Source organism: Arachis ipaensis, chromosome B03, assembly GCF_000816755.2.
Source record: "Arachis ipaensis cultivar K30076 chromosome B03, Araip1.1, whole genome shotgun sequence".
Lineage (NCBI taxonomy): Eukaryota > Viridiplantae > Streptophyta > Magnoliopsida > Fabales > Fabaceae > Arachis > Arachis ipaensis.
In genome coordinates, this window is record NC_029787.2 from 34496915 (window position 1) to 34569003 (window position 72089).

General features: G+C 35.3%; 2 protein-coding genes across 2 annotated transcripts; one reads left to right on the forward strand and one right to left on the reverse strand.

Moving 5' to 3' along the window:
- LOC107630267 (transmembrane protein 234 homolog) lies at positions 28206 to 29890 on the forward strand. The gene has a single exon (XM_016333364.2). The coding sequence runs from the start codon at positions 28329 to 28331 to the stop codon at positions 28737 to 28739; it is 411 nt and encodes a 136-aa protein (XP_016188850.1). The 5' UTR covers positions 28206 to 28328; the 3' UTR covers positions 28740 to 29890.
- On the reverse strand, positions 29080 to 30284 carry LOC107632928 (probable xyloglucan endotransglucosylase/hydrolase protein 26). Its single transcript, XM_016336571.1, has 4 exons — positions 30113 to 30284; positions 29866 to 29966; positions 29574 to 29767; positions 29080 to 29488 (listed from the first exon to the last, which is right to left on the reverse strand). Exons 1-4 carry the CDS (start codon positions 30282 to 30284, stop codon positions 29080 to 29082), a joined length of 876 nt encoding a protein of 291 aa, XP_016192057.1.

The following is a 72089-nucleotide window of genomic DNA, read 5'->3' on the forward strand; positions in this document are numbered from 1 at the left end:
TTGATATTTTTGTTTTGACATTAATAATTAATGGAATAAGTGACAATTTTAATAATCAATTATCAACGTTTTAAAGTAAAAAGTAACAATCAATCATGAATGTTTTAAAAGTTTTTGAAACTAAAATGTTTTTGAAACTATAATAAAATGTTAAAGATCAAATTAAGACAAAATGTTTAAAATATTTTTGAATAAATTAACATTTGTTTCGAATGTTAAAAGATCAAAATAATATTTACCCTAATGGCCTAATTAATAAATGAAAATTGAAAACCGCTTGTCTGGTCCCCTCCTAAAAATGCTCATGACGGTTTTAATTTCCCCTATAAAGTAGAAAGCATTGTCAAAGTAATAAATTAATGGCTTTTATGGACCTTTTATATTAGGTAATTGCTTTTATCTTCTTTTTTATATATATTTTTTTCTGGTAAATAATGTTCCTTACCTGTTCGGCGGTTCGTGACCGATAGAATATGCATGTGTTTATGACACAAGGAAGAGAGAGGGACCTCATATAGGTGAAGTGAAGACAAGGAGAGTTTTATGGAATATGAATTGAAATAGAATCTGTAAAATAATATAATATAGTATTTTTAATGAAAAAAAAAAATAGGTAAAGTACTATTTTACCTATTTTATTCCTTAAAGTTTAAGCTGTTTTATTTGAATCTAAAAAAGTTTCATTTAACTTCAATTTAATTCTACCGAATATCAAAGATAAATAATTAACGAAATGTTCTATATGATAACCGTATAAGAAGGTCGATAATCTGGAGAATACCTACAAGCTCCAGAGGCACAAAATCAACCGTGGATGCATCAATACATTTATTTATCATTTTTTTTATAATTAAAATGAAATATTTTCTATAAAACTAAGAAAAATGTTAAATACATATATTGATGCATCCATGGTTGATTTTGTACTTCTGGAGTTTGTACTTATTCTCTAAATTATCGACATTGTTCTTATACTACTGTCTGCTGTTATGTAGGGCATTTCGTTAATTATTTATTTTTGACCTCACGGTGGGACTAAATTAAAATTGAATGAAACTTTTTTTGAATTCAAATAAAACACTTTAAACCTTAAAGACTAAAACAGGATTACGCCCAAATGTAAGGGACTAATTTAATTTACTACTTTACCAAAAAAAATTATATTTACCAATAGTAAAGAGGCACACAAAAATAACGGAAATCAAATATAAGAAAATAAAGTGTGGAAAGGTGGGGCCATGGTAAACCCTAAACAAGGGAATACTGGAATAGGGATTGGCCTCACTCAAAATTTCCAAAATGAGCTAAGAGGGTCCAATGGGAATTATCGTCAATTCGTCATAATTAACCAACTTATTACTTTTTACTTTCTATGTTTTCTTCATTTGACCTCACTTTCGTAACGCTATGTCATTATGGCGCTTCAATATGAGTGCAGTGCATTGTTCTACACTTCTACTTCTTCATACCCTCTCTCTTCTCCTTCTCATTTCATCCCCTCACCAATGGAACCCTCACATTACTCTTCAAAGATGTTCTTGCAGCAGAACCTGAATTATGCCATTGATGACCAACAAAAACACACTCATATTGCTACTACTACTTCCCCTTATCTTTCTTACCCTTCCATCAAACTTTTCAACCCAAACCCCAACAACGACCATTTTAACAATCCCTACCTCAATCCTACGATCAAGAACAATGATTATTCCTATGCACCAAGTGATGAAGCCTCATTTGGGGAGCAGAATTATTACCAGTCAGAGTCAGACTCATGCAGTAGTGGTGATGATGAAGATGAGGAAGTGACTTTGGAGGAGTACTTTCTGATTCCTGATGCAAAAGCAAAGAAGCAAATTGAACAGCTTGCTGTAATGGTTGGACTTGACACTACCGAACCAGCAGCGGTTGTGCTTACGCAAGTGGTGAGGGTTCTCAAGCATTTGAAGGGAATAAACTCCTACTAATAATAATAATTATCATAATGATTAAGGGCTTAAACGTGGAGGCAAAGAACTTTCGTTCTTTAATCATCAACCTCACTAGCTATATGTGTGTGTGTATAGGGCTTAATGCTTTTGTTTTCCATCATGTTTTCTTCCATAAAATATCAGTTCGTGGATTTCTTTTTATTCGCTTCTTTTTTATTTGTTTCTTTTTCTTCTAATTAGTTAACGGTTGACCTAGAATTCTTCTTCTCTATATATTCCCGCATGATTTTTTCATTACTAACTCGCGAAAGAAAATGATCCTATAGAGTACGTCTGGGAGAATATATTTTTTTTGTTTTTCCACGGTATCTCCAATCCGATAGGCTAAGGATTAATTTGTTGCAGATCGGAGCTCCATTTAAGAGTTTGTGGTTGGCCAATGAATTGCTGTAGAAGCCGTTTCCAGTCTAAGATCGTCAAAAAGCTTCTGGAGAAATGGGCTTGAGGTGGGAAACTATAGAATTTCTTTTTTGTCCGCAGAAGGCCTTATTTTTGAAGCAGTTCCTGGATAACAAGCCTAAGAGTTTTTTTTTTGATGATAGTGACGATATTGATGATAGTGACGATATCGACCGTGACCTTGATACGGAGCTGGAGCTTCTAACTATGATGAATGCGCTAACTATGGATATGATGCCGGAAATAGTGGAATCTGGCCTATTCAAGAAGCCAAAGTCTGATTCTGAAGGTCAGGGTCAGGAACATGGGGAAGCCGAATCCGCTTCGAGAAAAAGAAGCTCTGATCCCCGAGAGGACGTCGGGCCTTCTTCGGTAAGGCGCCGAGTGGATGCTCCCGCACAAGGCGGGATTTAAACCTCCAACACTTGTTTAAGCAGACTAATGAACTAACCATTATACCAATACAACTTGGTAGAAATAATCAAATAACAACAAAAATTGTTTTATCTTCTAGGCTTAACAAATGAACTAATGAACTAACCATTATACCAATACAACTTGGTAGAAATAATCAAATAACAACAAAAATTATTTTATCTTCTAGGCCTAACAAATAATAAAAGAAAAAAAAAGAAAGAAAAGAAAGCTAAAATACATAAAATGCTCTTCAATTATATATACTTTTGGTGCAATTTACTTTCTGGACTTTAAAATGGTTGAGAATACTACCACCATTGGACTTTGTACATAGTGTCGTCTAATTAACCATTAATGGTTTATTCATCCAGATGTGGCTGATTTTGACAAATTTTGTGCCACTAATAAAACAACCATGGTAGTAAGTGGTAATAATATAATCAGTACTGTAACTTCCATCATCAACTTGGTTATGTTCTAACTTTTCTCCTATTGCTTCATAGTATTAAACGGTCCATTCAACGGCTCAACCTTACCAAATGGCCATTAATTAGTTTTGACCCCCAAAGAACATTTAGTTATCTACCTACCATTTCATGTTGGACACACTGATTTGGAGAAATTTAATAGTGTGCTGGAAGGTTGCTTAATTAGGTCGTTGCACCACTTCACATAGTAATATGTACATGCTTATGGAAGCTAGCTACAAAATTTTTTTTCCCTACCCGTTAAGGACTAATCCGTCACGGATTTGAGTTCCATTTAAGGGTCTGCCGCTGGCCAATGAGTTATTGCATGCACAAGGCGGAATTCAAACCCCCACACTTACTTAAGCGAAAGGCGAAATTCGAAGCCCACACTTACCTAAATTGGTTAGCTAGCTACAATTTTTACTACAGCAACTTTTGACTCTAACTCATAAAAAAATTGTGATAAAACTAAGCTAATGGCATCTATTTATACTATTCAAAGGTAGTGATAACATTCGCGAAATTAGCAACTTGCCATCTTATCAACTTGATATATTATAATAACAAATTTTTATGAGTTATAAACAAGTTTAAATATTTGACTATGCATGATTAAATTCTTATTATATAATTAACTTCTCAAATTTTTATCCTTTAATCCAAATTAATTTTTAATTCACCACAATGAAATTGTGATTTTTTCTTGAAGTTATATATTTTTTTAATACAAACTAAATTATTTTATTATTAGAATTGATTATGCTTCTCCGTACGTCTAACCACAAACAGTAGAGTATTAGTCTTTCTTTTCTTTTATTTTAACATATGAATAAAACAAATTATAAATACTTATCTAAAATAATTATCCAAATCAACCCTAAAATTTTTAAAATCGAATACTTTAATTCTTCAAATCTTAAAATACACAAAATAGTCCATAATACTTATTTTATTAAATAATGCAATCCTCCTTCGTTAGACACTATCAATAATTCTCGTGAAATATTAATTTACACATGTAACATGTGGCCGTTAAATGTTCACCTGTGTGAGTTGGACAAATCAGTCTTTAAAATAAAAAGATAAAACAATCCTAAAAAAAATTTAAAAATCTTAAAACAGTCCTTAAAAGTTCTTAAAAATTTTAAAATAGTTTCTTTGGATATTTTTAATTAGGACTGATAATGAGTAGAGTAGAATAGGGTTTAAACTCCACCATAATCCTACCCTAAATTTAAATTCTCTCTACAATTTAACATGCCTTATTCGCAAGTTAAGAATCTTTTAAATTCTAAGTCTACCCATACTCTAAAGTTCAACACTCGATTCTACCTGATCTTTACCCACAACGAATCAATTTTTTCAATCAAACATAATATTTAATCATTTCATAGTTCATAAATATACTAATAAAATAGAAAATACAAAATTAAGTCTATATTAAAATTAAAAACAAAAAAATCATCATAAAATTTATTTTTAAATTACAAAAAAAAAGAGAATGTGAGTTCGATTTCTATCAACTTCATTGCATATGTATAATAATTTTTAGTTACATACTATAATATATCACGGTGCGGGTTGGTCGGATTGGGTTAGGCATAAACACGCACCCAACTATACCTACAGTTTAACTCGCTCCGCTCTTAACCTGACTTGCTACAGATCGAGTTGTCAACCATACCCGAACGGGTTGAATTGATTGGATATACCCGTATATAAGGTTAGCATTGCTAGCCCTATTTTTAATATTTTTTCAAAACTCAATATCTTATAATATTTTTATTAATTAAAATAATAAAATATTATTAAAAAATATAATAATAAAAAAATACAAAAATAACAAAATAGATACTAAATAATAATTTTATTTATTAACACTGGTACGGCAAAAAAAATCTGACAGTACTCAGCATTTTTCTTGTAGTAAAAGGTAAAAAAAAAATTAACATTATTTCATCTTTAATATATAATACCTATGTCGAGGTGATGTAGAAATCATAATGATAGCAAGTAAATCTAAGAGGTCATTGCATTATGAAGTCCATCATTTATATATCTAAATTCATAAGATATTGACACTAAATAAACTTAAAAAAAATATTTCTATGTTGTAAAAAAATTTCATAGCATAAGTGCTAACTGTGGTAGCAAAAATAACTTTAATTGCAAGCCTATTTTGTGTAATATTATAACAAATAACAAATAAATTTTTTTAAAAAATATGAATTTGCCAAGACATTTCTTCTTCAAGTGTTATAAAATATTAGAAGTTTCACATTTTTGTAAATTATCCACATTAATTTTGTGGTTGTTGGTATGAATTTCGACTTGTGAGGTAATTCGACTACAATTCGTTGAAATTTGAGAAGGATCAACGGATCAAGTTTTTGGCTATCGAAGAGTAACACATTCGACTACAAGCAAAATAATAGTCAAGGTCCAGGGTTTAATGATATGAAATGGGTCGAAATTAGATACACCACGTGGTTAAATTTGAATACGATGCGAGAACTATGTGGGTTTGAAAGCTAAGGCAAGACAGAACGTGGGGAGACCATTCTTCAGAGTCAAGGCAAGGTCGTGGCTTGAGAAAAAGGAGGAACTAGATCGTGGTCAAAATTTTTCAGAAGTAAGTCTATCCTTGGGATCTATAAATAGAAGGTTTAGAAGAAAAAGAAGACTTCAATAAAAAATAATAGATCATCACACAAACTCTTTAAAATTTTCAAGTCTCAATGACACAATAGAAGATCATGAAGTATAAGTGCATGTGAGTGTTAGGAGCCCATTTTATTATTTTGCTTTTTTTTTTTATTATTTTCTTTCATTCAATTTTTCTATTCTAAATATTTCATCGTTATTTGTTTTATGCTAATTTCCATATTTACTCACATTTTTACTTAATGAAAGTTCTTTTCAGTTATTTATATTTTCAGTCTTATTTATTATAATTTGTCGTTAATAATTCGAGACAGTCTAATTTGATACAAACGCAAAGTAATTTTCAGGTCGTGCTCACCCTTTTGAGAGGAGTTGTATCTGCTCCCAAAATTGAGATCTTAATACAAGCTCGATTTTGACACTCTGTCGAGATTACAACAAATCGAGTGAAACAGTGATTAACTAAAACTTACAAATTTGACTTTATGGATGACTTGATTCGCATTACATGAAAGTTCTGAAGTGTTATCTTTATAAACATTTGCACAAATATTCCCAATTGCTTATGTGAAAAGTTTTATATTAAATGAGAGTTTTCATATTTTGTTAAACAACACTAGTCCATTCTCTTCTTTATCATTAAAGAATGATCATAAAATATTCTACCTACAAATTAAATTAAATTAATATCTTGTACGGTAAAAAATAAATATGAGTTTTTTATTCTAATTCTTTTTTGAAAAATAATTCTTTTTCAAAATTAATTTATAATTTATTTTAAAAATAGATAAAAAATTTTTATATACATAAATAATTAAATTTGACATCAGTACGCGTCAGGCACGCGCACGCATCACTGTAAATTTCTCCATTCCGCGCGCTCGCGTGAGCCATGCGTGCGCGTCGGTGCTCGCTGGTCATCTCCTTAGTTTCTTGTGTTCTTTCCATTTTTGCAAGCTTCTTCTCTATTTTCTAAGCCATTCCTGCCCTATAAAGCCTGAAACACTTAACACACGGATCACGACATCGAATGGTATAAAGGAGAATTAAAATATACTAATTAAAGATCTCTAGGAAGAAAGTTTTCAATCATAAAATAATATTAGGAAGGGATTATAAAATCATGCAAATCATATGAATAAGTGGGTAAAGGCTTGATGAAAACCACTCAATTAAACACAAGATAAACCATAAAATTGTGGTTTATCAGAATGGTTATTTGAGAATGGTATTTTGGTCTGAAGAATGATTTTAAAACCAAATTGAGCATTAGGGATGAATTTGAATGGAAAAAAAAATTAGGGACGATTTTGATTTTCAGGCTAAACCATAAGAACCAAAATCATACTTAACCTTAAATAAAGAATACAAAAAATAACAAAATATATACTAAAAGTGAATTTTATTTATTAACATTAAAATGCTATAAAAATAATATTATTTAATCATTAACATATGATACCTATATGGAGGTGATATAGAAAATAATAACAAATTTAAGAGATTACTGAATTACGAAGGCCATTATTTATATATCTAAACTCTTAAGATATTGACATCAAATAAACTTAGAAAAATATTTTTATGTAAAAAAAAGTTATTTTTCATAGCATAAGTGCTAACTGTGGTAGCAAAAATAACTTTAATTGCAAGCCTATTTTGTGTAATATTATAACAAATAAATCTAAACTTTTTTTAAAAAATATGAATTTGCCAAGACATTTCTTCTTCAAGTGTTATAAAATATTAGAAGTTTCACATTTTTGTAAATTATCCACATTAATTTTGTGGTTGTTGGTATGAATTTCGACTTGTGAGGTAATTCGACTACAATTCGTTGAAATTTGAGAAGGATCAACGGATCAAGTTTTTGGCTATCGAAGAGTAACACATTCGACTACAAGCAAAATAATAGTCAAGGTCCAGGGTTTAATGATATGAAATGGGTCGAAATTAGATACACCACGTGGTTAAATTTGAATACGATGCGAGAACTATGTGGGTTTGAAAGCTAAGGCAAGACAGAACGTGGGGAGACCATTCTTCAGAGTCAAGGCAAGGTCGTGGCTTGAGAAAAAGGAGGAACTAGATCGTGGTCAAAATTTTTCAGAAGTAAGTCTATCCTTGGGATCTATAAATAGAAGGTTTAGAAGAAAAAGAAGACTTCAATAAAAAATAATAGATCATCACACAAACTCTTTAAAATTTTCAAGTCTCAATGACACAATAGAAGATCATGAAGTATAAGTGCATGTGAGTGTTAGGAGCCCATTTTATTATTTTGCTTTTTTTTTTTATTATTTTCTTTCATTCAATTTTTCTATTCTAAATATTTCATCGTTATTTGTTTTATGCTAATTTCCATATTTACTCACATTTTTACTTAATGAAAGTTCTTTTCAGTTATTTATATTTTCAGTCTTATTTATTATAATTTGTCGTTAATAATTCGAGACAGTCTAATTTGATACAAACGCAAAGTAATTTTCAGGTCGTGCTCACCCTTTTGAGAGGAGTTGTATCTGCTCCCAAAATTGAGATCTTAATACAAGCTCGATTTTGACACTCTGTCGAGATTACAACAAATCGAGTGAAACAGTGATTAACTAAAACTTACAAATTTGACTTTATGGATGACTTGATTCGCATTACATGAAAGTTCTGAAGTGTTATCTTTATAAACATTTGCACAAATATTCCCAATTGCTTATGTGAAAAGTTTTATATTAAATGAGAGTTTTCATATTTTGTTAAACAACACTAGTCCATTCTCTTCTTTATCATTAAAGAATGATCATAAAATATTCTACCTACAAATTAAATTAAATTAATATCTTGTACGGTAAAAAATAAATATGAGTTTTTTATTCTAATTCTTTTTTGAAAAATAATTCTTTTTCAAAATTAATTTATAATTTATTTTAAAAATAGATAAAAAATTAATTATTAATTTAGAAATAATTATATATAAATAATTTAAAAAATTATTTTAGAATTTTTAAAATTTTTCAGTGTTTTGATATTTTTTTAAATTCTTCTGGAACTATTTTACACTTCATCCTTAAAATGAATTTGTTCAAACTGTACACATGAACAATTAACCATCATGTGTATGAGTTAATGTTCACGTCAGTACTCACTGTTAATAACTAATGAAAGAAGGTTACATTGGCTTGGAAATAAATATTGAGACTGTTTTTGTTATAAAATAAATTAAGAAGATATAATAAATATAAAATAAAAGTAAAAGTAGAGAACACAAATATTAATATTAGCTAATAATACTCTCACTATAATAGGAATAATTTATATATCTAAATTAAAGGAGAGAGAGAAGTGCTAGCAATGTATAAGAAGAGTATTATAATAAAAGAGGAGAGAGAAATGCTTTATTGCTGTATGTAATTTGCTTCATATCATATTCCTATTTATAGGCACATAAAGTTGTGCTTTCAAATGTAATTAAATATGGTCTTCCTTTGGTAAAACCAAATTTTGTATCGAAAAAGTTGGCCGTCCAAGATTGTGAAGGAAGTCACAATTCATTAAATGAGCATCCACCCATGCTTATCACAACACTCCCCCTTGGATGACCATTTAGGATTATTGCCTCGTTAAAACCTTACTAAAGAAAAACCCAGTGGAAAAAAAACCTTAGTGAAGGAAAAAGAGTACAATATCCTTTGTGATGGGTACTGCCTCATTAAAAAACCTTGTCAAGAAAAACCCAATGGGAAAAAACCTGACCAAAGAAAAAAGAGTACAGTCTCCCCCTCTTGCCGGCATCATTTAATGTCTCGAAATCGGTGCATCCCAATCTCATGTACCAATCTTTCAAAAGAGGATTTTGGGAGTGACTTTGTGAATAAATCTGCCAGATTGTCACTTGAGCGGATCTGTTGAACATCAATTGTCCCTTGATTTTGAAGATCATGAGTGAAGAAGAATTTGAGAGAAATATGCTTTGTTCTATCACCTTCGATGTATCCACCTTTAAGTTGAGCAATGCATGCTGTATTATCTTCAAACAGGACAGTTGGAGCTATCTTATGATCAATCAGTCCACATGATGACAGAATATATTGAATCAGACTCCTCAGCCAAAAACACTCGCGACTAGCTTCATGAATCGCCAGTATTTCAGAATGATTAGAGGAGGTTGCTGCTATCGTCTGTTTCGTGGACCTCCATGATATAGCTGTACCACCATATGTGAACAGGTATCCTGTTTGAGATCTCCCTTTATGTGGATCAGACAAGTATTCGGCATCTGCATAGCCAACTAGTTGTGACTTGGATCCATAGGGATAAAACAATCCCATATCAACCGTTCCATGAAGATATCGAAAAATTTGTTTGATTCCACTCAAATGTCTTCTGGTTGGAGAGGAACTATATCTTGCTAGTAAATTCACCGCAAAGAATATGTCAGATCACGTATTATTAGCAAGATACATTAGCACTCCAATGGCACTAAGATATGGTACTTCAGGACCAAGGATATCTTCATTCTCTTCTTTAGGACGGAATTGATCCTTTTCCACATCCAAAGATCTTACGATCATTGAGGTACTTAATGGATGTGACTTATCCATATAAAATCTCTTCAAGATCTTTTCTGTGTATGTTGTTCGATAAATAAAGATCCCACTTTTTATATGCTCGATCTGCAGGGCGAGACAAAACTTAGTCTTTCCAAGATCTTTCATCTCAAACTCTTCTTTTATAATTTTTATAATTGTTGGAATCTCTTCAGGAGTCCCAATGATATTTAAATCATCAACGTACACAGCAATTATAATGAATCCAGATGCAGTTTTCTTTATGAAAATGCATGGACAGATATCATCATTCTTGAATCCATTTTTGGCCAGATACTCAGTAAGACGATTATACCACATTCGTCCAGATTGCTTCAGACCATATAAAGATCTTTGCAATTTGACTAAGTATAACTCTTGTGAATATTCATTGGATGGTTTAGATATCTTTAATCCTTCAGGGACTTTCATATAGATATCACGATCTAATGAGCCGTACAAAAAGGCTGTTACCACATCCATTAAATGCATATGCAGTTTATGATATGCAGATAAACTGACCAAATAACTTAATGTTATTGCATCCACTACAGGGGAATACGTTTCTTCATAATCTATACCAGACTTTTGTGAAAAACCTTGTGCCACAAGTCGGGCTTTGTAGCGCACAACTTCATTTTTCTCATTTCGTTTTCTCACAAATACCCATCGGTATTCAACGGGTTTTACATCTTTAGGTGTACGGACTACAGGTCCAAAGACTTCACGTTTTGCAAGTGAGTCTAATTCAGCCTTCATGGCTTCTTTCCATTTTGGCCAATCATTTCTTTGTCGACATTCTTCGACTGATCTTGGCTCAAGATCCTTACTTTGATGCATGATATTTAATGCCACATTATATGCAAATATTTCATTGACAATTGTCTTATTTCGGTCCCATTTCTCTCCTGTAAAGACATAATTTATCGAGATCTCGTCATTTTCGTAATTTTCAGGTACCTGAATGTCTTCTGGCATTATATCAGAATTTTGGACAACTGCAGGTGTCTTTACTATGTCTTTTTCAACAGGAATCGTATTTACCTCTTTTCTCTTTCGAGGATTTTTGTCTTTGGAACCGACAGGCCTGCCACGCTTCTGGCGTGTATTTGCTTCGGTGGCAATTTGTCCAACTGGGACATCAATTCGAATTGGGGCATTTTCCGCTGGTATATAAAATTTGGTTATCCTCTTTGTATCGAAAAATGCATTAGGCAATTCATTTGCTATTCTTTGCAAATGTATAATCTTTTGAACTTCTAGTTCACATTGCCCTGATCGAGGATCTAAATGCATCAACGATGATGCTTTCCAATTAAGTTCCTTTTCAGGAAGCTTATTCTCTCCCCCTAATGTTGGAAATTTTGATTCATCAAAATGACAATCCGCAAACCGGGCTTTAAATACATCTCCCGTTTGTATCTCAAGATACCTTACTATAGAGGGAGAATTATATCCAACATATATCCCCAATTTTCTTTGGGATCCCATTTTGGTGCGATTAAGGTGGTGCAATGGGAACATATATCGCACACCCAAATATTCTTAAATGGGAAATATCTGGCTGCTGGCCAAAAGCTAATTGCATGGGAGATAATTGATGGTAACTTGTTGGTCTCAAACGAATAAGTGCTTCGGCATGTAAAATAGCATGCCCCAAACCGAGGTTGGGAGATTTGTTCTCATAAGCAAGGGTCTAGCAATTAATTGGAGGCGTTTAATAAGCGATTCTGCTAACCCATTTTGTGTGTGAATATAAGCTACTGGATGTTCAACACTTATTCCATTAGCTATACAATAAGCATCAAATGCTTGGAAAGTAAATTCACCAGCATTATTAAGTCGAATTGCTTTAATTGGATTTTCTGGAAATTGTGCTTTTAATCGAATAATTTGAGCCAGTAATCTCGCAAACGCCAGGTTGCGAGAAGATAATAAGCACACATGTGACCATCTCGAAGATGCTTCTATCAGAACCATAAAATATCTAAAAGATCCATATGGTGGATGAATAGGTCCACATATATCACCTTGAATCCTTTCTAGGAATTCAGGGGACTCAAATCCAATCTTTACTGGTGATGGTCTTAAAATTAACTTTCCTTGAGAACATGCAGCACAACAAAATTCACTAGATTTAAGAATCTTCTGGTTCTTTAGTGAATGTCCATGAGAGTTTTCAATAATTCTCCTCATCATGGTTGTTCCCGGATGACCCAATCGGTCGTGCCAAGTTATGAACTCATTTGAGCTAGTAAACTTCTGGTTTACAGTGGCATGTGATTCAATTGCACTAATCTTGGTATAATACAATCCAGATGAAGGTGAGGGCAACTTTTCTAATATAACCTTTTTATTTAAATCATGAGTTGTGATACATAAATACTCTTGATTTACCTCATTCATTGTTTCAATATGATATCCATTTTGGCGAATATCTTTGAAACTCAACAAGTTTCTCAGAGACTTGGTAGATAATAGTGCATTATTTATTATAAATTTTGTTCCTCCAGAAAATAAAATTATAGCTCTTTTAGAGCCTTCTACCACATTGTCCAATCCAATAATAGTATTAACATATTCATCTTTTGGCATAAGATGGGTAAAATATATATTACTTTTAAGAATAGTGTGTGAACTCGCACTATCCGCAAGGCAAATATCTTCAGAATATGTCCTTGCCATAAAATATCTAAAAGATCCATATGGTGGATGAATAGGTCCACATATATCACCTTGAATCCTTTCTAGGAATTCAGGGGACTCAAATCCAATCTTTACTGGTGATGGCCTTAAAATTAACTTCCCTTGAGAACATGCAGCACAACAAAATTCACTAGATTTAAGAATCTTCTGGTTCTTTAGTGAATGTCCATGAGAGTTTTCAATAATTCTCCTCATCATGGTTGTTCCCGGATGACCCAATCTATCATGCCAAGTTATGAATTCATTTGGGCTAGTAAACTTCTAGTTTACAATGGCATGTGATTCAATTGCACTAATCTTGGTATAATACAATCCAGATGAAGGTGAGGGCAACTTTTCTAATATAACCTTTTTATTTAAATCATGAGTTGTGATACATAAATACTCTTGATTTACCTCATTCATTGTTTCAATATGATATCCATTTTGGCGAATATCTTTGAAACTCAACAAGTTCCTCGGAGACTTGGTAGATAATAGTGTATTATTTATTACAAATTTTGTTTCTCCAGGAAACAAAATTATAGCTCTTCCGGAGCCTTCTATCACATTGTCCGAGCCAATAATAGTATTAACATACTCTTCTTTTGGCACAAGATGGGTAAAATATATAGTACTTTTAAGAATAGTGTGCGAACTTGCACTATTCGCAAGGCAAATATCTTCAGAATATGTCCTTGCCATTTTTCTTCAAAAATAAATAAATAATAATAATAATAAAATAAGTAAAAGTACATGCACAGTAAAAATTATTCACATGAATACTTAACAAACACACATATTAAACTATTCCATCATTGATTAAATAACCGATATTTCCTTCAAGATCCTCAAAGAAATTAGATACATCATGATGAGTGGTGGAATTTTCATCATTTGAAACAAAATTTGTTTCCTTTCCTTTGTCATCCTTTTTCAAGGATGCTTGATAAAGATCAACTAGGTGCCTTGGGGTACGACAGGTACGTGACCAATGGCTTTTTCCACCACAATGGAAGCATTTATCCTCAATTGATTTACTTTGCCCATTGTTTCTTTCTTTATCCCACTTCTGGTGAGATTCTTTCTTGTGAACATAATTTTTTTTCTTTCCATAATTTTTCTTGTTACTAAAACTTTGCCATTTACCTCTTCTGGGGTAATGATTTGCCGCATTTACTTCAGGAAATGGGGGCGGCGCCAGCTGGGCGCGCTTCATGATTCTTTTAAGAGTAACTTATTGTTGCGCTCAGCAACAAGAAGGCAAGAAATTAGCTCAAAAAATTTTTTAAATCCTTTTTCTCGATTGCTACTGCAGGAGCACATTCGAGGCATGGAAGGTCGAAAAAGTTTTCCCTAACATATCGAGCTTGAGGAAGTATCATCGTCTTTTGATGATTGTACCTTTCTTCAAGGTCTTTCCACAGATCTACAAGATCCTTTAATGTGGGATATTCATTTTTCAATCATACGTCAAGATGACGATGAAGGAAAATCATAGCTTTGGCTTTATTCTTCTGGGATGTATTATTTTCAGCCTTAGTGGTATATCCAAGATCCATTAAATCAAGATGGATTTTAGCATCTAGTATCCATGATAAATAATTGTTTCCAAATATATCAAAAGCATTATATTCAAGATGAGAGAGTTTCGATATAATGAAAATTTGTTACCTGAAGTCTTCCTAAAATATCGTTAGAGCTTCGTGCTGATAATGTGTTATAAAATAAATTAAGAAGATATAATAAATATAAAATAAAAGTAGAAATAGAGAACACAAGTATTAATATTAGCTAATAATACTCTCATTATAATAGGAATAATTTATATATCTAAATTAAAGGAGAGAGAGAAGTGCTAGCAATGTATAAGAAGAGTATTATAATAAAAGAGGAGAGAGAAATGCTTTATTGTTGTGTGTAATTTACTTCATATCATATTCCTATTTATAGGCACATAAAAGTTGTGCTTTCAAATGTAATTAAATATGGTCTTCCTTTGATAAAACCAATGTTCTGAAAATCGGACCGGACCGGACCGGCCAGTCGAACCGCTTCAACCGAGAACCGGCAAAGAAAACGGTCCGATCCAATGTGTAAACCCGCAAAACTAAAAACCGCTTAAGAACCGTTGAACCGGCCAGTTACTGGTGGGTCGGACCGGACCGGAACCCGGCCGGTTTACAGAAAATGACGTCGTTTCCTTCCTTGAAAGGCAGAAAGCACGCGTTATCCCCCATTCCCCTTTCTCCAACTCCTTCCTTCAGCAAAGAGCAAATTGCTCTAGCCTCCACCAAAGAAAGCAAACCCTAGCCTCCACCAATAGTTGTCGCCGTCTGTCGGAGTGAGAGACTGCTGCCGCCGTCCATCGCATTCAAGAACTTCTGTCTTCGTGCTCTTGGGCCTCTCGCCAGATCCTCCACGTTGGGTGCTCGCATCTCGCCGTTCTCCTCTGTGCTCGGCTTCTTGCGCCTCCCTCCGCCAGTGAGTGCTCGAGCTGTGCGTGTTGGTTGCTGCTCGTCGTCTGTGGTTGTCTCTGCTCGATTCTGCCTCCCAGTCTCACTCGAGTCTTGTCTCAGTCACTGGCATCTCGTGGTTCGTCTGTCTCGTTGCCGGCGGTAGAAGTAACTCGTGGGGTTGTCTCTTGCTTCGTCGCCTTCCGTGGGGTGGTCGCCGACTCGCCGTCGACCGTTGGTGAGTCCCTACACCATCCTTCCCTGTTCTCTCTTTTTCAGATTTCCCTTCTCCCTGTATATTTGCATGTTGCTGAATTGCTAATCAAATTTGCCTTGTTGCTAATCTAAATGTTACTATAAATTGGGACTTTACTTGTATTTGTTAAATTTGTTGCTGTAACTTGAATTTGTGGCTGAATTTGTTGCTTCCTAGTCACAGAATCAGAACAGAATACTTAGTTAGTGCTTTGTTGATTGGCTTTGCTCACTAATTATTGCTGAATTGCTAATCAAATTTGCCTTGTTGCTAATCTAAATGTTACTGTAAATTGGGACTTTACTTGGATTTGTTAAATTTGTTGCTATAACTTGAATTTGTGGCTGAATTTGTTGCTTCTTAGTCACAGAGTCAGAACAGAATACTTAGTTAGTGCTTGGTTGATTGGCTTTGCTCACTGATTGTATTTGATGATAAATTTTAAATTGATAAATTTTAAATTTTAAATTTGCACTGCCTGTTACTGATTCACTGTTCCGTCAGTACTTTTTGTTGTTGTTAATCATTGTGATGAGCTTTATTAAAATTGGGTTGAAAATTGTTGAATCTTTTTTCATTTTTCATTGTTCTTAACTTCTGTTCTTATTAAAAAACTTGCTATTGGTGATCTTTTGATTTATTATATGCTTCATGTTTTTAATTTCACTCTGCTTCTAGGCTTTGAAATCAGTTTATGATAACTGTGATGCAATTATTTAGTTGGATATCGGATGTAATTATTGAGTTCAAGAGATTGAGTTTTTGATTTGCAAGGTGATTTTTGGTTGATTTTTTATTTAATTTGGTAATGGTGTTTATGATTGGGGTTATTTCAATGCATATTTGTATCTGTGTTATTAGTCAAAGTCATGTCAAGGCCATGCAAATTTATTCAATGTAGTTAAGCATTACTTGCCTAGTCCAGTATGTATGCTCTCTGGTTCCTAGAGTAAACATTTTGTGAATTCATGAATATTATAATGTTTCTTGGAGACAAATTCACAGGGGGAGCATTGTATAATCTCATGTTAACAACAGAGCCAAAAATTCACCTCACTACACTACATAATCATGCATCTAAGCTCATATCTATTTCCAGTTAGTTTGTAGTTTTGTACTATATGTGATTTGTAGTTTTGTACATATCATCGTAAAAGAAAAAATAACATTGGTTACAATTGTTTGCTGAAAATGTGAACTTAAGTCGTGAAAGTTGTTTGTATAATGTGAGATCTCAATGAATAAGTAGCTTTGCATTGTATTCAATGATTATGTTGTCTGAATGATAGTGTTGTCATGAGACAAAAAATAGGATGAGTTATATTTTAGGATGTTTATTTATAATTTATTTATTATTTTATTTTAAAATAGTTTTTTCGGTTGAACCACGGTTAGACCGGTTGGACCAATAAACCAATGAACCAGTAACTAGACGGTTCGATGATCGGTCCGGTTCTTAGAACCTTGAATAAAACCAAATTCTGTATCGAAAAGGTTGGCAGCCCAAGATTGTGAAGGAAGTCACAATTCATTAAATAGGCATCCACCCATTCTTATCACAACAGTTTTGTATATTTTAAAATTTGAAGGTCTAAAGTGTCCAATTTAAAAAATATAAGAGGTTGATTTGGATAATTATTCTATTTGTCTATATATGGATTCCTATTGTGATAAGTGTGAAGTGGATGACTATTGACCACCTATGACTTGGATGGCTTAACTTTCCTATAGTGAAGTGCCATATTACAAAGAAAAGTACATTTAATGAAAGAGGAAAAAGAGGACTCTTGTACAGGTATAAATAGGAGGTTAAGCCTCCGTTGATTACACACTACAATCAATAAGAATTCTCTCTCTCTCTATTTATATTGTCTATCTACAAAATTCTTCCTCTCTTTCTTTCTTTCATACGTTAATACATATATATAAATATATAAGTATCATATCTTTTATATTGAGATAGTAATTGTGGTTAATATTGTTATCTAATTATATTTCTTTACTTTATATTTGTTACCTCTTCCTTATTTATTTATTTATTTAGTTATTTTATAACGCGTTATCAACACGAAACTCTACCGAAATTTTAGGAAGACTCCAGGTAACAAATTTTCATTATGTCGAAGCTCTTTCATCTTGAATTTAATGCTCTTAATATATTTGAAAATAATTATTTATCATGGATACGAGATGCTAAAATCCATCTTAATTCAATGGATCCTGGAGATACCATTAAGGCTGAGAATAATACATCCCAGAAGGATAAAGCTAAATCCATGATTTTCCTTCGTTATCATCTTGAAGTATGATTAAAAAATGAATATCCCACATTAAAAGATCCTGCAGATATGTGAAAAGGCCTTGAAGAAAGGTACAATCATCAAAAGACGGTGATACTTCCTCAAGCCCGATATGTTAGGAAAAATTTTCTCGACCTTCCATACCTCGAATGTGCTCCTGCAGCAGCAGTATCAAGAAAAAGAATTTAAAAATATCATGAGTTAATTTTTTGCCTTTTTGTTGCTGAACGCAACAATGAGTTACTTTTGAGAAATCATGAAGTGCGCCCAGCTGGCGTCGCCCCATTCTTGAAGCAAATGCGGCAAATTATAACCCCAAAAGAGGTAAATGGCAAGGTTTTGATAACAAAAAAATTATGGAAGGAAAAGAAATTATGTTCATAAGAAAGGATCTCACCAGAAGTGGGATAAAGAAAGAAACACTGGGCAAAGTAAATCAATTGAGGATAAATGCTTCCGTTGTGGTGGAAAGGGCCATTGGTCACGTACCTGTCGTATCCCAAGGCACCTTGTTGATCTTTATTAAGCATCCTTGAAAAAGGATGACAAAGAAAAGGAAACAAATTTTGTTTCAAATTATCAAAATTCCACCACTCATTATGATGTATCTAATTTCTTTAAGGATTCTGAAGAAAATATTGGCTATTTGACTAATGATGGAATAGTTTGATATGTGTATGTGTTTTTTAAGTATTCATGTGAATAATTTTACTGTGCATGTACTTCTACTCATTTTATTATTTTTATTATCATTTGTCTTTGAAGAAAAATGGCAAGGACATATATGAAGATATTTGCCTTGCAGATAGTGCAAGTTCGCATACTATTCTTAAAAGTGATATATATTTTACCCATCTTGTGCCAAAAGAAGAGTATGTTAATACTATTATTGGCTCGGACAATGTGATAGAAGGCTCCGGAAGAGCTATAATTTTATTTTCTGGAGAAACAAAATTTGTAATAAATAATGCACTATTATCTACCAAGTCTCTAAGGAACTTGTTGAGTTTTAAAGATATTCGCCGAAATGGATATCATATTGAAACAATGAATGAGGAAAATCATGAGTATTTATATATCACAACTCATGATTTAAATAAAAAGGTTATATTAGAAAAGTTACCCTTACTTTCATCTGGGTTATATTATACCAAGATTAGTGCAATTGAATCACATGCCACTGTAAACCAGAAGTTTACTAGTCCAAATGAATTCATAACTTGGCACGACCGATTGGGTCATCCGGGAACAACCTTGATGAGGAGAATTATTGAAAACTCTCATGGACATTCACTAAAGAACCAGAAGATTCTTAAATCTAGTGAATTTTGTTGTGCTGCATGTTCTCAAGGGAAGTTAATTTTAAGGCCATCACCAGTAAAGATTGGATTTGAGTCCCCTGAATTCCTACAAAGGATTAAAGGTGATATATGTGGACCTATTCATCCACCATGTGGATCTTTTAGATATTTTATAGTCCTAATAGACGCATCTTCGAGATGGTCACATGTGTGCTTATTATCTTCTCACAACCTGGCGTTTGCGAGATTACTGGCTCAAATTATTCGATTAAAAGTACAATTTCCAAAAAATTCAATCAAAGCAATTCGTCTTGATAATGCTGGTGAATTTACTTCCCAAACTTTTGATGCTTATTGTATGACCAATGGAATAAGTGTTGAACATCCAGTAGCTTATGTTCACACACAAAATGGGTTAGCAGAATCACTTATTAAATGCCTCCAATTAATTGCTAGACCCTTACTTATGAGAACAACTCTCCCAACCTCGGTTTGAGGGCATGCTATTTTACATGCCGCAGCACTTATTCGTTTGAGGCCAACGAGTTACCATCAATTCTCTCCTATGCAATTAGCTTTTGGCCAGCAGCCAAATGTTTCCCATTTAAGAATATTTGGATGTGCGATATATGTTCCCATTGCACCACCTAATCGCACCAAAATGGGACCCCAAAGAAAATTGGGGATATATGTTGGATATGACTCTCCCTCTATAGTGAGGTATCTTGAGATACAAACTGGAGATGTATTTAAAGCCCAGTTTGCGGATTGTCATTTTGATGAATCAAAATTTCCAACATTAGGGGGAGAGAATAAGCTTCCTGAAAAGGAACTTAATTGAAATGCATCATCGTTGATGCATTTAGATCCTCGATCAAAGCAATGTGAACTAGAAGTTCAAAAGATTATACATTTGCAAAGAATAGCAAATGAATTGCCTGATGCATTTTCCAATACAAAGAGGATAACCAAGTCGTATATACCAGCGAAAAATGCCCTAATTCAAATTGATGTTCCAGTTGGACAAATTTCCACCGAAGCAAATACACACCAGAAGCGTGGCAGGCCTGTCGGTTCCAAAGACAAAAATCCTCGAAAGAGAAAAGAGGAAATACGATTCCTGTTGAAAAAGACATAGTAAAGACACCTGCAGTTGTCCAATATTCTGATATAACATCAGAAGACATTCAGGTACCTGAAAATTGCGAAAATGACGAGATCTCGATAAATTATGTCTTTACAGGAGAGAAATGTGACCGAAATAAGACAATTATCAATGAAATATTTGCATATAATGTGGCATTGAATATCATGCATGAAAGTAAGGATCTTGAGCCAAGATCAATCAAAGAATGTCGACAAAGAAATGATTGGCCAAAATGGAAAGAAGCCATGAAGGCTGAGTTAGACTCACTTGCAAAACGTGAAGTCTTTGGACCTGTAGTCCGTACACCTGAAGATGTAAAACCCGTTGGATACCGATGGGTATTTGTGAGAAAACGAAATGAAAAAGTGAAGTTGTGCGCTACAAAGCCCGACTTGTGGCACAAGGTTTTTCACAAAGGCCCGGTATAAATTATGAAGAAACGTATTCCCCTGTAGTGAATGTGATATCATTGCGTTATTTGGTCAGTTTATTTGCATATCATAAACTGCATATGCATTTAATGGATGTGGCAACAGCCTATTTGTATGACTCATTAGATCGTGATATCTATATGAAAGTCCCTGAAGGATTAAAGATATCTAAACCATCCAATGAATATTCACAAGGGTTATACTCAGTCAAATTGCAAAGATCTTTATATGGTCTGAAACAATCTGGACGAATGTGGTATAATCGTCTTACTAAGTATCTGGCCAAAAATGGATTCAAGAATGATGATATCTGCCCGTGTGTTTTCATAAAGAAAATTGCATCTGGATTCATAATAATTGCTGTGTACGTTGATGATTTAAATATCGTTGGAACTCCTGAAGAGATTCCAACAATTATAAAAACTCTAAAAGAAGATTTTTAGATGAAAGATCTTGGAAAGACTAAATTTTGTCTCGGCCTGCAGATCGAGCATACAAAAAATGGGATCTTTATTCATCAAACGATATACATAGAAAACATCTTGAAAAGATTTTATATGGATAAGTCACATCCCTTGAGTACTCCAATGATCGTAAGATCTTTGGATGTGGAGAAGGATCAATTCCGTCCTAAAGAAGAGAATGAAGATATCCTTGGTCCTGAAGTACCATATCTTAGTGCTATTGGAGCACTAATGTATCTTGCCAATAATACACAACCCGATATATCATTTACTGTAAATTTACTAGCAAGATATAGTTCCTCTCCAACCAGAAGACATTGGAGTGGAATCAAACAAATCTTTCGATATCTTCATGGAACGGTTGATATGGGATTGTTTTATCCCTATGGATCCAAGTCACAATTAGTTGGCTATACAGATGCTGGATATTTGTCTGATCCATATAAAGGGAGATCTCAAACAGGATACCTATTCACATATGGTGGTACAGCTATATCATGGAGGTCCACGAAACAGACGATAGCATCAACCTCCTCTAATCATGCTGAAATACTAGCAATACATGAAGCAAGTCGCGAGTGTTTTTGGATGAGGAGTTTGATCCAATATATTCTGTCATCATGTGGACTGATTGATCATAAGATAGCTCCAACTATCCTGTTTGAAGATAATACAGCATGCATTGCTCAACTTAAAGGCGGATACATCAAAGGTGATAGAACAAAGCATATTTCTCCCAAATTCTTCTTCACTCATGATCTTCAAAATCAAGGGATAATTGATGTCCAACAGATCCGCTCAAGTGATAATCTGACAGATTTATTTACAAAGTCACTCCCAAAATCCTCCTTTGAAAGATTGGTACATGAGATTGGAATGCGCCGATTTCGAGACATTAAATGATGTTGGCAAGAGGGGGAGACTGTACTCTTTTTTCCTTGGTCAGGTTTTTTTTCCTATTGGTTTTTTCTTGACAAGGTTTTTAATGAGGCAGTCCCTATCACAAAGGATATTGTACTCTTTTTCCTTCACTAAGGTTTTTTCACATTGGGTTTTTCTTTAGTAAGGTTTTAACGAGGCATAATCCTAAATGGTCATCCTAGGAGGAGTATTGTGATAAGTGTGAAGTGGATGACCATTGACCACCTATGACTTGGATGACTTAACTTTCCTATAGTGAAGTGCCATATTACCAAGAAAAGTACATTTAATGAAAGAGGAAAAATAGGACTCTTGTACATGTATAAATAGGAGGTTAAGCCTCCGTTGATTACACACTACAATCAATAAGAATTCTCTCTCTATTTATATTGTCTATATACAAAATTCTTTCTCTCTTTCTTTCTTTCATACGTTAATACATATATATAAATATATAAGTATCATATCTTTTATATTGAGATAGTAATTGTGGTTAATATTGTTATCTAATTATATTTTTTTACTTTATGTTTATTACCTCTTTCTTATTTATTTATTTAGTTATTTTATAACACGTTATCAGCACGAAGCTCTAATGAAATTTTAGGAAGACTCCAGGTAACAAATTTTCATTATGTCGAAGCTCTTTCATCTTGAATTTAATGCTCTTAATATATTTGAAAATAATTATTTATCATGGATACTAGATGCTAAAATCCATCTTGATTCAATGGATCTTGGAGATACCATTAAGGCTGAAAATAATACATTCCAAAAGGATAAAGCTAAATCCATGATTTTCCTTCGTCATCATCTTGAAGTATGATTGAAAAATGAATATCCCACATTAAAAGATCCTGTAGATCTGTGAAAAGGCCTTGAAGAAAGGTACAATCATCAAAAGACGGTGATACTTCCTCAAGCCCGATATGTTAGAGAAAATTTTCTCGACCTTTCATACCTCGAATGTGCTCCTGCAGCAGTAGTATCGAGAAAAAGAATTTAGAAATATTCTGAGTTAATTTTTTGCCTTTTTGTTGCTGAATGCAACAATGATTTACTTTTGAGAAATCATGAAGTGCGCCCAGCTGGCGTCGCCCCATTCCTGAAGCAAATGCAGCAAATTATAACCCCAAAAGAGGTAAATGACAAGATTTTGATAACAAGAAAAATTATGGAAGCAAAAGAAATTATGTTCATAAGAAAGGATCTCACCAGAAGTGGGATAAAGAAAGAAACACTGGGCAAAGTAAATCAATTGAAGATAAATACTTCCGTTGTGGTGGAAAGGGCCATTGGTCACGTACCTGTCGTATCCCAAGGCACCTTGTTGATCTTTATTAAGCATCCTTGAAAAAGGATGACAAAGAAAAGGAAACAAATTTTGTTTCAAATTATAAAAATTTCACCACTCATTATGATGTATCTAATTTCTTTAAGTATTCTGAAGAAAATATTGGCTATTTGATCAATGATGGAATAGTTTGATATGTGTATGTGTTTGTTAAGTAGTCATGTGAATAATTTTACTGTGCATGTACTTCTACTCATTTTATTATTATTATCATTTGTCTTTGAAGAAAAATAGAAAGGACATATTCTGAAGATATTTGCCTGGCGGATAGTGCAAGTTCGCACACTATTCTTAAAAGTGATATATATTTTACCCATCTTGTGCCAAAAGAAGAGTATATTAATACTATTATTGGCTCGGACAATGTGATAGAAGGCTCCGGAAGAGCTATAATTTTGTTTCCTGGAGAAACAAAATTTGTAATAAATAATGCACTATTATCTACCAAGTCTCTAAGGAACTTGTTGAGTTTTAAAGATATTCGCCGAAATGGATATCATATTGAAACAGTGAATGAGGGAAATCATGAGTATTTATGTATCACAACTCATGATTTAAATAAAAAGGTTATGTTAGAAAAGTTTTCCTCACTTTCATCTGGGTTATATTATACCAAGATTAGTGCAATTGAATCACATGCCACTGTAAACCAGAAGTTTACTAGCCCAAATGAATTCATAACTTGGCACGACCGATTGGGTCATTCGGGAACAACCTTGATGAGGAGAATTATTGAAAACTCTCATGGACATTCACTAAAGAACCAGAAGATTCTTAAATCTAGTGAATTTTGTTGTGCTGCATGTTCTCAAGGAAAGTTAATTTTAAGGCCATCACCAGTAAAGATTGGATTTGAGTCCCCTGAATTCCTAGAAAGGATTCAAGGTGATATATGTAGACCTATTCATCCACCATGTGGATCTTTTAGATATTTTATGGTCCTGCTAAACGCATCTTCGAGATGGTCACATGTGTGCTTATTGTCTTCTCGCAACCTGGCGTTTGCGAATTACTGGCTCAAATTATTCGATTAAAAGTACAATTTCCAAAAAATCCAATCAAAGCAATTCGTCTTGATAATGCTGGTGAATTTACTTCCCAAAATTTTGATGCTTATTGTATGATCAATAGAATAAGTGTTGAACATCCAGTAGCTTATGTTCACACACAAAATGGGTTAGCAGAATCACTTATTAAACGCCTCCAATTAATTGCTAGACCCTTACTTATGAGAACAACTCTCCCAACCTCAGTTTGGGGGCATGCTATTTTACATGCCGCAACACTTATTCGTTTGAGGCCAACGAGTTACCATCAGTTCTCTCCTATGCAATTAGCTTTTGGCCAGCAGCCAAATGTTTCCCATTTAAGAATATTTGGGTGTGCGATATATGTTCCCATTGCACCACCTAATCGCACCAAAATGGGACCCCAAAGAAAATTGGGGATATATGTTGGATATGACTCTCCCTCTATAGTGAGGTATCTTGAGATACAAACTGGAGATGTATTTAAAGCCCGGTTTGCGGATTGTCATTTTGATGAATCAAAATTTCCAACATTAGGGGGAGAGAATAAGCTTCCTGAAAAGGAACTTAATTGAAATGCATCATCGTTGATGCATTTAGATCCTCGATCAAGGCAATGTGAACTAGAAGTTCAAAAGATTATACATTTGCAAAGAATAGAAAATGAATTGCCTGATGCATTTTCCGATACAAAGAGGATAACCAAGTCGTATATACCAGCGAAAAATGCCCTAATTCAAATTGATGTTCCAGTTGGACAAATTGCCACCGAATCAAATACACACCAGAAGCGTGGCAGGCCTGTCGGTTCCAAAGACAAAAATCCTCGAAAGAGAAAAGAGGAAATACGATTCCTATTGAAAAAAACATAGTAAAGACACCTGCAGTTGTCCAAAATTCTGATATAATGCCAGAAGACGTTCAGGTACATGAAAATTACGAAAATAACGAGATCTCGATAAATTAAGTCTTTACAGGAGAGAAATTGGACCGAAATAAGACAATTGTCAATGAAATATTTGAATATAATGTGGCATTGAATATCATGCATGAAATTAAGGATCTTGAGCCAAGATCAGTCAAAGAATGTCGACAAAGAAATGATTGGCCAAAATGGAAAGAAGTCGTGAAGGCTGAGTTAGACTCACTTACAAAACGTGAAGTCTTTGGACCTGTAGTCCGTACACTTGAAGATATAAAACCCGTTGGATACCGATGGGTATTTGTGAGAAAACGAAATGAAAAAAGTGAAGTTGTGCGCTACAAAGCCCGACTTGTGGCACAAGGTTTTTCACAAAGGCCCGGTATAGATTATGAAGAAACGTATTCCCCTGTAGTGGATGTGATAACATTGCATTATTTGGTCAGTTTATCTGCATATCATAAACTGCATATGCATTTAATGGATGTGGTAACAGCCTACTTGTACAGCTCATTAGATCGTGATATCTATATGAAAGACCCTGAAGGATTAAAGATATCTAAATCATCCAATGAATATTCACAAGGGTTATACTCGGTCAAATTGCAAAGATCTTTGTATGGTCTGAAGCAATCTGGACGAATGTGGTATAATTGTCTTACTGAGTATCTGGCCAAAAATGGATTCAAGAATGATGATATCTGCCCGTGTGTTTTCATAAAGAAAACTGCATCTGGATTCATAATAATTGCTGTGTACGTTGATGATTTAAATATCATTGGAACTCCTGAAGAGATTCCAACAATTATAAAAATTCTAAAAGAAGAGTTTGAGATGAAAGATCTTGGAAAGACTAAATTTTGTCTCGGCCTGCAGATCGAGCATACAAAAAATGGGATCTTTATTCATCAAACGACATACACAGAAAAGATCTTGAAAAGATTTTATATGGATAAGTCACATCCCTTGAGTATCCCAATGATCGTAAGATCTTTGGATGTGGAGAAGGATCAATTCCGTCCTAAAGAAGAGAATGAAGATATCCTTGGTCCTGAAGTACCATATCTTAGTACTATTGGAGCACTAATGTATCTTGCTAATAATACACAACCCGGTATATCATTTGCTGTAAATTTACTAGCAAGATATAGTTCCTCTCCAACCAGAAGACATTGGAGTGGAATCAAACAAATCTTTCGATATCTTCATGGAACGGTTGATATGGGATTGTTTTATCCTATGGATCCAAGTTACAATTAGTTGGCTATGCAGATGCTGGATATTTGTCTGATCCATATAAAGGGAGATCTCAGACAGGATACCTATTCACATATGGTGGTACAGCTATATCATGGAGGTCCACGAAATAGACGATAGCAGCAACCTCCTCTAATCATGCTGAAATACTAGCGATACATGAAGCAAGTCGTGAGTGTTTTTAGCTGAGGAGTTTGATCCAATATATTCTGTCATCATGTGGACTGATTGATCATAAGATAGCTCCAACTATCCTGTTTAAAGATAATACAGCATGCATTGCTCAACTTAAAGGCGGATGCATCAAAGGTGATAGAACAAAGCATATTTCTCCCAAATTCTTCTTCACTAATGATCTTCAAAATCAAGGGACAATTGATGTCCAACAGATCCGCTCAAGTGATAATCTGGCAGATTTATTTACAAACTCACTCCCAAAATCCTCCTTTGAAAGATTGGTACATGAGATTGGAATGCGCCAATTTCGAGACATTAAATGATGTTGGCAAGAGGGGGAGACTGTACTCTTTTTCCCTTGGTTGGGTTTTTTTTCCTATTAGATTTTTCTTGACAAGGTTTTTAATGAGGAAGTCCTTATCACAAAGGATATTGTACTCTTTTTCCTTCACTAAGGTTTTTTCCCATTGGATTTTTCTTTAGTAAGGTTTTAACGAAGCATAATTCTAAATGGTCATCCAAGGAGGAGTATTGTGATAAGTGTGAAGTGGATGACCATTGACCACCTATGACTTGGATGGCTTAACTTTCCTATAGTGAAGTGCCATATTACCAAGAAAAGTACATTTAATGAAAGAGGAAAAAGAGCACTCTTGTACATGTATAAATAGGAGGTTAAGCCTTCGTTGATTATACACTACAATTAATAAGAATTCTCTCTCTATTTATATTGTCTATATACAAAATTCTTCCTCTCTTTCTTTCTTTCATACGTTAATACATATATATAAATATATAAGTATCATATCTTTTATATTGAGATAGTAATTATGGTTAATATTGTTATCTAATTATATTTCTTTACTTTATGTTTGTTACCTCCTCCTTATTTATTTATTTATTTAGTTATTTTATAACAATTCCTTCCCTTTTTTTTTTTTTCATTTTAGGTGATGATTGCTTTGTTTTTTTTACTATATAGGAGTTAAACAGTTTCGCAAAATTGCGGCCCAAATAACTCAGCCCAAGAACTAGCTGCTGCAAATTGCGATGGAAGTTAATTTGGGACAGGACGGTAGCTGAGCGCCTGAGCCTGAGATCAGAGAAGATGATGGGGGAAGTGGAGAAGATGATCGCAGTGGGTCTGGTATGGGGCGCCACAAATGCTATCATGCGCCGGGGTGCCGTTCTATGGGACCAAGCTGTGAAATCCACATCAAGGGCAGATCCCAACGCCAAGCTGTACCAGAGAGCACTGTTGTCCCTCCGCAACTGGTTCAAGCTCCTATGGATCTGGCAGTACTCCATCCCCTTTCTCGTCAACCTCTCCGCCTCCCTCACTTTCTTCGCCATCCTCTCACACGCCCCACTCTCCCTCGCCGTCCCTGTCACCAACGCCACCACCTTCGCCGCCACCGCCGTCTTCGGCATCCTTCTCGGCGAACGCACCCACCTTCTTCGCGCATCCGTCGGTACCGCTTTTATCGTTTCCGGCCTTTTCCTTTGTATCAATTCCTAACCTTTCAACTATCTCTGTTTATGCGTCATTCTGTTACTTCCATTGTCAGATTCAAGTTTTGTTGTATCGTCGAATTGTAATCATGTCCCGAGCTAGGTTTTATTTTTTCAAAATTACAGTAGTTTATTAGGCCTGTTCAGTTCTCAGTACGGAAATTACCAAAGCATTGTCCTCTTTTGGCGATGATGAAAAATTATTGTGTGTTAAGTAGATAACTAAGCATACAAAGCAGCATTATTAGTTCTTGGTGAGCAAGAATCGAGTCACCAAGCCTCGCGAGGCTTTAAAAAATGGGGCAATGACTGAGAAAAAAAAAAGAACCAGCATATGATCCTTATAGTTAGAGTTGTGTTTTAGAACATTCTGGAGGCAACTGGCCGTTGAATCTCTTGGAATCGGCACAGTAGTCGTAGATCATGTAATTCTTTCTGACCCAGTTCAACTGGCCTTTTTCGGAGTAACTTAGCTGCTTGTATAGGGGAGAAATCCACCAATTTGCAGGGACATTGGAGGCACAGTGATTGATGCTCACTGCCCCATTCCACTTGCAAGCCCTTGCTCTGAAATGATGAAAGCTGGCTATGAATGGTGCACCTCTCCAGTCAGTCTTAACAAGCCCTCCTCTAGTTGCCCAGTCATCTGCATTCCATAGGCTGCTGTATACCCTCATTCCATGCTTGTTTGGATACGCAACGCCGTGATTTTCGTAGTTCTGAAAAACCCGAATCGGCAGACCATCAACATACCACCTGAGATAGCAGTGCAGTGCAGTGATAGTTAAAGATCATCACATCCTTAGATAGCAGTTAAATAATTGTGTTATCATCAACTTACACAATTTGCGTGGGGTTCCAGTGAATGGTGTAGTTGTGAAAGTCAGCAGCTGGGTCAAACCAGAGGTAAAATTGTTGCTCTTTGTTTCCTTTTCCTTGTGTATATATGTTGGTATTGACAGTGTATGGTTGTCCTGTAATGTTGCCTAAGAACTCAAAATCTATCTCATCATGCTGACTTCCCGTGGAGGATAACTGTACACAATATTTTGGGAGAAGCATTAGCAATCCATTTTGTGTGGAAAGTATAAGAGATTATTGTGACCTTTTTAGCTCATGTGACTTTGACTTACATAGTAGGCTGTTACTATTCCTGCGGCATTGCCTGGTATGAGCTTGATTAGCATTTCAATGCTTCCAAATAAGAATGATCTCTTCGATTTAGCAGCAGATCCTGATACCAAAAAGCAACTTGTGTTTGGAGAAACTGAGAACAGATAATATTATACGCACAAATTTTCTCATTCCAAGAGACCCATGTCTAGTGAAATCCAAATTTATACTTAATTAATGCATGCTAAAGAGGCATAGAATTTTCACCTGAGGTTGTGTCCAACACTAGATGAAGGTCTTCGCCCATAATCGATGCATGTTGAACACCCCATGTGAGATACATGCTCTTCGAAAAGTTGCCATCCACTTGGACGATGTTGCCAACGAGTACGACTACACATATAAACAAAGCCACCAACATTTTCTCAAATTTTGCCATGTTTAGTGTGTTCTATGGATATGATAACTTGGATTAGTTATTGGTGATGATGTATTTCTTTATATATTTACATACCTACAACCAGCAATATATAGTTGACATTCTGAAGATGAGCTATACGTGATTATTATAGAATGAATTGGTCTGAGTTATATTGGATTATTGGTCTGCTCATAGGATTTGTCAGGCCGAAGTTATTGCTTTTTGAGACGAAGAGGCGGAGAGCTTTCAGAACATACGTCGGGTTTCATAAATGAATTGGCTCCTGATTGGGTTGTGTTTTTGAATTATTGTACGGTGTTGATTCCTTTTATTTTAGAGCAGTATTTAATTGAAAATGTTTTCTGGCAAAGTAGAATTCCCACTAGCTTGTCTATGATTTTTAATACTGCATAATTATCACTAAGCTGATGCCATCATTTAGAACTTTTTCTTTAAAACACATAGGTTGGAACACGATGCTAAGGACACTGGATACCCCTTTTGACTTGCACGCCTGAGTTTTAGGAGAAATACTAAGGGACTATTGGAAATTATGGCTTTTTGTTATTATTTAACTATTAATTTAATTTTTTTAGTCTAATAATTTAACAATATATTTTATTCTATATTTTTAAACAGTAATAATTAAGTGATTGCTAAAAATAATAAATTCTAATAATTTTCTAGCATTTTTTTGTTGCAGAATTCTTTGGTTTTGTGAACATGACCTTGCATTAGGAGTGATAATGAATAAAATAGTTTAAATTTTACTTAATTCTATTTGCGAGTTTAAATCCCTCAATTCAAATTCTAACCGTATTCTAAACCGTTTGATCCTATCTTGGGTTTAAACTTTAAACTTCTCAATTCAAATTTTACCCCGCATGTGTGGATAGGGCTGCCAGCTTTAACTCGTATATTTTATAGGGAATTATATGTAAAATGAATAGGAATTTCAATTGCTTAATGTTAAAATTATAACTAAACTACCAAGAATAACGTATTGATAAGTTGAGAATATATAAAAATGACGAATTAGGTTAGGTTTACACTAATTTAAAAGGGAAAAGTTCTACATTTATGTAAAAAATTATATATATTATCTAAGTAACTTTCTCTACACACGCGTTTCCTCACCTACAGTCATTTGTTATACATGCGCCTCATATAACGTATCGCATTTTTGTTCTTCTTCTTGTTCTCTGTTCTTGTTCTTCTTCTTCTTCTTCAACCTAATAAAATTCGTCCTTCTCCTCTGTTCGCGTTTTCTTTCTCTACTTGCATTCTTCATTATTGATCTGTATTGAATTCAATGTGATAAGCTCTGTCGTTCTTCTTCTTCTTCGTTTTTTTCTTCGATCTACACTTCTGAATGCAAACAATGAATGATTCAACTTCAAATCAGTTGAATGAGGTTATTACGTTGAGACAGCTAGGGAATGATTGCTGCATGCTATCACAATAATCTTAAACATTGAACAAAGTAAAAGGAGGCCATCGAACCGAACAACATTTATTTGGTGAACCGAAATCACAAAGGCCACTGAACCAAACAATGTACATGTGGTGAATAAATGGTGATCAACTTTCAATCAACAAGAATAGTATTTCTTCTACCTAATAAAATTCGTTGTTTTCCTCTGTTCGCGTTTTTCTTCTCTGCTCGCATTCTTCATTATTGATCTGCATTGAATTAAACGTAATAAGCTCTGTCGTTCTTCTTCTTCTTCGTTTTCTTCTTCGATCTACACTTCTGAATGAAAATAATGAATGATTCAACTTCAAATCAGTTGAATGAGGTTATTACGTTGAGACAGCTAGGGAATGATTGCTGCATGCTATCACAATAATCTTAAACATTGAACAAAGTAAAAGGAGGCCACCGAACCGAACAACATTCATTTGGTGAACCGAAATCAGAAAGGTTACCGAACCGAACAATATACATGTGGTGAATAAATAGTGATCAACTTTCAATCAACAAGAATAGTATTTCTCCTCCTCTTCCTCCTCCTCCTCCTTCTTCTTTTAAATTTGCGCTCGTAGGTTCTTCTTCATCTTCAGTTCAATGGATAGTGTAACTAAGGCTTTGAAATTTGCGCTCGTAGGTTCTTCTTTCAAATGGATAAAGTTAACATTAGTTAACACAAAAAATTTAAAATGGACTAAAGAGGAGGTTTTTTAAAAATTAGAAGGGAGGGGAATGTACATTTATAAAATAGAGGGGAGGGGAGTGTCATTTTAACATCTTGCAAGAGAAGGGAGTGAAATTTTTCCTTAATTTTATATTAAGTATATTTTTTGGTGTAAATAAATTTAAATAATGCCCCTTCCATATCGCAATAAACATGATATAACGATAGAAGTAGAATAACATATTGTTAAACAAGTGTGTGGAGTTGAAGTAAGTAATATTTTATATTTGTTATTTAATTTAAATATATAGCTTACATATGATACAAATAACTGGTTGGCCGATTATTAGCTTTGTTTGAAACCTTTGTTGCCAAATTTTTTTTGGGGAATTCTTTATATGGATTTACATTTATTTTCCATATGTATTGAGAAGGTATGGTGCTTGTTATTAATTATTATCAATTTTATACCGATTTTCATCGTGTATTTTAATTAACTTTTATGCTACTTATTTAAAAATAATATTTTGTATTTAAATATATTAAATAAATAATATATATTTAACATATTAAATATTTCAAATATACTAATATTCTTTTAAAATAAAATAAATTGTATTCATATTGTGTTTTGATAAATATTACAGGAGTCAAGAGATCTTAGGCCTCACATTAGTCATATCAAATTAGATTTAGATCAAGAGGTATATTTTCAATTGACAAGAGCAAAAATGTTGTACGCTGTCAACATTTCAGACTATAACATAGATTACGCTCTTATTGCTTCACTGGTCGAGAGATGAAGACCTGAGTGTCACACATTCTATTTTTTATGGAGAGTATACTGTAACATTAGAAGATGTTGTGGTACACTTTAGTCTATGAATAAATGGAGAAGTTATCTGTAGAGTTATTGGTTTAAATGTTGATAAGTTTAAACAATTGTGCTATCATAATTTTGGAGTTGAAATTGAAGATTTGAATTTTTTTGGTCACAAAATAAAATTCACATCCCTCCGGCATTTTTATGGGTAGTGTGTTACCATAGAGCAAAAGTCTTGAGTTTATATACTACTGATGTTGGGTGTTCGTTTATTACCAGACAAGTCAGAAAACTTAGTACATGAAAAGTATCTTCCACTAGTAGTAGATTTGGACTACTATGGGAATTTAAGTTGGAGATTTGCATGCCTTGCCGATTTATATTGGGGATTATGTCGAGCTTCACGCACTACAAGAAAAAAGGCCTGTCGTCACACTTTTTTCTTGTCACGCTTTTAAAGCGTGCCCAAAAGTGGTCAATGGGCATGCTTTTGCGAGGGTGGCCACTGATTTGTGATTTGGCCACGTTTTTTTCCACGCTTTTAGAAATCGGCACGCTTTTATGAGGGTGGCCACTTATTTGAAATTTGGCCACGCTTTTTTATTGCTATGCTTGAAAAGTGTGGCCATAGAAAGAAATCGGCATGCTTTTACGAGGGTGGCCACTGATTTAAAATTTGGCCACACTTTTTTTTGTCACGCTTATAAAGTGTGGCGATAGATCAAATCAATGGTTGCACTATTTTGCTACAATCATGGGCATGGCTTAGGCTTCCGTGGATATGTCTAGTGCCTCATTTGCTTGTCTCATTCCCATTAGCACGAAGGTTTGTATCATAGTAATATTATTTATCTTTTTAAATTATATTTCCATATTGAAATGTCGAATTTACATATTTTACATAGTTGGGGAGGATGGGAGCATCCTCGACGCTAGAAATTCCATCAGTAGTTGCAATTAGGACTCGTGTAGACCACATGCCCATGAATGAGGTAAAATTAAAAGTTAATTTACTTTATTATATGTTGTGAGATATATGGTGTTATGTAATTTGGTGTTGTTTTAATATAACTGTTCAAATGGCGACCTTACCAAGATGCGTATTTGGCGATGCAAATTCTGCCAGATATCAAGCCTGACATTGAGAGGGGTCGTGCTTTTCATTGTCCAGTAATTTGCTTTGAAATTATTGAGTGACATCCCGCTGACCGGGTGATGCTCAATTTGGTTGGTCTCAACAAGAGCCTGAAGACCATATGGATCTCAAAACTAGACACAATAGAGACTTAAGCGGTCATAACTATGAGAATTGGATTGACATTCATTCTGTTTGGATTACGGCTTGGGACATGCGAAGATCGATGGTTGGAGATCCTACTCCCAACTACAGACCTTCTAACGTATATATAGATTGGTATCGTTGCCACTAACCACATGTATTTTTGGCCACACAGGTTCGCTTGCACGACCCAAGACTTGATCAAGTTCCCGAGGTGCGGCAACATTTTACTGCTATTCCCCCAATCAATCGATGTGAGAGTTTATGCTGTCTGACTACCATCACCAAGGTTCTGAAAATTGGACCAGTCATCGAACCGTTTTAGGTACTAGTTTATTGGTCTAACCGGTTCAACCGAAATAATTATTTTATAATAAAATAATAAATAAAACATAAATAAACATAGTTTTAACAAAATTTTTAGCATAATTTTAATTTTTTAATAAATATTAACAAGGTTAACTAGTGAACTAAATCAACTAAATCAGTACAGTTTTACCAAAGATTAATCAATGAACTAAAAAGTCAACTAATCATTCAATGATTCAATCAATTAAGAATAGGAAAATAGAGTACAATATAATATAGAAACACAATTAACCATTCAATGATTCAAATTTAAAGATCAATGAAGAACATAGAACAGAGAAAACGAAGACTAGAATCTCAAAAAAAAAAAAATTAATATAAATTGAGTTTTAACAAAATTTTTATCATAATTTTAAATTTTTAATAAAGATTACAAGGTTAAAAAGTGAACTAAATCACCTAAATTAGCACAAGTGAACTAAAAAAAATCAACTAATCATTCAAATATTCTATCAATCAAAATCAAGAAAATAGAGTACAATACAGCATAGAAACACAGCTAACATTCAATGATTCAAATTTAAAAATCAATGAAGAACATATGATAGAGAAAATGAAGACTATAATCCTAAAATCATAGTTATCATAATCGAATCGGTAATTAACCCGGTCGTATTTACTGGTTCAATCGGTGAGTCACTGATTTACTCGGTTGACCTGGTCATAATTAAATAAAAAAAATAAAATTAAAAGTTAAATGCATATTTTTAAAAATATATTAATAACAATCAAATATTAATTCTTAGATATAATTTATAGTGCAAAAAGAGATAATAAATTAGTCACTAATACAAAATATTTTCTCAATGTAAATGAGCGAGAGAAAACAAAAGATAACACAATCAATCAATATATCAATATGTTTGTATTTCATATGTTGTTACTTGTTTAGTATCTATGTCAATCCATGCTTAAAAGGATAAAAAAAAAAAAAACAAATTCATTCATAGTTTATTATATATATATTTTGTAACATATATTATTGAAAATCAAAATGGCACAATGGCAAGGGGGAGGCGCAGCAAGCAATATGCTCCGTGTTTGAACCTGACTGGCAACGTTTTTAGAGTTGTATTTCACGGGTGCTCCTAAGGTGGTTCGGCGGCGCGCGGGTGTATCGTGGACCCGCGTGGGTTCAATGCGATCTGAAGCTCGAACTGGCCGGTTTTCAACGGGTTTGACCACCGTTGACTGGTTCAATTACACGTCCAGTCTGTTTTGCTAACCGAACAGGTCAGACCACCGGTTTTTCAGTTGAACCGGCCGATCTATTCCGGTTCTGATAACTGTGCCTAAAACAATTAATATAAACAGAGTTTTAACAAATTTTTAGCAAAGTTTTAATTTTTTAATAAAGATTACAAGGTTAACTAGTGAACGAAATCAATTAAATCAACACAATTTTAACGAAGATTAATTTCAATGAACTAAAAAATCAACTAATCATTCAAATATTCAATTAATCAGAATCAAGAAAATAGAATACAATACAGCATAGGAATACAGCTAATCATTCAATGATTCAAATTTAAAAATCAATGAAGAATAGAGAATAGAGAAAATGAAGACTAGAATCCAAAAAAAAAAATCATTGTTCTAGCAGAATCCTAAAAAAAAAAATCATTGAATCAATGTTCTGAGCAAAGAACGAAGAATAGAGAAAAAAATTAAAAAAAATGAAGCCATTGACTTCGTTTTGAGAAGTCTGAGCAGAGGGGAAGATGCACAGCAGAGACAGAAACTTAGCGATGAGTAGGACGACGGATAGCGGCAAAAGCGCGGTTGAGGAAATAAAGAGCCGACGACAGATGGTGTGCTTGAGGAAGAAGTTGCGCTTGGTGAATGAGGAGAAGGGTTGGAGACTTTGACCACGACTTACAGACTAGGACTGTTGTGCCTGAGCGTGATGGACGGCGGAGGAAGATAGGCTGAGCAGATGAAGACCAGTGACTAACGGCGAGCTCAAAGAAGACGCATTGATTGTTGAATGAGGAAAAGTCAGAGTTGCCGATGACCGGACGAAGACACTGTGGTGTTTGAGTGAACGGACGGCGGTGTTAAGTGAGACCTTTGCGGCAGAGAGGGAGTAACCTAGGGTTTTTTTTTGGGACAGGGGATATATCTGAATGAGGAGAAAGGGAAATGGGGAAGGATAAGGCTTTTTTTTTTAAGAAAGCATAAAATGACGTCGTTTCAATAGAATTGTTCGGGTCATTTCGGTTCGACTGGCTGGGTCAGCTATTTTTTACCAATTTTGTAATTGACGGTTTTATATGTTGAGCCGAACTGCAAAGGGAATTGGTTTACGGCGGAACCAATTTTTAGAACCATGACCATCACCATCAACGTGGACCTCAGCAGTATCCTCGACCGCATGCTTCAAGAGCTTCTGTATATAGTGGCAAACTTCAAAGACAGGTTGCAAACGACTGGAGGGACGCCACACCTAATGTTTCATGACAATTTGTTGATGTGAGCACATCATCTTCTGTTGACACTATGTTTTGATTTACCATATAAGTGTTCCATCGACTTGGACCAATGGTTTGCAATATTTGAAGGACTTTTTACCTGGGCCAAAAGCCCGAAACACAGAAATAGGCAGACATTTGGAATTACCTCATTGCCATTGTAAGTTTCAACAACTTCAAACTCCACACGTGCACCTTTATCTACTTTACATAATGCTCCAAGCCACACTGGTAATTCTTGGTAACAGGATCCCCAATTATTGTAATTTTTTTCAAGGGCATGTTGTTTTCCAAGCCAGGCTTTGCGATAAGTGGGTGTGTAATTGAAATTGCTCTAAATTTATGCAATTATGTGCTTGACTTTGATTGATGAGTCAATTGTTATCATAGGCTCTATGTGTGTAGCCATGATGCTTGAATCAAGTTTAGAGTGGTCTTGGTACAACCTAGATTGCGTGCAACTGTAAGGTCTATCGTAATATCTAACCTCCTAAAAGAACTTATTTTTTCTGTATGACACCCTAATGAGTCTCTGGCAATACTACAAGAAACACGTTGAATACCGTCGAATTTACCGTCAACTGTTAGCGACAGATCTACTGTCGGAACTACTGGCGGATCAGGCAAAAAAATCGTCCGATAAAAAGTTACCTTCGGATTAGGTTTTCCGCCAGAAATATTTGGAGGGAACAACAAATTTGGCTTGTTTTGTACTATTGGATTTACCGATGAATAAATCTTCTGGTAAGTCTCACTTAATGAAACGTTGTGTTTGTCACGCGCAATTGGAATCACGCGCCCTCTCTCCCTCATTTCGGAAGACCGCTCTCTCTCTAAAACCACTAACGCGCTCTCTCTTTCTGCATCTCCCTCACCCTTACAACCTCCGGCATCCTCTCCACCAGCACCGGTCACCACCAACATCCTCCAAAGAACGTGTGGACTAGTCGCTGCCACCACCAACTTGTAGCTGTCGTGCCGTTACTGATTTCGCTGCTGTCGTTGCTGCTCATCGGAGCTGGCTCGTTCCCCTGTCTAGGTAGGTTGTCCTCCTCCCTCTTCATATTGTATCCTATTTTATATTTGCATTTTTTTAATTGAAACCCTAAATGCATCCCTACAAGTTGGTCATCATTGCTACTATTGTGCCATACATGCTATTGCCACCACACCGGAGAAGTGTTTTTGCCGCCACTGTCTCTAGGTAACTCACTCACTAAGAAATTTAGAGTAGTTAAATCTTAAACCCTAATTTATGTAATTTTAATTTATTATGTGTTAGAAAATATGCAATTAGGATGTTTTTACTAACTTATAAGTTGTTAATTTTTCTTGTGAATAACATGAATAGAAAAAAAAGAATAACATTGTTATATTCTATTATAAAGTAATAGAATATTTCTAATTAGTTTTTAGTTTAAAATTAATTACAAATTTTTCATGTTTAAATTTGATGAAAGTAAATAGACTTTTAGAGTTATTAATTTTTACATTTTACTTGTGAAGGTTGTGGTAGGCTTAGAGAAGGGGGATTAAATCTATGCCTTTCCTTTTTTTGTTACTGAAATGACCCTTTAAAACAAACTTTCAATTCTGATTCTGTTTGAACTCATCAGCGAAAATTTATGAGACAATTTATTTTTGTCTCATGAATATCAGAAAACAGAACACAGCAGAGAAGAGAAAAGCTAACACCAGCATGTATCCTGGTTTAGTTGCCTTGTGCTATGCAACCTACGTCCAGTCTCCTCCACAACAATGGAAGAATTTCCACTATAGTTAAAAGTATTACATACACCAATTTCACAGGATTGACCCAATCCTTTCACACTCAAGTTCTAACCTAACTTGACATTGGTTATGCTAATACCTAACTCTTCACTCTTAGTACTAACTGATGAGCGGATAATTTATACGCTTTTTGACATTGTTTTTAGTATGTTTTTAGTAGGATCTAGTTACTTTTAGGGATGTTTTAGTTGTATCGAAGTTGTGACAATTATGAATTGAGATCAGAGCACCAAGTTTCTCACGTTGCCGGGGATTGTTTGAGCCTGGACATCACAATTTCATGCACCACTAACCCAACTAAGAAAGGGATATCTAATAGGTATAAGATACAAGACACTTAATCAACCTAAAAAAATCTGAAATAAACTCTAGGCTTTTCTCTCAAGTGTTTCACTCAGCCTTTTTCCACTTATGGCTTTTTCTTTATCTCTCTCAATATGCCTTTTCACTCAAGAAATTACAGAAAGATAAAGATAAACATTGAAAAGTAAAATACAATCTATAACACATGAAAGAGATTGACTACATCAACAACCTCTTTGCTATGTGATAAACCAGACTTGCAAGCCTCTGATTCTGTTCTTCATTCTTGGCGGAATGCTTCTTTGAAAGAGAGCACTGTCCAAGTAGAGGAACTTCTTCAAAGAACTTCTTCACAGAACAAAACCACAATACTCTGGGCTATCTCTCCTTGCCTCGGAATGAGCAGAAAATCTTCTTTTATCTCCTTGTATGTTGCTGGATTCATCTTCCTAGGTCAACTCCTTGAGCACTGAGCTTCACCAACCCAGCCAATCACCTTTTTCTCAGCAATCTTCAAAATAGAAACTTTGCTTCTGACTTCTCTATCTTGACCGAAAGCCATAAAGCAGCAACCACAAGAGTTTTCCAATGGTCAACCGAATCTGAGCCATTGAGAAGCTACTTGGTCCCCAAGAATCACTTGTGACCGTAGATACATAGCAGTAAAGAACAGAAATCCTCTTTTCCATATAGCTCAAAACGGAGTGGCAGAGAGTTGAGGATGAAGAGAAGAAAGTGTGTTGTATGTATGAGGAAATGGGTTACCTTTAACCTTCTGATCTTTTCTTGATATGGTTTGAAATGGTTGATTAGACCTTACCCCTCTTTGCTTAACCTTCTCTTTCCTTCTTCTTTTATGACTAGCTTAGGGACTAAGCTCTCTTTCTTACTTTTTATGAGTTCAGTGATTTGACTGAGACAGAGAAAAAAGAAACGTTGCTTTGGAAGCAAGATGGAGAGATTTGAAATCAATTCGGGCTTGGATCGGGTTCTTCTCAAGTTCAGCCCGTTGGTTCCTTGGCTTTGTTTCTTTTGGGCTCCACTTGATTGACCAACCCATTAGCCTTGATGTTTTTATTTTCATTCCAATTTGGGCTGCTAGACTTGGTTTTGGCCTGCAACATTTAATAAATAATTAGCAACATATAATTATTAACACTCAACACTAATTATTTATTTTGCCCAAAAATAATGTTTGTCATCACTAATTAATTTAGTTAATTTCTTAACTCAACAATCTCCCCTTTGATGACAAACATATTTAAAAATAACCAAAAAGAATTGAATTTTAGTGAGGTTAGAAAACTTTCCTTGATTGATGTTTCTTGCTTTAGTGTTGCTCCCCCTTTCCTTTTCAATAGTAGCTCCCCCTTGATTTATGCTTTCCTCTTTGTTCCTGTTTTACATTGTACTTAAAGAGAACACAATAAAGAGCTACATACATTTATCTTGTCTAAGGGATATAAAACAAACAACACCACATGATCAGCCCAACATATTATGTCAATAGCAAAAACAAAGTATTACAGCAAAAACACCACTGATATCATATGAAAGCAATTTCCAATTTGCATGTCAATTCATTCCCTGCAGTAGCATAGTTGCAACTCAAAATTTATATGCTCAACACTATTTTCAGCAATTTATGTGCTCAACACTATTATCAGTCAGAAATTCACAATTAAATCACAAAAAATTTAGTAGCATCATGTCAATTCAAAAGTCAATTCAGCAGCTATTACTCCCCCTTTTGTCATCAAGGGTGGACGATAATCAAGATCAACAAAAATAGCACCGTAAAACCTGCAAGAAAGTGTTAGAGCACAGTCCAAAGTACTAACTAAACTATCAAAAGTGCAGCAGTATTTAGAGTTATTACAGTCATCTAAGAAAAATAGTTCAACAGTAGCAAAAGAAACAGAATTCATGAGACAAAAAGAGAGCCGCAGCAGCAGTTTTCATGAGACAAATTCTAGGCATCAGAACCATTTTCCTTCGAATCAGCTTCCTCTTCAACATCAGTGGCAGGGTCTTCATCCTTTAGAAAATTATCAATGAAAGTCATGAACACAGCCACTCCATCTCTTGACTTCCAGAGGAAATTCTAATGCTTGCTTGCTAGCTTCCTTTGTTCCTTACTCATGGCAATCATATGATTGGATTGGGAGACAAATTCCTGAACAACATCTTTGACAACATTCAGCAGAGCAGATTTTTTGCCACTAGAGATGGAGGTACCCTCAGTGGAAGGAGGAGGAGAGTCATCAGGAATGAACTTGATGCACCACTATTTCGTGGTACATTTTGTACTTCATTGAGTGGATTTTATCCACTAAACTCACACTTATTCATAGAAATCACATGTTTTACATTTTCCTTCTTGATTTTGTGCTATGATTGAAAATATGCTTCTTTGGCCTTAATTTTGCTATGTTTAATCCTCTCTTATTACCATTAGATTCCTTGATATGTGTGTTAAGTGTTTTTAAGGTTTATAGGGCAAGAATGACTTAGAGGATGGAAAGGAAGCATGCAAAAGTGGAAGGAATACAAGAAACTGAAGGAATTGCTGAGCTGTCCAGCCTGACCTCTTCGTACTAAATTGATCATAACTTGAGCTACAGAGATCCAAATGAGGCGGTTCTAGTTGTATTGGAAAGCTAACATCTGGAGCTTCGCAAGGATATATAATTTGCCATAGTTTCTCTGAAGTTAGGCAATGCACACGCGTGAATCACGCATATGCGTGACCTGGCAAAAATTTGATCCACGCGTACGCGTGGACGACGCGTACGCGTGACAGAGCGACGTGCTGGACGTATCAAAAATCACTGAGGGTGATTTCTGGGCTGTTTTTGACCCAGTTTTTGGTCCAGAAAATACAGATTAGAGGCTACAGAGTGGGGGAATCAATTCATTCAATCAAACAACTTTCATTCATATAATTTAGGTTTTAGATGTAGTTTTTCTAGAGAGAGAGGCTCTCTCCTCTCTCTTAGGTTTTAGGATTAGGATTTCTTCTTCTTCACAATTCCAGGATTAATGCTCCTTTAATTTAGTTTTTTTTTCTACTTTTAATTGTCTTAGTACTCAAGTTTATTTATTTCCCTTATTGATTACTTTATGTTGCTATTTGGTTTATGAACTCCATGTTAGAATTGATTTTCTTATTTAATGCAAATTGAGGTATTTCATATTTATGATTTTAATCTAGCATTTTACATTCTTAGTTTTTGTTGAGTAATTGGTGACACTTGATTTATCAAACTCCTTTGTTGATTGATAATTGGAATTTGCTGGTTGATTTGGATCCCTCTAAAGCTAGTCTTTCCTCGGGAGTTGACTAGGATTTGAGGAATCAAATGGATTAGTCCACTTGACTTTCCTTTATTTAGTAAGGGTTAACTAAGTGGGAGCAATAAACAATTCTCATCACAATTGATAAGGATAACTAGGATGGGATTTTCAGTTCTCATATCTTGCCAAGAGTTTTTCTAGTTATTAATTTACTTTCTTGCCAATTTATTTCCTTGTTCCCTATTTCAAAAACCCCAAAAGATACTTTTCCATAACCAATAATAAATTATACTTCCCTGCAATTCCTTGAGAGACGACCCGAGGTTTAAATACTTCGGTTATTACTTTTTAGGGGTTTTGTTACTTGTGACAACCAAACTTTTGTACGAAAGGATTCTTTGTTGGTTTAGAAACTATACTTACAACGAGAATTTATTTTTGAAATTCTTTACTAGCAAAAATCCGTTCGTCATAACTCATCATCATCATCATCATCATCTAGAACCACTCTCTCAGATCGAGTTGGTCCTTTTTGCTGTTTCACTGAACCACTCCCTTTTAGATATGAATGTCGGTTTTCATAATCCTCATTTGACAGGTCAACACCAAAATGCTCAAATATGCAAGTTAGAAACATGCCATAGGGTAGTGCTTTATCTTTCTCACTTCTAACAGAATCAAACATGTATATAGCCAACAAATAGGCAAAAGAAATTTCTATTTTCGTGATTATGGCATACAAAACAAGTGTGTCTGTGTAGGAAATCCTTTGATATGAACCACTTTGAGGAAGTAAGATGTGGTTGACAATTCGGTGCAACTGAGCACGTTCATATCCTAGGGCTTTGTGAGTGGGTGTGATGCCATCAATTAAGGAAACATGTTCACAAATGTGAGCCAAAGTATCATGGTAAGAGATACCAACTCCTTCATCCCACTTTACAGACGTATAAGCACACGGCCCAACATCAGTTTACTTCAAAGAATCACTGATAGTTTCATCATTTAAAATAATGTCTCTGCCCTTAACATAAGAATGCACACTTCCTTCATGGTAAGTCATATTTGCATAAAACTCTTTGACTAACAGAGAATACACAGGTTTTTTGATTTTGAAAAGGTGATTCCTGTCTAAAAATTCCAAATTTTCAACAAAAGGTAAACCTTTTTTTTTCAAAGTAGGTAAATCCACAAGAAAAGAGGGACACAGAGTATGATACTGAATAACTCCCTCATAAAAATTGTGGTTCATGGCAGATTTAAAATGATGGGGGTTATAGTTGAAGTGAGATGTCATGAAGTGAGATTTGTGAGCAAAAGGATCAATTTCTGGTTCTCTAACTGATTTGAGAGGGAGACGAGGGTTACCTCTTTGTGAGCGCAAAGGAACAAACCTAGACTTTGGCTGAGTTGGCTCAGGAACTGGTTCCTCGACTGCCGGACATTTGCCTTTGAACGAGCTTGGTTTTGAGGATCCAGGTTTTGAAGGAGGAGCCTTTGGAGGAGGCGTCGGCTTAGTAGAGGCAGGAAATCTGGGTGTAGTCTTGGTCCGTGCCATTGGGTAAGTTCTTGGAGGAGAGGTAGGAGGAGATGTCGAGGGTTTGAAGGTTTGTTAAGTTAAGAAATTAACTAAATTAATTAGTGATGACAAATATTATTTTTGGACAAAATAAATAATTTGTGTTGATTAATTATAATTGCATATTACTAATTATTTATTGTTGCAGGCCAATATTCAATTTAATAGCCCAATTGGAATGAAAGGCAAATAGAAAGGATGGTGGGCTGAAAACAAAAATAGAAGCCTAAAGAAAAACAAAGAAAGAAGTCAGATGGGCCAAAGGGGTTGCTTAATGGATATTCGATCCAAACCCAAGTTGATTTCAATTCCTCCAACTTGATCTCACATCACAAGCAACGCTCACCTCTGTGAGTTGGCCAGAAACTCAGAAAAGTAAGAAAGAGAGAAAGAGCTTCTTCCCTAAGCTAGTCACCAAAGAAGCAAGAGAGAGAGAGAGAGATTAAGCTTGAATGGCAGAATGTCAAATCAACAAGTTCAAGCCAAATCAAGCTTAAGAAAAGATCAAAGGTAAACCGTTTCCTCATACATGCATCTCAGTTTCTTCTCTTCTTCCCAACTCTCTGCTCAAACCGAAATGGGATACAAAGGAAAGTTGATTTCTGTTTTTCACTGCTGTGTATCTACGGTCACAAGTGATTCTTGGAGACCAAGTAGCTTCTCAATGGCTCAGATTCAGTTGACCATTGGAAGACTCTTGTGGTTGCTGCTTTATGGCTTTCAGTCAAGATAAAGAAGTCAGAAGCAAAATTTCTATTTTGAAGATTACTGAGAAAAAGGTGATCGGCTGGGTTGGTGAGGCTCAAGGCTCAAGAAGTTGACCCAGGAAGAGCAACCAAGCAACATGCAAGGAGATAAAAGAGGTTTGCTGTTCATTCAGAAACTAAGGAGAGAAAACCAGTGTTCTTGAGGTGTATGTTCTGAGAAAAGGTCTTTGAAGAAGTTCATCTAACTGGACAGTGTTTCCTAGTCAAAGGTGCATTCCGCCAGTATGAAGAACTAAATCAGAGGCTTGCTAATCTGGTTTTTCACATAGCAAAGAGGCTGTTGATGTAGTCAATCTCCTTCATGTTGTTACAGATTGTATTTTACTTTTTAATATTTATCTATCTGTAATTTCTTGAGTGAAAAGGCATAATAAGAGAGCTCAAGTAAAAGCCATGAGTGAAAAAAAGGCTGAGTGAAACACTTGAGAGAAAATCCTAGAGTTTATTTCAGATTTATTTATTGTATCTTGTACCTGTTAGATATTCCTTTCTTAGTTGGGTTAGCACTAAGAGTGGAGAGTTAGGTATTAGCATAGCCAATGTCAAGTTAGGTTAGAACTTGAGTGTAAAATTGGTGTATGTAATACTTTTAACTATAGTGAAAATTCCTCCGTTGTTGTGGAGGAGACTGGATGTAGGTTGCATAGCACAACGCATCCGAACCAGGATATATGCTAGTGTTAGCTTTTCTTCTCTCTGCTGTGTTCTGTTTTCTAATATTAATGAGACAAAAATAATTTGTCTCATAAATTTCTGTTGCTGAGTTCAAATAGAATCAGAATTGAAAGTTTGTTTTAATGGGTCATTTCAGTAACATAAAAAAAAAGGCATAGATTCAACCCCCTTCTCTAAGCCTACCACAACCTTCAATTGGTATCAAGAGCTAAGGTCTCAAGAATCAAGCTTAACCGCTTGGAGCAAAGATCCAATGGCGAACAACTTGGGCACAACCACTGTTGCCTACACCCTCACTGAAGGCCAGTCAAACAACCGGCCACCCTTCTTCAACGGGAAGAACTATGCCTACTGGAAAGAGAGGATGAGAATCTTCATCCAATCTATTAATTACAACATATGGAAGATTGTTATGAGCGGTCCCAAGATTCCAACAAAAATAAGTGCTGATAGAGTGGTGACTCTAAAAGAAGAAGCTGAATGGAATGAGGACGACAAGAAGAAGATGGAGCTGAATGCTAAAGCCATCAACCTTTTTCACACTGCTATCAGCTTTGAAGAGTACCAAAAAGTGTCTAGATGCAAGACAGCCAAAGAAATCTGGAAAAAACTCCAGGTTACACACGAAGGCACTAAACAGGTCAAAGAAACGAGGATTGATATGCTGCGAAAAGAATATGAGATGTTCAACATGAAGGATGGAGAAAGCATTGATGAAGCGTTTGAGAGATTCTCAATCATAATCAACAACCTTGATGCTATGGGTACAAACTACTCAGAACAAACCCTAGTGAGAAAACTCCTTAGAAGCCTCACAAAAGAATGGGAAACCACTGCCACTGTCCTAACCGAGAGCAACAACCTAAGCCCCATAACCTATGATGAGCTGAGAGGAAAACTCCTTGCCTATGAAACCACACACACAAACCCAGACTCAAAGAAAAAGGGATTAGCCCTCAAGTCAAAAATAGAACCAAAAGAGAGTGAGTCCAGTGATGGTATTTCAGATGATGAGCTTTTGTTTTTTTGCTAGAAGATTTAGAAGGATGATGAAGAACAAGGGCAAGTATAAGGGTTCAAGTTCAAAGGAACAAAAGACGGAATTGAGCAAAGTGACGTGTCATCATTGCAAGGAGGCTGGACACTTCAAGATAAACTGTCCAAAGTTCAAGAAAGAGGACAAAGGAAAGAAAGAAAGGAAAAGAGTACTCATGGCAGCTTGGGAGGATCTTGAGAACGACTCAAATGAAGAAGAAGAATCTGAAGGTGAAGATAAAGACTGCTTCATGGCTGGAAACAACAATCTTGATGAGGTAAATTATTATGATTTGACCATTGATGATTTACATGCTATTATCGATGATCTCACCTTAAACACCTCAAAACTGCTTGACAAGTACAATGAATGCATATCTGAAAGAGATGTGTTAAGAGCTGAAAATAATTTTTTAAAAGAAAAAGTGAAGGAAACTGAATGTGCTTTGGACATTGTTGAGGAAAACAGATTTCTAAAATCTGAACTTGAAAAATTAAAAGGAAAGCACATTGTGGATCCTTCTCATGAGTTAATTGTTGAAAATGAAAGATTAAATGATATGATTAAAAGGCTGAATGGTGACTTAGCAAAATTTACTCAAAGTTCTAGTAACTTGAACAAATTACTTGCAAGTCAAAGACCATTATTTGAAAAATCTGGTTTAGGTTATATAGCCAAGGAAAATGCAGTTTCCAATGTCTCCTCTATAAAGTTTGTGGCTTCTTCATCAAATACCAAAACCATACCAAACAAATCTGGTATGGGATATGTTCAAACATTTGAATAAAAATTTGATGAAGTATACACTAGTGAAACTGAGCCTTCACCAAGAACCGAACCAAGCTCAAACAGGCCAGGTTTGGGATACATTTCAAAAAATGAGGTTGTTTTCAAGAAACCACCATTTTACAACAAAACCTCATATTCGAAAAGTCCAAATGTTCAAAGAAATTCTGGTGAAAATGCTTTTGCAAAGAGGAATAATTTTAATAAAAATCAGTTTATCAAAAGAAATGCATCTCCTCCAAAAACCAGAAAATTTCAATCCTTTAATCATTTCAAGCAATATAACTCACCTCAATTTCAGCGACACACATCAAAAAATCATTGTGTTAATTGCAAGAAATTTGGTCACTCATATGCACAATGTTTTATTGAAAAGAGAGTTATAGGAAACAAAGTTTACAATGTTGTTTGTGATTTTAATGCACTTGGGCAACCAAGATGGATTAACTTCAAAGGATCCAAATTAATTTGGAAATCTAAGGCTACTTGAAACTCTTCAAGCAGATTTGCCTAGCATCCAAGAACAAAAAGGACATGTGGTACATGGATAGTGGATGCTCAAGGTACATGACTAGAAGGTCAACTTACTTCATCAAACTAAACAAGTATGATGGAGGTTTTGTGACTTTTGGAGATGATGGTAAAGGTAAAATTATTGCAGTTGGAAAAGTAGGTAATGAACAATCTACTTTCATTGATGATGTACTTTTGGTATGTGGTTTAAAGCACAATCTCTTGAGTATAAGTCAGCTGTGTGACTTAGGATATCTAGTGACTTTCAAAAGACTTGAATGCTGTGTTATTAATGAGAAGAAAAATGAAGTGCTATTTGTTGCCAAGCGTTTTAACAATGTGTATGGACTTACTCTTGATGAACTAAAGGATCAAAATGTAGCTTGTTTTCATTCTAAAGAATCTGAAAAGTGGTTATGGCACAAGAGATTGGGCCATGCAAGTATGTTTCAAATAAACAAACTTGTAAAGAAAGAATTAGCAAGAGGTCTTCCTTTGATAAAGTTTGACAAAGACATCACTTGTGATGCTTGCCAAATGGGAAAACAAACAAAAAATTCTTTTAAACCAAAGGAAGACATCTCTACTAAAAGACTACTTGAGTTACTACACATTGATTTATTTGGTCCAACAAGAACTCAAAGCCTAGGTGGTAAACATTATAGTTTAGTGATTGTGGATGACTATACTAGGTTTGGTTGGGTTTTATTTCTTGCACACAAAAATGAAGCCTTTTTGGCCTTTGAACCTTTTTGCAAGAAAATTCAAAATGAAAAGGATTTAAAAATCTCTTCTATAAGAAGTGATCATGGAACTGAATTTGAAAATAATTTATTTGAATCCTTTTGTGAGGAAATTGGAATATCTCACAACTTCTCTTGTTTGAGGACACTACAACAAAATGGTGTTGTGGAAAGAAGAAATAGAAGCATACAAGAAATGACAAGAGCTATGCTTTGTGAGAGTAATGTTCAAAAATTTCTTTGGGCTGAAGCGGTTAACACAGCCTGCCACATTTTGAATAGAACAATCATAAGGAAATTTTTGAAGAAAACACCTTATGAACTTTGGAAAGGTTACCCACCAAACTTAGACTACTTGTACAACTTTGGATGCAAATGTTTTGTTTTAAATAACAAGGATAATTTGGGTAAATTTGATTCAAAGGCGTATGAGTGTTTATTTGTAGGATATTCCACAACTAGTAAAGCATATAGAGTTTATCATAAAGATGCTAGGATTATTGAGGAGTCCATACATGTTATATTTTGTGATACTAACTTGGTGCAAAGTATTTTGGAAGAATATGATGTAGGAAATCAAGCTCAAAAGGGAGTTAAAACTATGCAAAATCAGGAAAATGGAAATTCTGTTCAAACTCAACCAGAAACTATAGTTGCTGAAAATTCAAGAGACAATTCCATTTTGTCTCATGAATCTGAAGGAAATCCTGAAGCCAGCAGCACCCAGAATCCCTTGGTACCTGAATCTGCCTCCAAGTCCACCAGACCTTGTGAATGGAGATTCTTGAAGAATTATCCTGAGAAATTTGTCATTGGGGACGTCTCTCATGGAGTTAGAACTCAATCTTCAACAAGAAAAAAAAATGAAGGAACAAACATTGCCCTTCTCTCTCAAATGGAGCCTCAAAATGTTAAGGAAGCCCTTGGTGATCCTTCTTGGATAAAGGCAATGGAAGATGAGCTCAAAGAGTTTGAGAAGAACCAAGTTTGGACATTGGTTCCTAGACCAAATAGAAAGAAAGTGACCGAACCAAATGGATTTTTCGGAACAAGTTAGGAGAAGATGGTAGCATTGCAAGAAACAAGGCAAGGCTAGTGGCACAAGGATATGACCAAGAAGAAGGAATAGACTTTGATGAATCATTTGCCCCTGTTGCCCGAATGGAAGCCATAAGACTTCTCTTAGCTTATGCTGCATTTTGTGGTTTTAAATTATATCAAATGGATGTGAAATGTGCATTTTTGAATGGTGTGATAGATAGAGAAGTGTATGTGGAGCAGCCTCCTGGTTTTGAAAATAAAGAGCATTTTAATCATGTTTTCAAACTATCTAAAGCTCTCTATGGTTTAAGACAAGCTCCTAGAGCTTGGTATGAGAGACTTAGATCTTTTCTTTTAAAAAATGGTTTTCAAAAAGGCACCACTGACATAACTCTATTTATCAAGAATTCTGATGATTCTTTTATTCTACTCCAAATATATGTTGATGATATTATTTTTGGATCAGCCAATGAATTCCTTTGTTCTGAATTTGGAAAACTCATGACAAGTGAATTTGACATGAGTATGATGGGTGAACTTAATTTTTTCCTTGGGTTGCAAATTAAACAAACTGAAAATGGTATTTTCATTCATCAAGAGAAGTATGCTAAGGAATTAGTTAAGAAATTTGGTATGAAAAATGCCAAACCCATGGGAACTCCCATGCATCCTAATTCAAAATTAGATAAGGGAGAAACTAAGAAAGATGTTGATGAGACTATGTATAGAGGAATGATTGGTTCTCTTATGTACGTAACTTCCTCTAGACCCGATATTGTGCAAAGTGTTGGATTGTGTTCTAGGTTCCAATCCAAACCAAAAGAGTCACATCTTTCTGCAGTTAAGAGGATCATTAGATATGTTCATGGCACATCCAATTTTGGTCTTTGGTATCCTAAGATTGATGATTTTTCTGCAGTTGGTTATTGTGATGCAGATTTTGCCGATGATAGAGTTGATAGAAGGAGCACTTCAGGCCTATGTTGCTTCCTTGTAAAGTCATTAAATGTTTGGTCAAGTAAGAAGCAACCAACAGTGGCTTTATCCACTGCAGAGGCTGAGTATATAGCTACTTCTTCTTGTTGTTCTCAGCTTTATGGTTAAAAACACAGCTTGCCGATTACAAATTAAATGCTGAAAATATTCCCTTGTTGTGTGATAATATGAGTGCCATTAATATTTCTAAAAATTCAGTTTTGCACTCTAGGATTAGACATATTGAAGTGAAATTTCACTCAATAAGAGAGCATGTACAAAAGGGGGATATTAGCATTCAATTTGTTAAATCAGAGGAGCAATTAGCAGATATTTTCACAAAACCACTTGCTGAGGACAGATTCTGCATGCTTAGAACCAGTCTAGGAATTTTGAGCTATGATTCTTTATTTGAAAATTGCTAATTTGTTTACTGGAGCATTTTGTCTCATAAACAGGTATGAGACAATTCTGGGCAGATGAAGAACACTCCTTTCAATCAGCGTGTTCTGGGCTTGTTGCAAGTGAAAGTTAATCTGGGCCTTCCTAAAAATCAGATCTAGAGTGGTCCAATGTGTTTCCTTACATCTAACCATCTCTGGGCCCGAATATGAATGTTACATTTTTGTTTGGTTAATAATTTTTGTTGGGCTGTGTGTTTAAATTTTTTTGAAAGGATTTTCATTTAATGTTTTCTGGTCCAACAAGATTTACAGTTTGATTTATTTTTTAAAAGGTTGTCAAAATTTAAAAATAAATTCCTTTTTAAAAAAAAAATCAAATCAAATCTTTCTTTTATGAGGTCATGTCTTTTCAAGTCATTTCAAAAGGTGATGCAGTTGCATGGTTTAGGAAATCTACTTTTGGGTATAGTTACCAACACTCCCTCTCTTTCCTCCATAACTTCTCCTTAAACCTTTCAATTTCCTCCATTACCTTTATTATTTTTCTTGCATCAAAATTCAGAAACCACCCACATGAGGAAGAAAACCATTCCACAAAGGCCTCCTCGTGAAAAGATCCTTAAACTCCCATCAAAACCGAAGCCCTCTACTCGTTCAAGAGATCACACCTTCACTCCCTCACCTTCTCCTCCTACCTCTCCTCCTTGCACTGATCCCATGGCGCGGACCAAGACCACACCAAGGTATCCTGCCCTTGCCAAGCCGACGCCACCGCCGAAGGCAACGCCTTCCAAACCAAGCTCCTCGAAGCCTAGCTCATCCAAGGGCAAGCGCCCTGCTGCTGAAGAACCTGTTCCTGAGACAACAAAACCTAAGCCAAGGTCTGTTCCTTTGCGTTCACAAAGAGGTAATCCTTGTCTCCCTCTCAAATCTGTTAGAGAACCAGACATTGATCCTTTTGCTCACAAATCGCACTTCATGACATCTCACTCAGACTATAACCCCCATCATTTCAAATCTGCCATGAACCACGATTTCTTTGAGGGAGTTATTCAGTATCGTACTCTGTGTCCCTCTTTTCTTGTGGATTTACCTACTTTGATAAAGAAAGATTTTCCTTTTGTTGAAAATTTAGAATTTTTAGACTGGAATCACCTTTTCAAAATCAAAAAAACTGTGTATCCTCTGTTAGTCAAAGAGTTTTATGCAAACATGACTTACCATAAAGGAAGTGTACATTCTTATGTTATGGGCAGAGACATTATTTTAAATGATGAAACTATCAGTGATTCTTTGAAGTACACTGATGTTGGGCCGTGTGCTTATACGTCTGTAAAGTGGGATGAAGGAGTTGGTATCTCTTACCATGATGCTTTGGCTCACATTTGTGAACATATTTCCTTAATTGATGGCATCACACCCACTCACAAAGCCCTAGGATATGAACGTACTCAGTTGCACCAAATTGTCAACCACATCTTACTTCCTCAAAGTGGTTCATATCAAAGGGTTTCTTACACAGACACACTTGTTTTGTATGCCCTAATCACGAAAACAGAAATTTCTTTTGCCTATTTGATGGCTAGATACATGTTTGATTCTGTTAGAAGAGAGAAAGATAAAGCACTACCTTATGGCATGTTTTTAACTTGCATATTTGAGCATTTTGGTGTTGACCTGTCAAATGAGGATTATGAAAACAGACATTCATACCTAAAAGGGGGTGGTTCAGTGAAACAGCAAAAAGGACCAACTCGATCTGAGAGAGTGGTTCTAGATGATGATGATGAAGAGTTCATTCTTGATGACTCTCCTCCTCCTTCCACTGAGGGTACCTCCATCTCTACTGGCCAAAAATCTGCTTTGTTGAATGTTGTCAAGGATGTTGTTCAGGAGTTTGTCTCCCAATCCAATCATATGATTGCCATGAGTAAGGAACAAAGGAAGCTAGTTAGCAAGCATGAGAATTTCCTAAGGAAATCAAGGGATAGAGTGGCTGTGTTCATGACTTTCATTGACAACCTTCAAAAAGATGAAGACCCTGCCACTGATGTTGAAGAGGAAGCTGATTCGGAGGGAAATGGTTCTGATGCTTGGATTTGTCTCATGAAAACTGCTGCTGCTGCTCTCTTTTTGTCTCATGAACTCTGTTTCTTTTGCTACTGTTGAACTATTTTATTCTCTTGGATGACTGTAATAACTCTAACTTATATTGCACTTTTGTTACTTTAGGTTAAACTTTGAACTGTGCTCTAACCTTTTTCTTACAGGCTTTATTGTGATGTTTTTGTTAATCTTGCTTATTATCCGCCCTTGATGACAAAAGGGGGAGTAATAGCGCGGCCTGAATTTGGACTGATGAATATTAGAATATTACTGCAGCTACTATTATTTTATTTTGTGATGTCTGTCTGACTGCTGCATTAAAACTTACTTTCACATGTTGAAAATGTTGGTTTCACATGTTGAAAATGTTGATGCTTATATGATATATTCAGTATTGGGCTGATTTTGTGGCTGTTTGTTTAAACTCCATTAGTCAAGATAAAGATGTGTAGCTCTTTGTTGTGCTCTCTATAAGTGAAATATAAAACAGGAACAAAGAGAAGAAGCATAAATCCAGGGGGAGCAACATAAACATCATTCAAAGGGAAGTTTCTTAATCTTACTCAAATTCATCTCCTTTTGATTTTTGTTTAAATATGTTTGTTATCAAGGGAGAGATTGTTTAGTTAAGAAATTAACTAAATTAATTAGTGATGACAAATATTATTTTTGGACAAAATAAATAACTTGTGTTGATTAATTATAATTGCATATTACTAATTATTTATTGTTGCAGGCCAATATTCAATTTAATAGCCCAATTGGAATGAAAGGCAAATAGAAAGGATGGTGGGCTGAAAACAAAAATAGAAGCCCAAAGAAAAACAAAGAAGTCAGATGGGCCAAACGGGTTGCTTAATGGATATCCGATCCAAACCCAAGTTGATTTCAATTCCTCCAACTTGATCTCACATCACAAGCAACGTTCACCTCTGTGAGTTGGTCAGAAACTCAGAAAAGTAAGAAAGAGAAAAAGAGCTTCTTCCCTAAGCTAGTCACCAAAGAAGCAAGAGAGAGAGAGATTAAGCTTGAAAGGCAGAATGTCAAATCAACAAGTTCAAGCCAAATCAAGCTTACAAAAAGATCAAAGGTAAACCATTTCCTCATACATGCATCTCAGTTTCTTCTCTTTTTCCCAACTCTCTGCTCAGTCCGAAATGGGATACAAAGGAAAGTTGATTTCTGTTCTTCACTGCTGTGTATCTATGGTCACAAGTGATTCTTGGGGACCAAGTAGCTTCTCAATGGCTCAGATTCAGTTGACCATTGGAAGACTCTTGTGGTTGCTGCTATGGCCTTTGGTCAAGATAAAGAAGTCAGAAGCAAAATTTTTATTTTGAAGATTACTGAGAAAAAGGTGATCGGCTGGGTTGGTGAGGCTCAAGGCTCAAGAAGTTGACCCAGGAAGAGCAACCAAGCAACATGCAAGGAGATGAAAGAGGTTTGCTGTTTATTCAGAAACTAAGGAGAGAAAACCAGTGTTCTTGAGGTATATGTTCTGAGAAAAGGTCTTTGAAGAAGTTCATCTAACTGGACAGTGTTTCCTAGTCAAAGGTGCATTCCGCCAGTATGAAGAACTAAATCAGAGGCTTGCTAATCTGGTTTTTCACATAGCAAAGAGGCTGTTGATGTAGTCAATCTCCTTCATGTTGTTACAGATTATATTTTACTTTTCAATGTTTATCTTTCTGTAATTTCTTGAGTGAAAAGACATATTGAGAGAGCTCAAGTAAAAGCCATGAGTGAAAAAAAGGCTGAGTAAAACACTTGAGAAAAAAGCCTAGAGTTTATTTCAGATTTCTTTAGGTTGATTAAGTGTCTTGTATCTTGTACCTGTTAGGTATCCCTTTCTTAGATGGGTTAGCACTAAGAGTGAAGAGGTAGGTATTAGCATAGCCAATGTCAAGTTATGTTAGAACTTGAGTGTGAAATTGGTGTATGTAATACTTTTAACTATAGTGGAAATTCCTCCGTTGTTGTGGAGGATACTGGATGTAGGTTGCATAGCACAAGGCAACCGAACCAGGATATATGCTGGTGTTAGCTTTTCTTCTCTCTGCTGTGTTCTGTTTTCTGATATTCATGAGACAAAAATAAATTGTCATAAATTTCCGCTGCTGAGTTCAAACAAAATCAGAATTGAAAGTTTGTTTTATCAGGTCATTTCAGTAACATAAAAGAAAGGCATAGATTCAACCCCCTTCTCTAATCCTACCACAACCGTTAAGGTTCGGTCCTGGGAGCGAGTAGATAGTTTGGAGGAAAGCTTGTGGATTTTCTCCCTAGGAGGCCTTTTAGCCAAAGTTTTCGTTCTCATTGGTTTGGTTTTAGATTTCGAGAAGAAAAGTGGTAAAGGTAGTGGGAGGAAACTGAAAGGTTTGAGGAGAAGTTAATAGAGGGAAGAGAGGGAGTGTTGGTAACCATACCCAAAAGAAGATTTCTTAAACCATGCAACTGCATCACCTTTTGATATGACTTGAAAAGACATGAGCTCATAAAAGAAAGATTTGATTTGATTTTAAAAAAAATTTTAAATTTCGAAAACCTTTTAAAAAAAAATTAAATCAAACAGAAAATCTTTTTGGACCAGAAAACATTTAATGAAAACCCAAAAAAATTAAACACATATGCCAACAAAAATATCAACCAAACAAAAATTGTAACATTCATATTTGGGCCCAGGGATGGTTGGATTTAAGGAAACACATTGGACCACTCTAGATTTGATTTTTGAGGTAGGCCCAGATATTATCATTCACATGAAACAAGCCCAGAACACGTTGATTAAGGGGTACGTTCTTCTTCTGCCCAGAATTGTCTCATACCTGTTTATGAGACAAAAACTCCAACAAGCACATCAGCAACTTCCAAACAAAGAATCATAACTCAAAATTCCTAGACTAGTCCTAAGCACGCAGAATTTGTCCTCAGCAAGTGGTTTAGTGAAAATATCTGCTAATTGCTCCTCCGATTTAACAAATTGAATGCTAATATCCCCCTTTTGGACATGTTCTCTTATTGAGTGAAATTTCACTTCAATATGTTTAGTCCTAGAGTGCAAGACTGGATTTTTAGAAATATTAATGGCACTCATATTATCACACAATAAGGGAATATTTTCAGCATTTAACTTGTAATTAGCGAGCTGAGTTTTTAACCACATAAGCTGAGAACAACATGAAGAAGCAGCTGTATACTCAGTCTCTGCAGTGGATAAGGCCACTGTTGGTTGCTTCTTACTTGACCAAACATTTAAGGACTTTCCAAGGAAGCAACATAGGCCTGAAGTGATCCTTCTATCAACTCTATCACTGGCAAAATCTGCATCACAATAACCAACTGCAGAAAAATCATCAATCTTAGGATACCAAAGACCAAAGTTGGATGTGCCATGAACATATCTAATGATCCTCTTAACTGCAGAAAGATGTGACTCTTTAGGTTTGGATTGGAACCTTGAACACAATCCAACACTTTGCACAATATCGGGTCTAGAGAAAGTTAAGTACATAAGAAAACCAATCATTCCTTTATACCTAGTCTCATCTACATCTCTCTCAGTTTCTCCCTTATCTAATTTTGAATTAGGGTGCATGGGAGTTCCCATGGGTTTGGCATTTTTCATACCAAATTTCTTAACTAATTCCTTGGCATACTTCTCTTGATGAATGAAAATACCATTTTCAGTTTGTTTAATTTGCAGCCCAAGGAAAAAATTAAGTTCACCCATCATACTCATGTCAAATTCACTTGTCATGAGTTTTCCAAATTCAGAACAAAGGGATTCATTGGTTGATCCAAAAGTAATGTCATCAACATATATTTGGACTAGAATAAAAGAATCATTAGAGTTCTTGATAAATAGAGTTGTGTCTGTGGTGCCTCTTTGAAGACCATTTTTCAAAAGAAAAGAGCCAAGTCTCTCATACCAAGCTCTAGGAGCTTGTCATAAACCATAGAGAGATTTTGATAATTTGAAAACATGGTTAGAATGCTCTTGATTTTCAAAACTAGGTGGCTGCTCCACATACATTTCTCTATCTATCACACAATTCAAAAATGTACATTTCACATCCATTTGATATAATTTAAAACCACAAAATGCAGCATAGGCTAAGAGAAGTCTTATGGCTTCCATTCGAGCAACAGGGGCAAAGAATTCATCAAAGTCTATTCCTTCTTCTTGGTCATATCCTTGTACCGCTAGCCTTGCTTTGTTTCTTGCAATGTTACCATTTTCTCCTAGCTTGTTTCGAAAAATCCACTTGGTTCCGGTCACTTTCTTTCCACTTGGCCTTGGAACCAAAGTCCATAATTAGTTCTTCTCAAACTCTTGGAGCTCATCTTCCATTGCCTTTACCCAAGAAGGGTCACCAAGAGATTCCTTGACATTTTGAGGCTCCATTTGAGAGAGAAGGACAATGTTTGCTCCTTCATTTGCCTTTCTAGTTGAAGACCGAGTTCTAACCCCATGAGAGACGTCCCCAATAACAAATTCCTCAGGATAATTCTTCAAGAATCTCCATTCACGAGGTCTGGTGGACTTGGAGGCAGATTCAGGTACCAAGGGATTCTGGGTGCTACTGGCTTCAGGATTTCCTTCAGATTCATGAGACAAAATGGAATTGTCTCTTAAATTTTCCACATCTACAGTTTCTGGTTCAGTTTGAATAGAATTTCCATTTTCTTGATTTTGCACAGTATCAACTTCCTTTTGAGCTTGATTTCTTACATCACAATATTCCAAAATACTTTGTACCAAATTAGTATCACAAAATGTAACATGTATAGACTGCTCAATAATCCTAGCATCTTGATGATAAACTCTATATGCTTTACTAGTTGTGGAATATCCTACAAACAAACACTCATATGCCTTTGGATCAAATTTACCCAAATTATCCTTGTTATTTAAAACAAAACATTTGCATTCAAAGATGTGCAAGTAGTCTAGGTTTGGTGGGTAACCTTTCCAAAGTTCATAAGGGGTTTTCTTCAAAAATTTCCTTATGATTGTTCTATTCAAAATGTGGCAAGCTATGTTAACCACTTCAGCCCAAAGGAATTTTGGAACATTACTCTTACAAAGCATAACTCTTGTCATTTATTGTATACTTCTATTTCTTCTTTCCACAACACCATTTTGTTGTGGTGTCCTTGGACAAGAGAAGTTGTGAGATATTCCAAATTCCTCACAAAAGGATTCAAATAAATTGTTTTCAAATTCAGTTCCATGATCACTTCTTATAGACAAGATTTTTAAATCCTTTTCATTTTGAATTTTCTTGCAAAAAGTTTCAAAGGCCGAAAAGGCTTCATTTTTGTGTGCAAGAAATAAAACCCAACCAAACCTAGTATAGTCATCCACAATCACTAAACCATAATGTTTACCACCTAGGCTTTGAGTTTTTGTTGGACCAAATAAATCAATGTGTAGCAACTCAAGTGATCTTTTAGTAGAGATGTCTTCTTTTGGTTTAAAAGAAATTTTTGTTTGTTTTCCCATTTGGCAAGCATCACAAGTGATGTCTTTGTCAAACTTTATCAAAGGAAGACCTCTTACTAATTCTTTCTTTACAAGTTTGTTTATTTGAAACATACTTGCATGGCCCAATCTCTTGTGCCATAACCACTTTTCAGATTCTTTAGAATAAAAACAAGCTACATTTTGATCCTTTAGTTCATCAAGAGTAAGTCCATACACATTGTTAAAACGCTTGGCAACAAAAAGCACTTCATTTGTTTTCTCATTAACAACACAGCATTCAAGTCTTTTGAAAGTCACTAAATATCCTAAATCACACAGTTGACTTATACTCAGAAGATTGTGCTTCAAACCACATACAAAAAATACATCATCAATGAAAGTTGATTGTTCATTACCTAGTTTTCCAACAGCAATAATTTTACCTTTACCATCATCTCCAAAGGTCACAAAACCTCCATCATACTTGTTTAGTTTGATGAAATAAGTTGACCTTCCAGTCATGTGCCTTAAGCATCCACTATCCATGTACCACATGTCCTTTTTATTCTTGGATGCTAGACAAATCTACATGAAGAGTTTCAAGTAGCCTTAGGTATCCAAATTAATTTGGATCCTTTGAAGTTAATCCATCTTAGTTGCCCAAGTGCATTGAAATCACAAACAACATTATAAATTTGGTTTCCCACAACTCTCTTTTCAATGAAACATTGTGCATATGAGTGACCAAATTTTTTGCAATTAAAGCAATGATTTTTTGATGCATGTTGCTGAAATTTAGATGAGCTACCATGCTGGAAATGATTAAATGATTGAAATTTTTTGGTTTTTGGAAGAGGTGCATTTCTTTTGACAAACTGATTTTTGTTATAATTATTCTTCTTTGCAAAAATATTTTCACCAGAATTTTTGAAAACCTTTGGATTTTTCGAAAATGAGGTTTTGTTGTAAAAAAGTGGTTTCTTGAAAGCTACCTCATTTTTCGAAATGTATCCCAAACCTGGCCTGTTTGAACTCGGTTCGGTTCTTGGTGAAGGCTCAGTTTCACTTGTGTATACTTCATCAAATTTTTTTTCAAATGTTGGAACATATCCAATACCAGATTTGTTTGGTACGGATTTGGTATTTGATGAAGAAGCCACAAACTTTATAGAGGAAACATTGGAAACTGCATCTTCCTTGGCTATGTAACCTAAACTAGATTTTTCAAATAATGGTCTTTAGCTTGCAAGCAATTTGTCCAAGTTACTAGAAATTTGAGCAAATTTTGCTAAGTCACCATTCAGTCTTTAATCATGTCATTTAATCTTTCATTTTCAGCAATTAACTCATGAGAAGGATCCACAATGTGCTTTCCTTTTAACTTTTCAAGTTCAGATTTTAGAAATCTGTTTTCTTCAATAATGTCCAAAGCACATTCTGTTTCCTTCACTTTTTCTTTTAAAAAATCATTTTCAGCACTTAACACATCTCTTTCAGATCTGCACTCATTGTATTTGTCAAGTAGTTTTGAGGTGTTCAAGGTGAGATCATTAATGATAGCATGTAAATCTTCTATAGACAAATCAAAGTAATTTACCTCATCAAAATTGTTGTTTCCAGCCATGAAATAGTCTTTGTCTTCACCTTCAGATTCTTCTTCCTCATTGGAGTCGTTCTCGAGATCCTCCCAAGCTGCCATGAGCACTCTCTTCCTTTCCTTCTTTCCTTTGTCCTCCTTTTAGAGCTTTGGACAGTTTAGCTTGAAGTGTCTAGCCTCCTTGCAATGATGACACGTCACTTTGCTCAAGTCCATCTTGTGTTCCTTTGAGCTTGAACCCCTGTATTTGCCCTTGTTCTTCATCATCCTTCTAAATCTCCTAGCAAAAAATATAAGCTCGTCATCTGAAATACCATCACTAGACTCACTCTCTTTTGGTTCTATTTTTGACTTGAGGGCTATTCCCTTTTTCTTTGAGTCTGTGTTTATGTGTGTGGTTTCATAGGCAAGGAGTTTTTCTCTCAGCTCATCATAGGTTATGGGGCTTAGGTTGTTACTCTCGATTAGGACAGTGGCAGTGGTTTCCCATTCTTTTGTGAGGCTTCTAAGGAGTTTTTTCACTAAGGTTTGTTCTGAGTAGTTTGTACCTATAGCATCAAGGTTGTTGATTATGATTGAGAATCTCTCAAATGCTTCATCAATGCTTTCTCCATCCTTCATGTTGAACATCTCGTATTCTTTTTGCAGCATATCAATCCTCATTTCTTTGACCTGTTTAGTGCCTTCGTGTGTAACCTGGAGTTTTTCCCAAATTTCTTTGGCTGTCTTGCATCTAGACACCTTTCGGTACTCTTCAAAACTGATAGCACAGTGAAGAAGGTTGATGGCTTTAGCATTTAGCTCCATCTTCTTCTTGTCGTCCTCATTTCATTTAGCTTCTTCTTTTGGAGTCACCACTCCATCAGCACTTATTTTTGTTGGAATCTTGGGACCGCTCATAACAATCTTCCATATGTTGTAATCAATATATTGGATAAAGATTATCATCCTCTCTTTCCAGTAGGCATAGTTCTTCCCGTTGAAGAAGAGTGGCCGGTTGTTTGACTGGCCTTCAGTGAGGGTGTAGGCAACAGTGGTTATACCCAAGTTGTTCGCCATTAGATCTTTGCTCCAAGCGGTTAAGCTTGATTCTTGAGACCTTAGCTCTTGATACCAATTGAAGGTTGTGGTAGGCTTAGAGAAGGGGGGTTGAATCTATGCCTTTTTTTGTTACTGAAATGACCCTTTAAAATAAACTTTCAATTTTGATTCTGTTTGAACTCATCAACGAAAATTTATGAGACAATTTATTTTTGTCTCATGAATATCAGAAAACAGAACCCAGTAGAGAAGAGAAAAGCTAACACCAGCATGTATCTTGGTTCGGTTGCCTTGTGCTATGCAACCTACGTCCAGTCTCCTCCACAACAATGGAAGAATTTTCACTATAGTTAAAAGTATTACATACACCAATTTCACAGGATTGACCCAATCCTTTCACACTCAAGTTCTAACCTAACTTGACATTGGTTATGCTAATACCTAACTCTTCACACTTAGTGCTAACTCAACTAAGAAAGGGATACCTAACAGGTACAAGATACAAGACACTTAATCAACCTAAAGAAATCTGAAATAAACTCTAGGCTTTTCTCTCAAGTATTTCACTCAGCTTTTTTCCACTCATGGCTTTTTCTTTATCTCTCTCAATATGCCTTTTCACTCAAGAAATTACAGAAAGATAAACATTGAAAAGTAAAATACAATCTGTAACTCATGAAGGAGATTGACTACATCAACAGCCTCTTTGCTATGTGATAAACCAGACTTGCAAGCCTCTGATTTAGTTCTCCATTTTTGGCAGAATGCTTCTTTGAAAGAGAGCACTGTCCAAGTAGAGGAACTTCTTCAGAGAACTTCTTCACAGAACTTCTTCACAGAACAAAATCACAATACTCTGGGCTATCTCTCCTTGCCTCTGAATGAGCAGGAAATCTTTTTTTATCTCATTGCATGTTGCTGGGTTCATCTTCCTAGGTCAACTCCTTGAGCACTGAGCTTCACCAACCCAGCCGATCACCTTTTTCTCAGCAATCTTCAAAATAGAAACTTTGCTTCTGACTTCTCTATCTTGACCGAAAGCCATAAAACAGCAACCACAAGAGTCTTCCAATGGTCAACCGAATCTGAGCTATTGAGAAGTTACTTGGTCCCCAAGAATCACTTGTGACCGTAGATACACAGCAGTGAAGAACAGAAATCCTCTTTTCCATATAGCTCAAAACGGAGTGGCAGAGAGTTGAGGATGAAGAGAAGAAAGTGTGTTGCATGTATGAGGAAATGAGTTACCTTTAACCTTCTGATCTTTTCTTGATATGGTTTGAAATGGTTGATTAGACCTTACCCTTCTTTGCTTAACCTTCTCTTTCCTTCTTCTTTCATGACTAGCTTAGGGACTAAGCTCTCTTTCTTATTTTTTCTGAGTTCAGTGATTTAACTAAGACAGAGAAGAAAGAAACGTTGCTTTGGAAGCAAGATGGAGAGATTTGAAATCAACTCGGGTTTGGATCGGGTTCTTCTCAAGTTCAGCCCGTTGGTTCCTTGGCTTTGTTTCTTTTGGGCTCCACTTGATTGACCAGCCCATTAGCCTTGATGTTTTTATTTTCATTCCAATTTGGGCTGATAGACTTGGTTTTGGCCTGCAACATTTAATAAATAATTAGCAACATATAATTATTAACACTCAACACTAATTATTTATTTTGCCCAAAAATAATGTTTGTCATCACTAATTAATTTAGTTAATTTCTTAACTCAACAACTTGTTTATTAATTTTTTAGGTTAGATTTTTAGATTTTGATGATTAGTTTTTAAATTTTACTAACTTCACTTCTATTTTAGGATTTTTTAAAAGTCTTACAGCTTTAATTGTCAGTTGTTTATGCAATACTTAGGTTTGTTTTCTATCTCTAAACGTGCTATGTTATTTATGTTTTATGTTGCACTTACTTTTTCTAGGATAGGATTTTAGGATAGAAGTGGAAGAAGGTTACGTAGTGGCGCCTTCTCGAAATCCTTATTTGCTGAAAAAATATGGAGTAATAAGGGGTTGCGCACTAGAACAGATAGATTTTGATATTTTATTGAATGTGTGTTTGTTCTAATTTATGCCTACAGTTTTTTTTCTCTGTGAAAAATGATAAATTTTTTTGGTAGATGTCTCTGAATTAAGGAGAAGTTCTGCCAAATTTTTGTTAAAATTATTTAAAACATGTTTGGTTTGTGAAAAAATGATAATTGGATTTGGTGAGAGATTCTCATTATAGAAGAAACTCTGTCAAAATTTCTAAAAATTTTAATAAGTTGTGTTGTTGGTTGAATTTAGGGTGTTTATTGTAAAATAATTCTAAGTTATTGTCCGTGGATATATGATAGGGATAACATGGACCAGGGGGATGGGGGGTTAAACCTGAGTTCTTTGAGGGGGGCTGATGAGTTTGTTGCATATGTCTTTAACAAGGAACTATTTAGGTTTCAAAGGGTATCTAGGTGTCTATGCTATAAGTGTCGACTGACTAAGTGGTTAGAATATTTGGATATAATACTTCATCTCTACTGTAATGGGTTCAAGAATGAGTATTGAATGTGGACTGAGCACGGAGAAGTGGATGAGCAGAGAATCAACCGGTCTACATCGAATTCCAATAGGTCTGAGGATCGATCAACGAGGGTTATAGTGGTTAGAGAACTAAACATGGAAGAAATGAATTGGGAGGATAACCAAGAGAGATACAATGAGATGATGTTTAATGTAATTGGTGTTATTGATATGAAAAATGTTGAACAAGAGCCTAACTATGAAGGGATTTTATCATCTGTTAAAATTTGTCGTGAAAGCTTTGTTCAAGGGGTGCGTTCAATCGAAATTGTCTGCCTGTGTTAGAATGATAAGTATTAAGTTCGAGTCAAATCATCCCTAAAAGTCTTTTGATAATTGGGCCACCATTTGCAACGAATTAGTACTTGCTAGGACTACTGGCATCCCCTACCGCCACTATGAGGCAAAGAAGCTAGCTTTGAAATTAGATCTATATTCGGTGAAAATTGATTGTGTTTTGAATGGTTGTATGCTATATTACAAGGAGGACGTAGACCTAACTACTTGTAGATTTTGTGATGCACCGAGGTTTCAAGTCGAGAGAAAATGGATTAAAATGATTGTATGCCTCGATGAGTTTGGCCCCTCACATGACCTGGCATAGTAACAATAAGAGAGATGATAGTTTTATGATGCACCTGTCACACGGAGATGCTTGGAAGCACTTTGATTGGGTCTACCCTACATTTGTGAGTGATACTAGAAATGTTAGATTAGCTTTATGCTCAGATGGGTTTGCACCGAACTCTAATTTTGGTAACACATACTCTTGTTGGCCTGTTGTGGTGACTCCTTATAACCTACCTCCAGAAATATGCATGAAGGATCTATACATGCTCCTAACTTGTATCATACATGGTCCAAGCAACCCAAAGACCAAAAGAGATTTTTTCTTGCATCTCTTGGTGGATGAGTTGAAGGAGTTATGGGTTCATGGTGTAGAAATGTATAATATTTCAACCAAGACAAACTTCCAACTGTGTGCTACGTTGATATGGATCATTAACGACTTTCTTGCATATGGTATATTATCAGGTTGGTTTACTCAGGACAGAATGTTGTGTCCCATTTGTATGGAGGATACAAAGAAATTTTGTCTAATGAATTGGGGTAAGAATTTGTGGTTTGATTGTCATTAAAGGTTCTTCAATATTGATCATCCTTTTTGGCACAACAAGGAATCGCTTAGGAAGAATAAAATGAACAAGAAGAGGCACTCATGAGGTTAAGTGGTTTGCAAGTTTGGCATTATGTCAGTAGAATCCCAAGGATAGTCGATAACGTGACAGGGTTAAGACCTCTGGAAAATGGCAGGGAGCATAATTGGACGAAACGGGGTATATTTTGGGAGTTGCCTTATTATAAAAACAACTTGATTCGTCATTGTCTTGACATGATGCACTTAAAAAAAATGTGTTTGATTTTATCATGCACACGGTAATTGACAATGAGCAAACCAAGGGTAATGATAATGCAAGGTTAGACTTCGTGGATATTTGCACGTGGCCAGATCTGAATTTTAAGAGACTTGAAAATGGTCAACGGGTTAAACCAAAGCTGGTGTTTGCTTTAAGAAATGACCATAGACACAATGTTTGCAGGTGGATTAGGGGATTGAGAGATTGAGGTCTTTCGATGGTTATGCCTCTAACTTGGGTATGTGTGCAATTGTCTTACAAGGTAGGCTTGATGGGTTAAAGAGTCATAATTGTCCTATATTTATGGAGTCATTGCTTCATGTCGCATTCATAGAAGTTTCTACCAACATCTCGAAATCCCTCATAGAAATAAGCGAGTTCTTTAGGGAGTTATATACAACAAAACTTAGCATTAATGATCTTACAGTCATGGAAAAGAATATTTCCATCATACTTTGTAAGTTAGAGAGGACATTCCTTCTGGAATTTTTTGATGTTATGAAACACTTAACAATCTACCTGTCATATCAAGTAAGAGTGTGTGGGCCAGTCCAATTAAGGTAGATATACCCTTTTGAGAGATTCATTAGGTCATTCAAGCACACCGTGAAGAATATAGCTTGGATCGAGGGTAGCATTTATGAAGCATTCCTAGCTAAAGAAACATCTGCATTTTGCTCATTCTATTTTGAGCCTCATGTTGAGTGACATAGAACAAGAGTTGGAAGGAACGATTAGAGTATGGGAGAATCCTCGTCAAGTCGACCAACCTATTAAATATTTTTTCGGATGGAGTTGCAATGGGTGCAGGTAATGAATACTAGTTAGAGAAAAAGAAAATCGATGATGCACATCTGTATGTACTGCATAACTGTGACCAGGTTTCACGCTACCTGATGTGAGTTTTTTAAATCTTTGTAAATATTAAAATTACTAAGATAATAACTTCTTCATCTAATCAAAACTTCAGTACATTGAAATTTCCTTAACTAGTTTATTGTATCATAGGTTATTCCAAGAAATAAATCCTCATACATCACTTAATAATTTTTCACATTGGTTCAGAGAATATGTCAGAGTAAATCTAATTGACACAACAAAATAGGAGATAATTGCACTTAGTTGGGCCTAATAAACAAGGGCACAAGCTACCTAATATATAGTTTTAATGGATATAGGTTTCATTCTTTAAAATGGTCGGCGAAAAAGAAATTAGATAACATTGGAGTTTGGGTTTGTGGGGATGCAAGCGGTGGTCATTCTAAATAGTTTGGTGTGTTGCACAATATTATTTAATTAGATTATTTTTATTGCACTTTGTACAATGTGTGTGTATTTAAATGTGAATGGTATGATCCAAGTTCACGACTAGGAACACGAAAGAACAAGGAATACAATATCACTGAAGTAAATGTAACAAGGAAATACAGGCACTACGATTCTTTTATTCTACCTCAAAATGTACGACATGTATACTATTTGCCTTATCTAGGGTCATGCAAGTCTAGTTAGATGGTTGTGGTTAAGTCTAAGCCAAGAGCTTTTATCGAGTTTGATGGGACAATAGGTCAGGAACCTTACCAAATTGATGATTCAACTCTTTCGAAAATAGTGGGCGATACCGGTGATACGATCATCCTTAGGTTAGCTGTTACGGATGATAACATCATTGACCTTAGGGTAGATGACGAGACATTACCGCTAGACATTAACCTAAATATAGTTTAGCTAGCTTGTTGTTTGTTTAAACTTTATTTAGTAAGATCAAACAATTACAACGCATGCTAGCCTTAGTTCTATCTTTTGTCTTTCTTTATTAAACTTTGATTATATTGTAATATAATTACATTGTTTCAGGTAGGGATGATGACAGGTTAACATGTCATGAGAAGGCCTTGTTTTGATTATGACGATGATGACTATTAGGCTCCATAGTCATTAGGGATTTGTTTTGATTTGTTTAGCAACATTCTATTCCTTCGTGTTTCTATTTTGTATATTTGATATTTCACATTATGTATAAATAATTGTTTTTAGATAAATTACTAATTGGGAGTTGACTATCAATTATTAAATATTGCGGTCCATTACAGGTTCAAGAAAAAAAATAAAAAAAAATAAAGCTACTGTTAGATTTACGGTCGAAATTACCCGACGATAATGATAATCTAGTTTAGTAAAAAAAAACTAAAGCTACTGTTGGATTTGCCATTATAATTTTCCGACAGTAACATGGCGCGAAGTCGCAATGTGTGATACCAAAGTTACTATTGAATAATTTTATACGGTAACTGACATCAGAATTTCGTAACCTTAATATCATAATCCGACACTAATTTCATCGCAAATTTACCATAGGAAAAATAAATCTGCTGGTCATCAGTTACCGGTGAGGTTTATACCGTTGGATTATATCCAACGCAAAAATCTGATGGTAACCGATTTACTAGCCGATTATTTTCGTTATTCTGTTGGTAAATTCCATGGTATTTGATGTGCGTAAAACGATCCGACACAAAACTCACCGGCAAGTGCACCGGGTCGCATCAAGTAATAATAACTCACGGGAGTGAGGTCGATCCCACAGGGAAACTAAGTCTAGATCTCAATGCCTTCCTAGATCCAATAAGAACAATTGCAAAGGAATTGTAAATTGTAGAGAAAGTAGAAGACAGAAGCAATTAACCAAATGGAAATTCAATTATGCAGTAAAATGAAACAGAGAGATCTCAGGATGAGATTGAAACAGATTTCCTTCAATTCTCCAACCCAAGATCCAAGACAAGGAAAGTAAAGAGTGCTGGGCAAGAACAAGGAAGAAGAGAGATCAATTCTCCTCCCAAATTCCCTTGAATTAAAACAACAATGCCAAGAAATGTAAAGTGAGCTCTCTACTAAGTGTACTAATCAAAACCGAAAAGAAAAGCTCTTTTTTAAAAACTTAAATCCTATGCTATTTATACACTTTCTTCAAATGGTCTTCAAGCCTTCAATTGGGCCTTTGCTCTTGATGGAATTGGGTTGATAGATGCCTTGGTTGATTGCTCTTGGAGTTTGGAGAAGAACTGAAGTGAACCGGGTTTGGAATCATGTAAGCTTGAGTAAAAGTTTGAGTAAAAGTTTGAGGCAAACTTTTACTCAAACTTTTCATATCAGCCACCCCATTTTGCTGCTACCAATGTTTGAGCTAAAGTTTGGGGTCAAACTTTTGCTCAAACGTTGACCTCCCCTTGCACACTCATGGCGCCAACGTTTGCCAAAAAGTTTGAGGCAAACGTTGGCGCAAGCTTTTGCTCTCCAGGGTGTGTTGTTCATGGCGCCAACGTTTGCCAAAAAGTTTGAGGCAAACGTTGGCGCAAACTTTTGCTCTCCAGGGTGTTGATTTGTGATGCCAACGTTTGCCAAAAAGTTTGAGGCAAACTTTTGGTCAAGCTTTTTGCTCCCTGGTTCGTTTTCACTTATTCCAAAAGTTTGAGCTAAAGTTTGAGGCAAACTTTTGCTCAAACTTTTTGTCCTCTCTTCCTCGTAGCCATTCCTTCTTGCTTCAACCTTTCTCCAAGCTTTCTTCACCTATCATTAATCAACCAAACACATCAAAGCTATGCTAAAAATCATGAGATATTCATCCTTTCATAATATGTGACAATTATAGCATAAAACCTCATGAAATTGCATTAATTCATCTATGGTTGATTCAATCAAAGGAAGCATGAAAATCTACCCAATTGGCTTGCTTATGGATCAAGAAAGTGCATAATTCAAATGAAAATATAAGAAAAAGGCTAGTGAAACTAGGCTAAGATGACTTGTCATCACAACACCGCACTGAAAAGGGGATTATGACCAAGAAACAGAAGAAAATATCCATGAAGAAGAAAAGGTCAACAAAAAGCAATCCAACCTCTACCCCTAGTGCTGGCCTTCATGTTCATCTTTCACCTCTTTGATTGATGATGCTTAATCTTCCCAAAAATTTGTATGGTACTCTGCAGTGATATTGAAAGTTGCTTGTTCCCCAAGCACTTGAAAGAAGAAATGGTTAGCTTGCATGATTTATTTGTGGGCTTTTGAACTTACTTTGGTGTGGAAGGAAACGTAAAATTGCAACAAGCAGAGAAATAGAAGAAGAATTGGATTGAACCGGATCTAAAAACAGAATTGTAAATGAGCATGAAAAGCGTTAAACAGAGAAAATAAAATGAGAATTCAGATCTCAGGACTCAAGAGACTAGAAAACTAAGTCTAGATCTCAATGCCTTCCTAGATCCAACAAGAACAATTGCAAAGGAATTGTAAATTGTAGAGAAAGTAGAAGACAGAAGCAATTAACCAAATGGAAATTCAATTATGCACTATGCTATTTATACACTTTCTTCAAATGGTCTTCAAGCCTTCAAGTATGAATTAAGTTTGTGAAAACTATCCATCTTCATCTTTTAGAATAATAAACAATTAACGATAACTTTATTGAGAAATTATCATTGATTTAAAGAACCCAACTCTTTTTAACACATTTATAGTGGTATTTATAACTGTAGTTATGTGGAGTCTTTTTTTTACTATTAATTTTATATTCTAAGTTTTACTATACATCTTATTACACATTTTAATAGTTTTAGTTGCACACTAATTTTACTATACATCTTATTTTTGGCTACATTTTTTGTTTATAATTTTTTTCTAATAAAAAAAACAAAAATTTAATACATATGTTGTTATAAACTCAAATTATTTTTAAGACGCATATAAATATCTCGTTCTCTATCTAGATGTTTTAACCATATAAGTGCTTGATTCATTTTAGGGTTTGACTATTGAATTCATCGGAATCACAATCAAGGTATGCAATTTTTTCACAATTGTGCAATAATTAATGTATTTGCGTTTATTGACTTCTTGCTTTTTGTCTATTACGAACTCTTTCAAATAAACCTAATGGAATACATGTTCATTATTTTACGAGGAAATCTATTCTTCACACCCCAATATTAATGATAATTTTAAGACCATTGACACATTTGAAACATAGTTATTCCCTTGTATTGAATTTAATTTTGTAATATAACCAAAATGTACACAAATAGCTCATGCATTATTCTTAAAACATCCAGCAACAACATAAAAAATCACAAAAAATATCCTGTGAATAATACAACATATATTCTAACTCCAAGTAGAACTGTATAAATTATATCATGCGGATAAAATACCATAAGTCCTCGGTGATTAATAGACATGGACAAAACCTGGATTCTTAAGCCACGAGATAGCATAGAATATAGACAAGGACTTAACAACTTCCTAGACTTTGCATTTGCGAATGCATCGTCGGATGACATGATAAAATGTCCATGTCCTCAATGTGGGTTTCAATATATGCAAACAAGAGAGGATGCGTACGATCACCTGTTGATAAAGCCCTTCCCCCTGGATATACTCTGTGGTTGCATCACGGTGAGAAACCGGCTGAAGAGAGCTCTAGTTGCACACCGGTAGTTGAGAAACCTACAACCGAAGTGAATCCATATTTTCAAATGGTGCACGAGGCATTTAACTTCACAATGCCTCATGGAAGTGCGGGAGACCACAACAGGCAAACATGTAGAAGACGATGATCTAGAGTTGCCGTACTTGTACGATGGTCCAAGTCGCGAGGCCTGAGATTTTACCGATCTTCTTGTGGATGGAGTGGATGAATTATATCTCGGCTGCTCAAAATACTCAAAGTTGTCTTTCCTAGTGAAGTTTTATCATATTAAGTGTATGTGCGGTATGAGTGATAAGGCTATGTCGATAATTCTGGACTTATTGCGAGATGCATTTGAGCAAGCCAAATTTCTGTCCATATTGTATGAAGCCCAAAAAACTATCCGAAAGTTGGGGATTGAATACAAAAAGTTAGATGCATGCCAAAATGATTGCATGCTATATCGGGGTGATGATGAGGACGCGACCAAGTGCAAGAAATGTGGGACTTCACGATGCAAGCAAAAGACGCGAAAGGGATCCATTACAAAACTCAAAATACCTGTCAGGAAAGCCGAAAAGCCTCTACCAGTAAAAACTCTCCGTTACTTTCCTCTGATGCCACGACTACAACGGTTATTTATGAGTAGCAAAACTTCAACTGACATGTTATGGCATAAAGAGTCTGATAATAATGATGGGTTCTTGAGGCATCCAAGGGATGCTGAAGCATGGAAAGAATTTGATGCAAAGTATCCATTTTCTTCTAACGATCCATGCAGTGTTCGTTTAGCTTTAGCTAGTGACGGATTTAATCCTTTCGAAAATATGAGTACGAAGTATTCCATTTGGCTTATGATTCTTATTCCATACAATCTTCCTCCATGGCTTTGCATAAAATAGGCATCTTTTATACCATCTATGATTATTTCCAGTCCTAAAATGCCTTGTAATGACATAGATGTTTATTTGGAGCCATTGGTGGATGAGTTGAAGCAGCTGTGAGATGGCGTTGAAACTTATGATGCTAACAAGGGGACCACTGTCAAGATGCGTGCGGTGCTAATGTGGACTATTAGCGATTTCCCAGGGTTGGAAAATTTATCTGGGTGGAACACGTACAGTGGGTTAGCATGTCCTACGTTTAACGTGGATGCTAAGGTGTAGCGACTGACATTCAGTC

Bases quoted from the DNA above. Each gene is read 5' to 3' on its own strand.
- LOC107630267 (XM_016333364.2), top strand. From the start codon at position 28,329: ATGATGGGGGAAGTGGAGAAGATGATCGCAGTGGGTCTGGTATGGGGC.
- LOC107632928 (XM_016336571.1), bottom strand. From the start codon at position 30,284: ATGGCAAAATTTGAGAAAATGTTGGTGGCTTTGTTTATATGTGTAGTC. The intron at 29,967-30,112 runs GTGAAAATTCTA...TTTTGGTATCAG, and splicing joins AGTGTTGGACACAACCTCAG to GATCTGCTGCTAAATCGAAG. The intron at 29,768-29,865 runs GTAAGTCAAAGT...TATTGTGTACAG, and splicing joins GAATAGTAACAGCCTACTAT to TTATCCTCCACGGGAAGTCA.